Source organism: Oryzias latipes, chromosome 4, assembly GCF_002234675.1.
Source record: "Oryzias latipes chromosome 4, ASM223467v1".
Lineage (NCBI taxonomy): Eukaryota > Metazoa > Chordata > Actinopteri > Beloniformes > Adrianichthyidae > Oryzias > Oryzias latipes.
Genome location: NC_019862.2, coordinates 607,737 through 679,825, shown reverse-complemented (window position 1 = coordinate 679,825; position 72,089 = coordinate 607,737). Strand labels below are relative to the sequence as shown.

Below are 72,089 nucleotides of genomic sequence, written 5' to 3'. Positions count from 1 at the left end.
CATTTTAGACCCTCTTACGTCAATAACTTCAATTATGACTATTCTCTCTAAATTTGGCGACATATCAGGATACAAGATTAATATTTCAAAGAGCATATTATTTCCCATAAATTTCAGAAATACAAACTTGAATATACTGCCATCTTTTCTTTTTGATGTTTCAAACAATTTCAGATATCTTGGAATTAACATAACTAAAGATATATCTGGTCTTTTTAAAGAACATTTTTTGAATCTCTATCAACAAACAGACAAACAATTTAAGTGACTAAGTAATAAACCCATTTCATTAGCTGGTCATGCAAATATAGTTAGAATGAATGTATTTCTTTATAGTTAGAATGAATGTATTTCTTTATAGTTAGAATGAATGTATTTCTTTATAGTTAGAATGAATGTATTTCTTTATAGTTAGAATGAATGTATTTCTTTATAGTTAGAATGAATGTTTTCACGGTGCATGTGTCAGCCACCTCCCCCTTCCAGCACTCCTGCTCCTGCTCTGCTGATTGGAACCAGCTGTCCTGCATCTCCTCATCTCCTGCCTGCCTTCATAAGGGTTCTCCTCTCCAGTATCCAGCGCCAGTTTGTTATATTCACTCCGGTGCTTAAGCCTGGCCTTTTAGTCTATGCTAACCAAGTCAAGTTACCGTGCTCACCTCATTCTCTGTTCATCTCCAGGTTCCTCATCCATTGGTCACGCTGGTTCCTCGTCCAGAGCTATTCTCCATTCCTCACCTCAAGCTGGTCACGCCGTCCTCGGCGTCACGCCTCTCTCCTAGGTGGTCCCGCCGTCCTCGGTGTCCACGCCTCGCCTCACCTTGCCTCGCTTCACGGTCCCCGAGGTTGCGCTCCACCGCAAGGAGGCCCGGCCGTCCTCGGCTCCCACGTCACACACCTCCGGAGCCTGGTGCCACAGCGCTCCTAGAAACTCTTTTTCCCTTGGAGCAATAAACTCTGTTACTAACTATCCGGAGTCTGAAGTTCTTTCTGGGTTCCAGTATCTGGGTCTGCCATGTCTACGACATCCCTGACAGAATGTAATTCTTTATAGTTAGAATGAATGTATTTCTTTTCCAATTCATTCCTATCATAATTCACAAACTTTTTTTAATCTTTTTTAAAGAGATTCTCTTATTTCATTTATGTGGAACAAAAAAAACACCCAGAATTAAAGTTTTTTTTGCAAAGACCAAAATTCATGGGAGGATTAGGACTACCCAGCTTTAGTCTGTATTGTCGGTCCTGTAATATTCGATGTATGTCCTTCTGGGACGGAAAAACCAGACCTGACTGGGAACGGTTGGAAAATCAAGCTTTCTTCCAAAATACAGTGAAGTCGCTGCTATATTGTAAATCAGATCTTTCTAAATTTAAATGCCAGAACCTAGTTGTATCTCAGTCCCTCAAAATTTGGTCCCAGATAAGAAAGTATTTTAAATGGAATTCTTGTTCAGATCAATTAAAACAAAAATATAACCCTGATGACGATTTTTTTTAAAATATTTGCAGATTCACAACCTTACTAGGGCAATTTTTCCCTCCTTTCCCAGTCAACCAGAGGAAAATGTAACGGACAAGATTTTACTCAGAGATCCATTGAAAAAGGGCTCCATCTCTACAATATATCAATCTTTTAAATGTTGATTGTACTGCTACATTGGATCATCTAAAAGAAGCCTGGAGTTTGGACTTGGCAAACAATTACGGAAGAACAGTTGATAAAGGCTCAGCAACAAGTTCATTCCTCATCCGTATGCAGCAGACATGGTTTAATCCAGTTCAAAATCCTTCACAGACTGCACCTGTCCAGGAAAAAATGATCAAGAATGTTCTCAGGAGTGGACCCTTCATGTGAACGTTGTGGACATGTTCCTGCCTCACTGTCCCACACATTTTGGGACTGCAACAAAATCATTCCCTATTGGACAGAAGTATTTGAAATATTGTCTCTAATATTTAAGGTTAAACTCCCATTGGACCCTATAGCAGGATTATTTGGAGTGCCAACTGCTGGAACTTGTTTAAACAGGAAAAAAAAAGTCTCAAGTTATGTTACCCTATTGGCTTGACGTCTAATCTTACTTAATTGAAAAGCAAATTTCCCCAAACACATCTTCATCTGGTAAGAGACATAATGCAATTCTTAAACTTAGAAAAGATTAAATTTTCATTGAGACAGCAAGAAAACCTTTTTTATGAAACATGGCAACCATTTATTGATTATTTCAACGGTATATAGTCGACCTCTACTTAAACCCTTATTAGGAAAAGCAGCAGGTTTTTGTTTATTTTCTTTTTTTTCTGTTGTTGTTTTTTGATATTGTACTGTTTGTATTGTTTGCTGGAAAAAGGAAAAAAAATATGAATTTTATAATAAGCATTCCATCCTTCCTTTTTTTTATTGCTGGTTGATCCAGTGCAGGTCACAGGAATGTTGGAGCCCATCTCAAGCAGGGTAAACCCTGGGCAGTTCTCGAGTCATGACAGGGCATTTAGGTCACAACCAAAAACTACATTTATTTATTGCCAATGACAATTATGCTGAATTAGATGAACATCATGCCAAGTAGTTCTACCCTCAACAAAAATGGTTCATTTGCAGGAAGAATGTAACCTATGAAAATAAAGAACTGCCTTTAAGGAAAGAAAGAGGAAAAGAAGAAAAAATTTAACACAAAACATATTGTTGAAATTTAGCAACAGCTATTTAAATTTCAAGGGTTCTTAAGGAGGAAAATTATTTGACAAACAGAAACCTCTGAGCATTCCAAGGCTTTCTCTGTGGACAGAATAGAGAGATTTGTGGTTTTATTCTTCTTACTCTGTATTCCAGGAGCTGTATTGCCAAATAATTTGCAAATGTTGTCATTTTTAATAATGTAATAACACACCAATAAACTGGACAGATGAGTAAAGAGTAAGTTTAGAAAATTATTCACTAGTTTACATGTTTAACTTATTATTCCAGTGATGCGGTTTTTCATCATTTCTGCCCGTTTATTGTGGCACCTTGACACTCCCCTGTTGTAAACTAGCTCTTTTCAAATGAAACCTTATTGATTATTTTACCTAAAAAGTTTTCTAATAAATGTGCAATAGATGAAAAAACAAAAGGAGTCAAGCTTGTTTTTCAGAAAAAACTTTTCTTAAAAACATTTAAAGAAAATGCATCAAAATAAAAATTGTGTTCTTGGATGCAGGTCACAACACTACAAGCCAGGAGGTAGCCAGCTTTATTCCTTTACTGAATAAACATTTTTTTTGCTTTGTTTTACTAAAAAGCCCATAAATCTAAACCTAACATCCTTAAAACAGACTGCTGCAGTTTTCACCTAATGCATAATGCAATGAAATCTGTTCATTTAAATTAATATAGACCTATACAACCCACAGGTAAGTCTATAGCCACGTCGCCTCCCTGCCGCATCAAGAACAACATCACCAGCTGAGCTAATAAACCCATTACTTACCACTACTCACCCCCTGTCATCCTTCCGGGTTCCAGCATCTGGGTCTGCCAAAGCCCCGACCCAGCTGACCCGGAGGGCCTTCGTCTTACCGTTACCCAACAGGGCATCATGCTCGGACGTCAGGCGGACGCTCTCGCCCAAATGGCCTCGGCACAACAGGAATTATTCCGCCGACTAGACGGTATGTCTCAAACTCTCGTCGAACTAACCGGACAATTTGCTAACCCTGCTACAGGATCATCCATGGCTACTTCCGACAACATCTCCGCTCCCGCTTCCGGATCATTTCAGACTGCCGAAAACTTCTGGCTGCAGCCGGAGCCCTTTTTTGGTGACGTAGAGGACTGCAGCGGCTTCCTTCTACAGTGCCAGCTCATTTTACGTCAAGCCCCCAGGTACTATCAGTCTGATCATAGTAAAATCACGCTCATCATCAATTCATTTTGTGACAAAGCTCTCCGGTGGGCTCAAGCCTTTATTGCTGCGAATCCCATTACTCATCTTCAATATGAACATTTCATTAATGAATTTCGGCTCATTTTCGATCAGCCTCGTCGACAAGAAGAAGTTACCAGACGCCTCTTAAATTTAAAACAGCGTGGTCGGTCAGTCAGTGACCATGTGATCGATTTCCGCATTTTGGCGGTGGAAGCTGGTTGGCCGGACATAGCTTTAAAGGGCATTTTCTGTCAGTCTCTGAATGAATCCATTAAGGATCATTTATGCACACAGCCGGAGGCTAATACATTTGAAGATTTGGTCTCTGATGCTCTTAGATCAGACATCCGTCTCCGTGAAAGACACAATGACCGCCAGGTCAACCATCGTAAAACCATAAATAATAACCCGTTTCCTGTCATTCCCGCTCAGACACAGGCCAAAATTGATCAGGTTCCCTGCCCCAAGTCAACGGAGGAACCCATGCAGGTGGGGCACTCTAAATTATCAGCAGAAGAACGACAGCGGCGTCGCGTGGAGGGCTCATGTTTTTATTGCGGCGCCCAGGGCCATTTAGTTTCCCAATGTAAACTACGTTTAAACTCCCAGACCCCCTGCTGAGTGACAGGCCGCGGGGGGAATATGTTTCAGCCCAGACTTCAGCTACTTTTCTCTATTTACCTGTCAAGATCTGCACCAAAACCGACATTCACAGTACTAAGGCTCTTATAGATTCTGGAGCGGAACAGAGCCTCATAGATCTTGATCTCGTCACTAGTCTACGTCTTCCCACTGAACCTCTTGAAAACCCCGTTGAAGCTTCAGGTTTAGGGGGGCAACCCCTTTCACGCATAACCCATCGCACTAAACCCGTTCAAATTCTCATTTCTGGAAATCATAGAGAAACTATTTAGTTTTTCATCACTCGTTCTAAGCACACCCCCATTATCCTGGGTTACTCCTGGTTAAAACTCCACAATTTAACTGGAGCCTAGGTCAAATTATCAATTGGAGTTCCTACTGCCTGGCCAACTGTCTTGCCTCTGCCATTCCTTCCACTTCGCATCCGTCTCCTGAACCCTCATCTGACTCTAATCTGGACAAAATCTCTGCCTGTTATCATGACCTTCACGAGGTTTTCAGCAAAACCAAGGCCTGCCATCTCATCGTCCTTATGATTGTGAAATCAACTTACAACCTGGTTCCAACCTCCCAAAGGGTAGACTGTTCAATCTCTCCAGGCCTGAAAGACTCGCGATGGAAAGCTACGTTCAGGAGGCACTATCCCTAGGACATATACGACCCTCTTCATCACCTGTCGGAGCAGGATTTTTCTTCGTGGAAAAGAAAGACAAGACCCTGCGCCCCTTTATCGACTACAGAGAACTAAACCAAATCACGATCAAAGATAAGTACGCTCTACCTCTAATATCCACTGTTTTTGACTCCGTGCAGGAGGCCCGCATCTTCACTAAGTTGGACCTCCGAAATGCTTATCACCTGATCAGGATGAAGGAGGGGGACGAGTGGAAGACGGCGTTTCACACACCACTTGGACATTACGAATATCTGGTCATGCCATTTGGGCTGACCAACGCCCCCGCCGTCTTCCAGAGACTGGTAAATGATGTCCTACGGGACTTTTTGAACCGTTTTGTTTTCGTTTATCTGGACGATATATTGATTTACTCTGAGAACCTGACCCAACATGAACAGCACGTCCGCCAAGTCCTCACTCGTCTCCTCGAAAATTAACTATTTGTCAAATTGGAAAAATGCGAATTTCACGTTGACCATGTTCAATTCTTGGGATACATAATCGAGCCAGGCCACATTCCACCCGATCCTGCAAAAATTGAGGCCGTTGCCAGTTGGGAGCCTCCTAGTAGCCGTAAGAACCTCCAGCAGTTCCTCGGCTTTGCAAATTTCTACCGGCGGTTCATCAGGAACTACAGCAGTATCACCGCACCCCTTACACGTCTCACGTCCACCTCCCAGAATTTCTCTTGGACCCAGGATGCTCAAGAAGCTTTTGACCGGCTTAAAGGTCTGTTCGTGTCTGCTCCCATCTTGATTCAACCAGACCCCTCCCATCAGTTTGTGGTGGAAGTGGATGCCTCGGATTCGGGAGTCGGAGCTGTACTTTCCCAAAAAGAACCCCAATCCGGTAAGCTTAAGCCATGCGCTTTCTTTTCTAAAAAGCTGTCACCTGCAGAGCAAAACTATGATGTGGGGAACCGGGAACTGCTGGCCATCAAGCTGGCTCTTGAAGAGAGGAGGCACTGGCTGGAGGGAGCGGAACATCCTTTCGTGGTTTGGACGGACCATAAGAACTTGGCGTACTTGAGGACGGCCAAAAGACTAAACTCCGGGCAGGCAAGGTGGTGTTTGTTTTTTGACCATTTCCGCTTTACCATAACTTATAGACCTGGAAGCCGAAACGTCAAACCCGATGCTCTGTCCTGCAAGTTCAGCTCCTCGGATCCGACCACTGCCACCATCATTCCCCCCACCTGCATCATGGGAGCCCTTACCTGGGATAATGAGAATTGCGTCATCCAGGCTCAAGGTGAGGAACCCGGTCACGCCCCTTGCCCTAATGGAACTCTGTTTGTTCCCCAACTCCCTCAGATCTGAAGTGCTATCCTGGGGACACGCTTCCAAGATTTCAAGTCATGGAGGGGTCCAACGTACGCTGAACTTGATCAAACGCCGTTTCTTCTGGCCGTCCATGGAGAAAGATGTTCAGGAATTTGTGGCCGCCTGCTCCACCTGCGCCCATTCCAAATCGGTTAACTCTCTACCCGCTGGGCTACTTCACCCACTACTCACTCCCAGCCATCCCTGGTCACATATTGCCTTGGACTTTATCACCGGACTACCACCATCTCAGGGTAACACTGTTATACTCACTGTCATAGATCGTTTCACCAAGATGGCTCACTTTCGCCCGGTAGCCCGGTTACCATCAGCCACCGAGACAGCCCAAGTCCTGGTCAACCAGGTATTCAGGGATCATGGCATTCCCTCGGACATTGTATCTGACCGTGGCCCACAATTCATCTCCCAAGTTTGGAAGGCGTTCTGCTCCGCCTTGGGGGCCACGGTCAGCCTCACCTCTGGATATCACCCCCAGTCCAATGGTCAAGCAGAGAGGGCCAACCAGGAACTGGAGGCAGCTCTACGCTGTCTGGCAGCACAGAACGACAAGAACTGGTCCCAGTATTTCGTTTGGATAGAGTATGCTCACAATACTCACGTATCCTCTGCCACTGGGGTGTCACCTTTCGAATCCGCCCTCGGGTACTCGCTACCTCTGTTTCCGTCCCAGGAACTAGATTTGGCGGTGCCTTCGGTCCAGGAACATCTTCAGCGTTGCCAACGCGTCTGGCGCCAGACCACAGAAGCTCTCCTCCGCACCAAGGAGAGCAACTGTCGCATCGCCAATCGCCACAGGGTGGTGGGGCCCGCTTACCAGCCTGGTCAGAGGGTTTGGCTCTCCGCCCGCAATATTCCCATTCATGCTCACTCCCGCAAGTTGGCTCCCCGGTTCATCAGACCATATACCATTGAGAAAATCATCAATAATACCTGTGTACGTCTACGCCTCCCTCGAGCTCTCAGGGTACACCCCTCTTTTCATATCTCGCAGATCAAACCCGTTCAGGACAGACCTCTGTGCCCGCCGTCCGCTTCCCCACCACCCGCCCGGGTCATCGACGGCGCCCCCGCCTTCACGGTTAGCCGGATTCTGGACATCCGACGTCGGGGTCGCGGGCACCAGTTCCTGGTTGATTGGGAGGGTTATGGTCCTGAGGAGCGGTCTTGGATCTCGCGCTCTCTTGTCCTGGACCCGTCCGTCATCGAGGATTTCTTCCGGGCCCATCCTGATCGCTGCCCTGGACCGCCTGGAGGCGGTCGTTGAGGGGGGGGTACTGTCATGGTGCTTCTGTCAGGTCCCCCCCCCCCTCCCCTCTCTGCTTGGCCTAATTCTCCGTGGCTGCCGCCACTCAAATCATCAGTCTGTCAGACCTTCATAAGGAGCTTCAGGACCAGTATTCAACGCGAGTTTGTTGCCTCTAATGGTGCATGTTCTAGCCTCTCGGGATCCATGTTTGATTACCTCCTACATCTCGTCTCACGACTCTTTGTCCTGTTCCAGGAATATCCTAGTCCACGAGTGGACGGTCAAGCGGACGCGCCGAGCAGATTTCCATCCACACTCACCTCCCTCAGTGGAGCGCTGTTGGAGTCCACGCCTACTCTCAAGCCACAGTCGGTCCCTCAAGCTACGTTTCCTGTCCTCGTCTCGTCTCGGATCCACGGACCCCCTCCAGCCAAGTCGCCTCCCTGCCGCATCAAGACAACATCACCAGCTGAACTAATAAACCCATTACTTACCACTACTCACCCCCTGTCATCCTTCCAGGTTCCAGCATCTGGGTCTGCCAAGCCTAGTCAGTCATGACAATTGGCCTATTAAAACTGCTTTCATATAGAATAGCTCCATCTCTTCTCAGGAACTAAAACCATTAACTCCTAAAAATGGACCCTCCCCCGCCTTTTATCCATAAATGGCTCTTTTGATGGTCACATGTGGCTCGCAGACAAATCTTTAATTATACTTTTTTTTTTTTTTTCTTTTTTTCTTTTTAACTTGTTCTGTCCAACAGCTGAGCAAACAGATTAGAGCTGAAGGCTTTTTGTGTTGGACAGGTTTTACTATCACAAAAAGAGGTTATATTATATTTATTATATTATAATTATACTTTTTTTTTCATTAGACCAGTCCTTCTCGGGCGCGATGCGATGCCAGAGGTCAGTTTACTATTATCTATTATTTCACAGAGTTTGTACCAGCCGGAAACCTGTGAATTGCCGTGCCTAAAACTGCGCACTCCCGTCTCTGAGAAAGAGCGCGCAGTTGCGGGGACGGGATGTGTGAGGGAGAAAGAAGAGAGTGGGGGGGGAGGGGGGGGGGCACGGGCAGCAGGTGAATCGCACAGGGATTGTAAAAACGTAAAACCCGCTGCCCGTCACTCACTGCAGCGTGTTAGTATGTGTTTGGCTCCAGGTCTGCATGTGATCAGTCTGTCTCACGTCTACAGAACATTCAGACTATGATCACGTTTAAAGTCTCAACGCCTGCATGAAGCAGAAACTCACCACGTATCAACCGGACTAGACCATCAGCAGAACTACCACGAGAAATACTCATCATTTATTAGCAACAGCATAACAATGTTATTAAAAAGAATCCACAGACTTATTGTACTTTAAAAATGTTGAAATTACATCAAATGCACACGTTCATTTATGTATTTAGTTTAAGACTGTTGTTAGGTGATTTAGACCAATGGGGTTCAGCTATGGGCCGAATAAGGGAAATGGGAGGGCTGGAGCGGGAGCAGGGGAATATAAAGTTGGGAGACGCGCTCTCGTGTCGGCAGGAGAAAATCAGGAGTTGCTGAATTAATTGTGCGGCGTTTGTTGCGGTCTGCAATAACAAGAACAAAGAACCTTAAATGAGGTTAAGTCTCCGTGCCTCAGTGTGGGAAAGGGACACCACATTATTGTATGGCTCTTTCAAAATTACAATTAAAAATATGTGGCGTTTATGGCTCTCTCGGCCAAAAAGGTTCCCGACCCCTGCTTTAAACGATCTCAATGTGGACACTAAACATTTCTGTTTTATTCTTAATACAACCGTCGAAAGTTTCTCCTTTTGCTTTAGTTCAGACAATCTCAGTGTTACATCTATAATACCTTTATGTTTCCATCTAAACACAGAGCAGTTATACTTTAACAAGAGGGGTTATTAATCTTCAGACAAACCAGAGGTATGTCTGAATAAACCCCTTTTGTAATTGAGGCCAAACTTTATTAATTTCAATCATGTTTGAAAATCTTTGGTGTTGGACCGGACGGAAAAGGAAAGGAGGGAAGAAGAGAGAGGGATGTTAGAGAGGGCGGGATAGGAGGGTGATAATAGGAGGGGGGGGGGGGGGGTAAGACCATGAAGCAGCATAAAGCAACAAGTTTACTGGATGTTCATCATTACGGTAAGGTTCAAATGTAATACAAATCTCAAAGGGCGGGGCCTGTCCACACACACACTCAAATGTTATCAACACACCTGCTGGCTGCAAAAATGTCCACATGTCCACATGTGCACAACCAGCCTTTAAACCAACTAGTGTGAAATATTTTATTCATTCAATCATGCAAACTATTAGTGCAAAGGTGAGCTAAAACCTGTGCTCAGGTGAGAGTTTATGTTCTTCTAAAATGGATGGTGAAATGTGAAAAGATGGAGGGAGAGTGCCCAGCCATCCCCACACCAAGACAACCGCCGCAGCAGCAGCGGCAGCCAGAACCCCCCAACGCCACACGGCAGCAGGGCAGAACAACCGCCCCCAGGGCGACCACATCCAGGGGCAGCAGGACCGCCGCGAGGCCCCCAGAGGGAGGGGCCGGGAGGGCCCAACGCAAGGCCCCACCCGAGAAGGGCGCCCACAGCCCCAGACGAGCACCCCATCATCACCACCACAGGAGTTCTGGGCATCCCCCCGCCCCAACCCCAGGTACGAGCCAGGACCCCCCCCAAGGGAGACCCGCTCCGCGCTACAGGCAGCCACCCACCCGGCCCACGGTTGGTCCAGGAAGGAACAAGGCAGGGGCCAGCCACCCCCGCCCAGGAGGGGAGCACCCCGGGGAAAAGGGGGGCCCACGAGGGGTGTTGTAAACATGGCCCGACCAGGTTCGGCCACAGTTGGAAATTTTGCGGGGCCCAGCGCTCAGGGGCAAGGACCAGAACCCACCCCACAGGGATACGGACACCCCCGGCTCAGATGTAATGTGAACCCTCTCCCTGCACGGAGAGAGCACCGCCGGGCCCAGGAAGCCGGCACCCAGGGGACACTGCCACCGTTGCCAAGGGCCCCGTACCCCCCACCAGGGAAGGGGTACGGGACAGATGGTCCTAGGTCCCACCTTCCTTGCAAAATGTGTGTTTGTGAGGGTGTGTGTGTGCATGTGTGTGTGTGTGTGTTTATGTTTGAATGTATATTTTGAGGAGTAAAGGGTGTGTGTACTAAGGGGGTGTAGTTAAAATTGGCGGGTAGGGCATTGAGGGGACATCTCTTGATTACTCACAGTGATGTCCCCTGCCCTTCCCACCAAGGGGCCCTAAATGTCTAAGGTGCGGTTAAAATTGGCGGGTAGGGTGCTTAGAGGACATCTGCTGCTTACTGACAGTGATGTCCAAGCACCCCCCCCCCCTACCAAGGGCCCTACATGTCTAAGGTGCAGGAGAGGGGGGGCCCACTCCATACGGCAACCATGCCAACCAACCACTGCCAAGTACTCCCCCCCCCACAAGGTGCATAGCAGGCTAAACCCCCCACCCCTTCACCCTATAATGAGATTATATGAGGAAGGGGGTAAGTTGGGGACAGCTGGTAGACTGTCCCCCGGTGGTCAAACAGCCGTCCCCCAGCCCCCCCCAGCATAGGGGCCAGGTCCCCTCAGCCCAGGGGTCCCATCCCCGGAGGCGCCGACACCCCAGGCCCAGCACCACCCACCCCACACAGAGAGAGGGGAGCCAGAAAGCGCCGCCCCCCCGGAACAAGTCCAGGCCCGCACCCACAAGCGCCGACCCTGGAAGAGCTCTGGTCAGGCCTCGACGGGACCGAGGCAGCCAACCGGCCGGGGCAACCGCCGATTGCCTCTGCGGATACCCCGACCCTTCAACCCCCCAAGGTCCCATACCAATAGCGCCCCCCCCCCCCCCCAGAAAGCCCCCCCACAGGACAGGGTCGACAAGCCCCGCCCCCACCCCACCCCAGGCCCGTAGCGGCTCTCTCCTCTTTCTTACACACACGCGCGCAGCCCCAGCACATACACATCCCAATTCCAAACAGATGATCCTGGCTCCAATACCTTATTAAAATGAGAAGATTGTAGTTGTGGTGGCTCTTTTGTGAAAATGAATTTAATAATGCAAAAAGAGCTCAGCTGTTGACACTGTTGTTGACATCCATTGTTAACGTTACCTACTTCTGCAAACAACGAGTGACGTCGTTCACCGTTGAGTACTGTTCTGCGCAGGCGGGTCAATTCTGGGTCATTTCACGGTCACACAGGAGATCACAAAAGTTCTGATTTAATTGGAAGTGTGAACGGCCTTACATAAAAACAAAAACAAAAAAAAACCTAATTTTTTTCAAAAAAGTAAAATTCGGAATTGAGCATTAAGAAGGTCTGCAGTGTGAATGTAGCCGTATAGACCAATAGCTAGTACCCATTCTAGAATAGAATACATAATAGCTGTTTATTTCTCTATAGAAGTATATGGGATTTTGGCTTTTTTGAGCCAGCAGGTACTTCCTGTTTGGAACATCAGAGGGGAGGGGCAACTCAGTCCAGTTCTTATACAGTCAATGGTCTATTCAAATAAAATAATCTTCTTTTACATCTGACCTACATTTTGTGTTCTTTATAGGTGCATGTTGGCATCTCCAAAACCAGTAAGTAACTGTTTTTTTTTTCATTAGCCAGCAGCAATTTCTAGAAAAGTCAATTTGTAAAAAGGTTTGTTGAATAATTATTGCATGATGATTAGTTAAATGAATTTCTCTATTTGAAATTGCTATTAGATTACCCCCCCCCCCCCCCTCCATTATGGAACAGTTATGTAACAAGCTTGCCTTCCATGAGTTTACGTTCTTCTAAATGTCTGTGACAGAATTGGGAGGTGTCAGAGCTGCATCCATGGGGCATTTTCATGAGTATCAAGGCTCACTTTGAAGATTAAGTGGAGAGATATCAGTGTGCCATGCACATAGGAGAAATGAAGCTCCTGCAGGGAGATCATGCGGGATAAACCCAGAGCTGTAAGCTAAATACAAAACACAAGATGCTTTCCTTTTTTTTCTCGTCTCTCACATGAATTTTAACTTCTGCCTGCCTTATGTTCACAGAACAACTATCAAAGCACAGCCTCCAAATGGCTCAAAAGCAGCTTGAGTTTTCAGCTTGTTGCTAAGCAACACTTACCTGAGACCTGCTTACTTCAGCCTCTATCATTGGGTCATCAAGTATCACAAATAAAAATTCAACACTGGTTTAAACACAAAGAATGATTGAATACTTTGTTGACTCTGACATCCACATAAATACAGCAGCCTGAGGTCAGCTCGGTGACTCAGCTGACCTTGTAGCTCATGGGTCGCCGTCAATCAAAGTCTACCCAGACCAAGGTGAGCATTTGTGATCAACAGCTCACAGGGCTTAGGGCACAGCCAGTCCTTGATAGAGGTCAGGGGTCGCAGCTTTTCCCACAGTAGCAGAGGGAGAGCGGAGCTCAGCTCCCTGTCACCTCATAAAAAACCCCTGTGATGCATAAAAAAACCTAAATAGTTAAGCGTTGTCATTGGACAGTCGCTGTGCTCACTCAGTTAATACATTATTGAAGTCAAAAAGGGGAAAGGTGGTTATTTTTAGGATGAAGACGACACTGTTTCCATTTCTGATACTATTTGGTTCCGCAAAGAGCTTTAATGACTTAAATGCCTAATTAGCTCCCTAATTCACTGTCAAAATTACTGGCAGTGTGCTGAGCGTCACCCTTACCTGACTGGCACAGCAAAGAGGATGTCAGAGCTTCACAGTGCACAACTCCAACCCTGACAAACTGGGACGAATGTATGCTTTATATACTGAGTGGAAGGAGCAATAGTAGCCATGGTATCATGTGAAGGTCCAGGAAGCTAAGGTAAAGACCACATTTGAAGAAATGTTGAGGGACAAAGGTATGAGTCCTACCCTCCAAGTGTTAAAGAAGAGCAGAAATGCCCTCTTTTCTGCCCTTTGCTTTCCCCCCACTTAAAGGGTCTATACCATGCTATTCTTAAGCCTTTTCTAGCAAATCATATGTATGTGTGTGATAATATATTACATTTGGCACACAAAAGAACAAATTTTTATTAAAAAGTTATTTTCCTGAGCTCTTTTCCAACACGGAAGTAAGACCAATCAATCTCTGAGGCTGCGCCTTTCGCTCCTTGTGGGTCCCGCCCATTTCATGACATCATCCTAGAGTCGGCCTCAGCAGTGTGTCTGTGTTTCGCCCACAAAAACAAACAGCCAAACTTTTGGAAAGATGGATGTGCATAGAAAATGAAAATGTTTAGCAAATTAGTTATCTCTGCGGAGAAAATGGGTGTGTGTGAGCATGGGGGCGGTGCTGGAAGGGGCTGTTCCTCACTGGTCTACATCAGCTCCTGAGAACCCTCTCGTTTTCGTGGATTGGGAGGGGCTGGTGCTTCAGAAATGCATGGAAAGATCAAAATACCACTTTGAATTCAATTCAATTCAATTTTATTTGTATAGCCCAAAATCACAACAAAAGTCGTCTCGATGGGCTTCGAAGTAAAACATGAACTCAAAAGGATCACGAATACAAAGAGTTCAATAGGAAAATACTAAAATGAACTAACAAACTGACAAAGCTATACTGGCATCGCTGCCCTTAGACCCCCTTCGCGGTAAGGAAAAACTCCCAAAAAAAACGGATTCCGGAAAAAACGAAGAAACCTCAGGGGTGTCCACATGAAGGAGGGATCCTCCCCCAGGACGGACAGGCGATATACCAGAACTCTTAGAGAAGAATTAACTTATCTAAATCTACAACTACATATATAAAGTCCAGCAGACGGGCTTCATCCAGCTGTGGTTGGGGGGACAGTCAAAGGCGCGAGTCGAGCCGGAGACAGGAACCACAGCCAGGTGTAGGAGCAGGAGCAGAGATGAGGTACTCTGTCAGGCACAGAGCAGAGACGAGCCAGAGATGAGCCTGAGACAGGATCCACAGCCAGGTGTAGGAGCGCGAGCAAAGGCGAGGTAAACGGTCAGGAACTGGAGCACGGATGAGCCAACAGGAGTCTGGAAGCACTCCCACTCCCCAGGAGGGGAGAGGGAAAGAGGGAATATACATGAATCGCACTGCACCAAACAGAGGCATGGAGAACTAAATGATAAATTATGGTCAAGAATAGAGGAGAGGAAGGGTAGAAGTAGAAGAGAAAAGAGACAGAACCCCAGTGTACCATAGTTACCCCAGCTTCAACTTCTAGCAGCCTTTTAAAACAAATAGTTACTATTAAGTTTAATTTAAACAAATTAACATTAAGTTAAATAATCTCTGAACACTAACTAGTCTGACAATAAGCCTGTCCAAAGAGGAATGTTTTCAGTCTAACTTTGAATGTAGAAACTGAGTCGGCCTCTCTTACATGAGCTGGGAGTTTATTCCATAAGACAGGGGCTTGGTGGCTAAACGCTCTACCTCCAACTGTACTTTTACTAATTCTAGGAACCACAAGCAGTCCTGCATTTAGTGAGTGAAGTGTTCTGTTTGGGTGGTAAGGGACTATGAGGTCCTTAATATAGGACTGGTCCATTCCATGTAAGGCCTTATAGGTTAACAGTGAAGTGAAACTAACACAGGAGTGATGTGATCTCTTCTGCTAGTTCCAGCTAACAATCTAGCTGCTGCGTTCTGAACAAGCTGGAGACTTCTTAAGGAACTCTTAGGACACGCTGCTAACAAGGAGTTACAGTAATACAGCCTAGACGTAACAAATGCATGGATGAGTTTTGCAGCATCAATCTTAGAAAGTATATTTCTGATCTTAGCAATATTCCGCAGGTGAAAAAAGGCAGTTCTGCACGCCTGAGATATGTGAGCCTTAAATGAAAAATCCTGGTCAAGTAAAACCCCAAGGTTTCTAACTGTGGAATTGGAGGCTATACTTATGCCATCCAGGGAGACTATCTGAGCAGACAGAGCATCTCTGAGGTTTTTAGGACCAAGTATAATGACCTCAGTTTTTTCTGGGTTCAAGAGGAGGTAATTAATTGTCATCCAGGTCTTGATGTCACTGATGCAGGCGTTCACTTTCTCTATCTGGTCATTCTGGTCAGGCTTCATGGGTAAATACAACTGCGTATCGTCGGCATAACAATGAAAATTAATGCTGTGTTTCCTGATTATGTTTCCTAGGGGTAGCATATAAAGCGTAAACAGGATCGGTCCCAAGACTGAGCCCTGTGGGACTCCATAGTTGACTCGAGTGCACTGAGAGGAATGGCCATTTACATTAACGAACTGATACCTATCGGACAGATAGAATTTAAACCACTGGAAAGGAGATCCTCTGATCCCGTATTATGCTCTAATCTATGGAGTAACATACTGTGGTCAATAGTGTCAAAGGCTACACTGAGGTCTAACAGGACCAGAATAGAAAGTAGTCCCTTTTCTGAGGCCAATAACAAGTCATTAGAGACTCTAACTAGTGCAGTTTCCGTACTGTGGTGGGGTCTAAACCCCGACTGAAAGTCTTCAAAGTGGCTGTTGTCCTGTAGGTGGCAGTAAAGCTGCTTAACTACAACTCTTTCTAGGATTTTAGAAATAAAGGGCAGGTTTGATATCGGTCTATAGTTGGCCAAGATGCTAGGATCCTTTGGGGTTTCTTTTCATGAGGCATGAACTATATAACACACTTAAAAACTTAAAAATTGATTTTTCGTGGTAAAGGCTCCAGAACAATGGGATCATTTCTCATCTACGTTGATAATCACCCTAAAAGTCATCTGATTGCTTTAAACTGTTTGGTTCTGGTTCACTGCAGTGTGCATTCTGGCAGGACATCACCACATGTGATCTTTATAAACCCACTCAAATCATCTTTTGATGATTGGATCTTTTATTTATGATTTAATTATGCATTCATCTTCTTCAGTTTGTCCCTTTCCGGGTCACGGGGCTGCCGGAGCCTATCCCGGCCACTTGTGGGTGAAGGCAGGGGACAGCCTGGACCATGCACTCACATTCACACCTATGGACAATTTGGAGTGACCAATTAACTATGGAGCACGTTTTTGGACGGTGGGACGAAGCCGGAGTCCCCGGAGAAAACCCACGCATGCACGGGGAGAACATGCAAACTCCACACGGAAAGGCCCCCCATTGACGTTCGGTTTCAGGTTCCCCAGCCAGGACTTGAACCGGGGGCCTTCTTGCTGTGAAACAAGAGCGCTAACCTTGTGAACCCCCGTGCAGCCCTGATTTAATTCTGATTATGCTATTATGATTTTTAGCCAAAAGGCAAAATAACCTGTGTTATCTTCTCAGACATAGTTTCTGCAGAGCGGCAGAAGTTCATCAGAATTTCCCCTGAGTTGTGAATGGGACTAGATTAAATGCATTAACTTAAATACATATAATAATAATAATAATATGTATTTAAACTAATAGAATAAATAAGTAGATAAGATCAACTAAAAGCAAAATTAAAAAGGTGGGTCTTGATCCTGTTCTTAAAAACCTCTATGATCTCTGCGGCCATGGGGCTGTTCCAGAGTAGAAGCCTGTAATGGCAGAACAAAGCCAAACTGCAAAGACCACAGAAATCCCTTAAAATGGTAAAAACTGTTTACCAAACATCCCATTATGTTTCTGAATTATTTCTGTTTACAGCTAAACAGACTATAAATCAATAGCTTCAAAGTTGCATTTGAATGAAGAACAGATAAATAGTTACTTCCTGAAGTGAAACTAATACAGCAGCTCTGGAGAAAATTGTGTTTATGGATTAAATGTTAAGCTTGTCCTCTGAGCCCTTGAATTACTTCAAGTGAGCAGGAATTCCCGTTTCACATTATGAGGCTCTTAATTCTTTTATTGCTTGTATTTGTAGGCTGCACTGACTGGGAATAGCCATCATGCAGAAAGGAGCATCATAAGCTGTAAAAACAACAGACTTTTTGTTTGGGGAATCTAACTCACAAACCTAAAAACTTTAGGTTGAATAAGTTAAGTTGAATAAACTCTCTGCTCCAACAACTGAAGCAAAGTTCTGTTTATTTACGAGTTTCTTCAAGGTGTATATTTTGTCCTTCTACAATGTTCCAGCTGTCAGTGTTGCCAGTTGGGCAGGCAAAAGTTGCTTTGGGTGGGGTGACATGATTTGGGCGGGTTTGGAGTCGGTTCTGTGGTTTTTATTCCTCATTAAAATACTTTTCAATCAGACACGTGCGGTCAGGGGAAGCATGTGAGACACGTCATCATCCGCTCCATTATGAGCAACTAATAATAAAACAAATGTGTGTCCACTAATCTGTTCTGTACATGTAACCCTTGTGCTATCCTAGGCACTTTAACATTGGGAGTTGGGTCATCTAGACCCACTAGACAGTGCTCTGAACCTTTTTTCTTCAATGATTTGTGATCTTCACTGGTGTCCATGGATTACATGAAATCTTTCCACCTTTATCCACCTTTGTCATGGTAGGGAGAACACGTCAATGTAAGGGGGGGGGGGGGGGGTCATCTAAGATAGCTCAAGGGTTAATTGATATGTATAAATCGATTCCTCATTTTCCCCAAAATCCCTGTATTTCTTGTTCATTTCCAGCCTCACAGACCTCAACCACATAGCAGATCCTGCAATCCTACGTAAACTGGGTTGAGTTTGTGCCTTCAGTTTACTCGGTATATGCTGATGATCCACTGCTTCATTCTTTTGTAGACATTGTTGACATTTTCCACGACATGTCCTCACTTTCCATTTAAGAGCTAAAATATTTTATGTTAATTTAGCGTTCAGATCAGACTTAAAGCTGCACTGAGAAGACATGGTGTTGGTGTTGCATACATTTAGGACGTTTCCGGAGTAATCTCAGGTGACAAGTCATTTAGTTTTGAAGGTTTTATCAATAGGCTATTTAGAAAAATGGGATTCACAAGAACAGATTTTTAGAAATCCAACCGCTCTTTAAAAAAGTTTACTTCACTTAAATTCACGATAATATGTTACCAATACGTTTTTTTCACCCGTCCAACTCTTTTTCCAGATTGTGTTTAATGTGGAAGTGAAGGGGCGGGGCATGCACGCTCAGTTTGATCCCCTGTGGTCGTTAATGAAGCTCAATGGGAGTCAACTGTTTCATGTTTTGCTCTGACTAGCTGCTAAATTGAGGATGTGAAATCATTAAAAATGTATTCATTTTACATCAAAATGGGAAGTAATAGATAATAGATGATTGAAGACTGCTGATTAATCCCTGATTAACTTTTTAGGTGTTTTTTTTGGGGGGGGGGGGGGGGGGGGGGGCTGGCTGTTTTTAGATGACTTTCCCAAACTGGAATTAATAAAGTATCTTCATCTTTATCTTTTGGTTGGAAAACCATGACTCTATCTGGCAACACTGCCCGCTGTCAGTTTCTCCTCCACACACCACATATTTTGGTTCAGGGGTCTGTGCAGAGAAGACACAATCTATCTATCCCATCAGTTGAGAGAATTCCAGGACTGTTATTACTTTGAGCCAAGCCATTAAGCTTTTACCCTGCAGCGATCAATGGCAGATGCCCGAGGGGCTGTTTATCTTTTGTTCTCTTATCAGAGATGCAAGAGGAGGTGGGAGCACTGACAGGGGGAGAGGGGGTAAACAGGAAGTGGAGGAATACTGACAAAGAGGGAAAACCAAGGACAGAACACTTTGTTCCTGCTCAAGCAGCGACTTTTCCTTAAAACACAGCCACCTAGCTTCTGTCAAAACTTGTGTGAGGACTTTGACACGCCCGATGTGGGAGTTTGGTGACAGAAGAGGTTATGTGAAGACTGACAGCACAGCAGGGAAATGACTCAGAGTGATAATCAGAGGCTTTGAAGGCCAAACATTCGTTATAAATCTCACCAGCTTGAATATTGTACCAACCCAAATAGGTCTGGGTTGATAAACTTGATTAATTAATCTGAATTGATCCAAGACTAATAAATCAATAATCAAGCCATATAAATAGGGATTAATCTTTTATGTCTTTCCTTTTACAGTGACCTAACGCTACTCTCGTGAGATTCTGTGAGATCAAGCTCTGAAACAGTCACGTAAAACTTCTAGACAGTTTACAAAATACAACTGGAAGATTTGTGGAACATAACTAATATACTCTGGTACGTGTACACTGTAATTTTAATCATTACAGCGGTAAAGCCAAAGTCCATCAGCTTGATACTAATGTATAATGGAATTTCCCATATGACTGCTATGACAGAGCTTTCGAAAGAATAGAAGAAAATCGATCCATGCTCTGGTGAATCGAAACAAATCGATTCTGGAAATTACTGGCAATATCCAGCCCTAAACCCAAGTCAACGTGCACGTTTTTAGTTCATAAAAGATTTACAGACTAAGCAAGCCAGTTCAGGGGGCTTTTTTTTAAACTATTTTTGGCTCTAAATTATGAGCCATTTCAAAGTGAAAGGAGTAGGCGATTCATAAAAAAGTGACAAGCACTTGCACAAGGCCAACTGCTTTTTCAAACAGACATGTAAGAACTGCTGATGAAAGCCACGCAAATTGTCTTTTGAAAGTAAGACAGGCTAACCATGAAGCAGAATGATGAAGAACAGCTGTCTGGAGGAGATGTTTCCCTCCCTGTCGTTACTCTATCTCTCTCTGCTCCCTTTCCCTTTTCTGTAAACACAAACTTTTTTGGTTTCTGTCACCTTGACATGAAATTACAGCAATTTTATGGTTATTAAAATAAATTTGCCTGGACTCCCTACAGCCCAGGACTCAATTAATGCTCCAGTGCTTAAAGTCTCCTTTCATCTCTGCTTCCTTCATCTCATTTAATTTGGCACAGTATTCCTTAAACATATATAGTACCTGAATTGATTCAGCATGCAGGTGGAGGAATCATTTGTTTTTCAGTCGTATTATTCAGTCAGGATGTTTAATAATTCCTGAACAGCAGTTATCTTATGACTTTGTAGTCAAAACTCTTTTTTTTTACTTTTTCCATTAGAAAAATGACAGTACATTTAAAAAAATGAGTGTATCACTTTCCATTTAAAGCCGATGGTGTGCGTCCTCTGTAAAGGGCTTTTCCTGAGCTCCAGGGGAGTTCCTGTCAGCAGCACGCTCTCTGCAGAAAGAAAAGCGTCAGGCCAGCATAAGGATCAAAAACTTTAGGAGTGGGCCAGAGTTTGGTGTAAAGAACAGATGGTAACAGTGACATTCCAAAAATATATAAATAAATATACATATATATATATATATATATATATATATATATATATATATATATATATTTTTTTTTTTGTTTTACATTTTTCTGTTTTGTGTTGTGGCTGTAGTACAAACATTTATTGGTAAATGGAAAATGGCGTATACTTGTAAAACGCTTTTCTACCCTCTTTCGAAGGCCCAAAGCGCTTTACAGTCACAGTCCCATTCACCCATGCACACACACATTCACACACTGATGGCGGCTCCGCTGCCAAACACTGGCGCCAACCTCCCACCACCTCCCACATGGACGCCCATGTGTCGAAGTTGAAGCAAGGTGGGAATCAAACATGCAATCTTACGATCATGGGTCGACCGCCCTACAGCTGCACCACGGCCGGTTATTGTGCACCACTTCATAAGCAATGATGTCATCTCCTTAGTAACTTTTTCTACCTGTCCAGGCCAGTTAAGGCCAGTGTGTCAGGGGCGTGCCAGTTGACCTCCTCCGGCTGCATGTTTGTGAAGCTATGTTCAAGATTCAAGAGTCAACGCAGAAGGCTGAAATGCAAAAAGTTAATCCAAATACGGAGAACCACCCTCCACCCCCGCAGCCCAAAAATGTCAGTCACTAATCCTTACTCATTAAAAACCCTTCCGAAACATTTCCGATGATTTGCAAAACATTTATCAAAGAACATTTGAATATCGCTCAACTTAAGAGCCTGACCTAGAGTACAAACACCAGTGAGCTGCTGAAAAAGGCCAAGCAGAGATTGTATTTCCCGAGCATCCACAGGAGTAATAACATCACCCAAAGACTGCTGGTGCCCTCTTACCATGCCACTGTAGAAAGTGTACTAACATACTGCATCAGGACTGGGTTCAGCAGCTGTACAGCAGCTCAAAGGCAGGATGTCCAGCGGGTCATCAACACCGCCCAAAGGATTGCTGTCTGCCCTCTGCCCACTCTGGAAACCCTCCACAGCTCCTGCTGCCTCAACAGAGCAAAAAACATCAGAGACTCTTCACACCCTGGACACTCTCTGTTTGACCTGTTGCCATCAGTCAAATGCTACAGGTCAAGCAGAGTAAGGACAAAAAGATTAGAACCGTTTTTTTCCAACTGCCATAAACATGTTAAACCTGGATCTCTTATTTTAAATTATGTTAAATTGGGACCTATCTTATTTTAATTATTGTTAATAAATATTTATTTAATTATTGTTATTGTTATTATTATTTCTCCGGTTTTTAACAATTTTAACACACATTGAAGCATTTTTATGTAGTTTTGATGTTTTAATAATTATTTTAGTAATTAGTTGTTTACATTTTTTAAAATGGATGAATGTTGCACTGACCAGGGGCTTCATTTATAAAACTTTGCGTAGGATTTGCGTCAGAAGTGGCGTACGGATGAAACATAGGACGTGCGTACGCACAGAAATATTCAGATTTATAAAACCGTGCGCACGCACATCCTTAGCATCTTTCCCTTAATAAATCACAACCAATTTTAAATGCAGCGCAGCTTTTGCGGCTTCATGACACGCCTATAGTTGCCCATAAATAGTCCGTGAAACGCCCACAAATGAATATTCATTGATTGCGAAACCATGGCACACACCGAGAGGACATGAAAAAAACGTAACTTCACTCAATGTGAAGTAGAATTTATCGTTGGCGAGGTGGAAAAGAGGAGAAAAGTGTTGTTTGGAGGGCCCAGTGTGGGCAATACTAATGCCAAAAAGGCACGTGAGTGGCAGACGGTGGCAGACGCCGGAAATGCTGTAGCCTCACAACCTCGGACCGTGGCCGAAATAAAAAAGAAATGGTCGGACATCAAAGTCGAGGCAAAAAAACGTCTGGGGCTGCATCGCCAGGGTGTGTCTGCTACGGGGGGGGGGGACACTGGAGCTGACCCCTATTGATGAGAGACTGGCGGCAATAATTGGGGAATCCCTTTTAACTGGAGTGGTAACTGAGGCGCAGGGGGAACACCGACGTGCCAGATGCACCGGGTTACACACCCCCAAAAGCCCGCAGAGGTCCAACAGGACGGCTCGAGGAAGTTGGAACATAAGCCAGTCGTCCTCGTTTGCCAGCAAGTCTTCTTGTCTAAAGATGCGTTCACTCCGAATTCTTCCATTTGCCATATCTTCTAAGAGCGCAAGATCAGCCATTGTGCGTCATTACGCATTGTGATGGGGCATTTTATTTCCCTCCATTTAATTACATCTGACAAGCTACAGATGTCGGTAATAATCCACGTGGAAATGGGAAATTGTTCAGCGCAAATGTAATTTCTTGTTGCTTTCTGAATGGTTGAGACATACGCCATACATTGTTTTATCAATAATAAAACAAACTAAAGGCATATGCATGAATACCATAATTCTGTATCTTATGAAGAAATGTTTTACTATGAAAACAACTTTCCCCAGTGGACAATTAATATGTCTGTCTGTCTGTCCGTCTGTCTAATTGCACCTATATCTGCTCCGCCAGACGGACACATTAACGAGAATATCAGTTTTGTACATTATTTCGTTCTGTTAACTATATTATTTATGAGGATGAATTGCACAACATGCCAATATTGCAGAACATATTTCACTTTTCTTTTTGCAAATAAGTGTTCATTTGAATTTCTGTTGTAATTTTCGTTTGATTTTTTTTGTTTGTTTCACTGCTGATCAACTCCGATCAAACAGGTGTTCGTGTAGGCTGTTATTTATAAGACTTGCTTTGTGAAGTCTTCATGTTATTTATGAGAGGCAGTATTGTCATTTTCACTTTCACGTGTTTCTTTCATCTGCTGACGGTGTCGCCGTTTCTCATTTCACCCGTTTTTGTGCGTACGCCTGGGTCAGAGCTTGCGTGAAGGACCGCGCATTTTCCCGTCAAGTTTGCTTTTTATAAATCTCAATTATTGCGTAGAGACTGGCATACGCCTTCTTTTATGCGTACGCAACGTTTACAAATGAGGCCCCAGAAGGCACTTTTAATTTCATTGCATGCATGACAATGACAACTAGAAGGAGCTGCATTTCCAGAAGAAAATGCAGGGTTGAATGCTGTACTGCTGAATGAAAGCTGAATTTGCTGAAGAAATGGCTGAACTGTCCTGGAAAATCCTGGAATATCTTGATAAGTTCAAGGACCAAATGTCATAGCTGGAATTAGCTGAAATAGCTGAGCATTGTAATAGTAAAATGGTTAGGTGAAAAATTGAAGGAGTTTAAAATTGCCTCACATTTTGGCACAAAATGGCCGCCAAACCATAGGTGGTGTTGCCATCCCATAATAATTTCAAAACGTTTATTGAAGTCCAAAGCCGTGTGAGCATTTCAATGTTTGAACGGTGTCCCTAGCTAAAAGTATGTCGAAGTTATAATGGTTGAAAGAAACAATGGTTTTTAAGGATTCTCCATGTATTTAAATGGAGCAAAAATCTTGGAAAATCCTGGAATATCTTAAAAATTTCAAGGACCAAAAGTCATAGCTGAAATAAGCTGAAAAAACTGGACATTTTAATAATTGAATGGTTAAAAAATTTGAAATGTCTGAAAAGGGTCTTGAACCGGCGACCTCAATGCAGCAAAACTTCCCCATGTATTTCAATGGATCAAATCCTTGCTCCATTGAAATACATGGGGAAAATCCTGGAAATCCTGGAATATCTTAAAAAGTTGAAAGATTTGAAAAATCAAAAGTCATAGCTGGAATAAGCTGAAAAAGCTTAAAATTTTAATAATTATATGGTTAAAATAGGTTAAAAAGTTTCACGGGCCGGTATTTCAAATATAGGCGGATGATTATTGTAGCAATACTAGGATGATGGAGGATCAAATACATGACAAGACGAACCCTGTGCTGATGCTGTGTTGACATCACACAAGTCTCATCATCCTCTCCCTTTCCCACACTCTCATGGTGCAAAAAAAAGTACTGTCTATTAAATGTAGCTAGAAAGGGCTGGCCTACAGGACAGCACTGAAGCACTCATCCTGGCAGCTCAGGAACAAGCCCTGAGCACCAGAGCGATAGAGGCTCAGATCTACCACACCAGACAAGACCCAAGGTGTAGATCTACCACACCAGACAAGACCCAAGGTGTAGATCTACCACACCAGACAAGACCCAAGGTGTAGATCAACCACACCAGACAAGACCCAAGATGTAGATCTACCACACCAGACAAGACCCAAGGTGTAGATCTACCACACCAGACAAGACCCAAGGTGTAGATCTACCACACCAGACAAGACCCAAGGTGTAGATCTACCACACCAGACAAGACCCAAGGTGTAGGCTGTGCAAAGAGGCGCCTGAAACAATCCAGCACATAACTGCAGGGTGTAAGATGCTGGCAGGGAAAGCATACATGGAGCGCCACAATCAAGTGGCTGGAATAATATACAGGAACATGTGTGCAGAATATGAACTGGAAACCCCAAGGTCAAAATGGGAAACACCTCCGAAGGTGGTAGAGAATGAGAGGGTAAAGATCCTGTGGGACTTCCAGATCCAGACTGAATGGATGGTAATGGAGAACCAACCAGACATTGTAGAGAAGAGAAAAGCCGTTGTGGTGGATGTGGCAGTGCCAAGCGATGGGAACATCAGGAAGAAGGAACATAAGAATCTGGAGAAATACCAGGGACTCAGAGAAGAACTGGAGAAAGCCTGGAAAGTGAAGGTGACAGTGGTGCCTGTGGTAATTGGAGCACTCGGGGCAGTAACCCCCAAGCTGGAGGAGTGGCTACAACAGATACCTGGAAAGACCTCAGACCTCTCAGTCCAGAAAAGCGCAGTGCTAGGAACAGCTAAGATACTGCAGGACCCTCAAGCTCCCAGGCCTCTGCTAGAGGACCCCAGCTTGGAGGAGAAACCACCCACGGAGGGTCGGGGCGTTTTTTGTTTTCTTTATATATATATCTATATATAGATATAGATATATCTATATCTTTATCTATTTATCTGTTTATTAGTTACACATTTTTGTACATTGTTGTTTATATACTGATGATTACGAACTACACAGTAAGATTACACAAAAATACTTTATTAACAGATGAGGCGTTTTATTACAAAGACAGAAAGCAGCGACTATCGTATGTTGTAAGCAATGCAATGCTGAGAGCGTGGCATTTCAAAGGCGCTGATGGCTCCGTACAAAGCGCGTGCCACGGAAAAAACACAGCTTCCTTATGAGCTCGTATTTATCGGAGGAGAACCGCAAAGCTGATAGCAGGAGGAGACACACGGGCCGGCTTCAATAAACACTCTGGTTGTCCAGAGGGGACAGGGAAACAACAATACCAATGTATAGAATATGACAAGTCTCCCTCTTTACACCTCACCAAGAAGCCTGGGAGTTGATAGTGGGGGGGGGGGGGTAATCTAACTAAATAAATAGATAAATAAACAAGAAAATACATAAATATATAAAGACAAATATAAATGAGTAAAAGGGGGAAAAACAAACAAACAATTGGGGAAATAAATAAATAAGGTTAAGTAGACCCTTCCCCCTCCCAATTGTCATGTCTCATCAAGTTCCTGTCAGTCTCTGGTGTTGATTGTGTTAAACTTCCTGTTTTATTTTGAAGTTAAACACGAGAAACCTCGTGACAGAAACCTCTCGTTTCTATCCTTCCTCTCCCTTCCCTTGTCTGTTTCCCCACAGCTGAGCCTGCCTCATCATCCCTGATCGTTTCCACCTGTGCTTCCCCTCCTCATGTATTTATAGCCAGAGTTTCCCTGTGTCCTGTGCCTGATTGTCTTGTTTTCTTCTTGACAAAGTCAAGCCAAGTTTATCAAAGTCTAAGTAATTAAAACCATTTAAAACTCTGCATCTGAGTCCAGTCCTGTGTTCTGCCCTGTCAGTACAATCAGGCCAGAATGGACTCAGCAGAGCGCAGCGATTTAACTTCAGTTCTGCAACGCCTGGAAGCCCGCCTTTCTCAGCAGGAGGACTTCCAGAAGGCCCTGGCATCTCACATGGTGCAGGTCTCGCCAATGTTCAGGATCTCCGCCAGGGTCTGCCCTGGATCACCACACCTCCGGGTGCTTCTGCATCCATCCCTGTTCCTCCCTCTCCCACCATGCCTGCCAGGACTCAGGAAATCAAGATAGCCCCGCCCCGATCGTTACTCGGGGGAGCAGGGACTATGTAAGCTCTTTCTGACAGACTGTTCCATTCATTTTGAACATTCCCCCCATGCCTTTGTGTCAGACAGAGCTCGGATCGCCTTCATGATCTCCCATTTATCGGGGATGGCTCGTGCCTGGGCCATGGCCGAGTGGGCTCGCGACTCTCCGCTCTGCTCATCTCTCATTGCATTCCAGGAGGCTCTTCAGACCACGTTCGATCCGGTGTCTACCAGCCGGGACAAAGCGCGGGAGCTGACCAGCATACGCCAAGGTGGGGACTCTGTCTGTGATTACGCCATTCGATTTCGCACCTTAGCGGCCGAGAGCGGGTGGAACTCGGTGGCGCTGTATGACGTATTCCTCAAGGGTTTGGCTCCGCGCATCCAGGAGCAGCTCATACCTTTGGACTTACCACTGGGTCTGGACTCCCTGATCGGTCTGGCCATCTGAACAGACAACCAGATCCGTGAGCTGGCTTCCCGACGCAGCAGCGGACCCTCAGGGGGCAGGTCTTCTCACGGGGCTGAGTTCACGGACAGGAGGGATTTCCCACGTTTCACGGCTGATCCGCATCGCTCCTCAGCGGACCGCAGTGACGAACCCATGCAGGTGGGACGTGCGCGACTTACGGCGGAGGAACAACGCCGCCGCCAGTGGGAGGGTTTGTGCTTCTACTGCGGAGAGCACGGTTATTTGGTTTTCTCCTGCCCCATGAAGAACCCTGCGACGGTGAGTCACATCACCGCTGCAGACAGACGCACACGGAGTCTCACGCCCCTAGTGGTGACCCACCACGGCGTCAACACAGCTCTCACAGCACTCATTGACTCAGGGGCTGACGTCAGCTTAATGGACTGGAAGCTGGCAGTCGGTTTAGGACTGAAACCTCAACTCCTAGACAGACCTATCAAGACCCATGGTCTTCACGGAAGAGGTCTTTTTAACATCACTCACGTCTCTGAACCTCTCCGACTGTCCATAAATAACCATACTGAATTCATGTCATTTCACCTATTCGAGTGCTCCTCCAGGCAGTTGGTCCTGGGGTATCCTTGGTTGTGTGAGCACAGTCCCCGAGTGGACTGGTCAACGGGGAAAATACTGGAATGGGGACCAGATTGTGACAAACACCAAAGTTCCAGACCCCCAGGTAAACGAAATAACATGAACTATAAACCTGTTCCTGTTCATCCTGCTTCAGGTCCAGAGACCCCGGACCTGAAGAAGGTACCCGCCTGTTACCATCATCTGGCGGAGGTCTTCAGTAAGTCCCGGGCTCTGAGTCTTCCACCTCATCGGCCCCACGATTGTGCCATTAACCTGGTTCCAGGTTCAACTTTTCCAAAAGGGCGTCTGTATCCAGTCTCAGCTTCCGAACGTCAGGCTCTGGATAAGTACATCGATGACTCTCTGGCAGCGGGCCTCATCCGTCCTTCCTCATCCGCAGCTGCAGGTTTCTTCCTCGTCGGGAAGAAGGATGGGACCCTCAGACCCTGCATAGACTACAGCGCTCTCAATAATATAACAATTAAAAACAGATATCCGTTGCCACTTATGTCCTCTGTTTTTGACCAGCTCCAGCAGGCCAAGGTGTTTACCAAACTAGATCTCCGTAACGCCTATCATCTGGTCAGGATCAGGGAAGGAGACGAGTGGAAGACCGGTTTCAATACACCCAGAGGACATTATCAATACCGGGTCATGCCTTTGGACTCACCAACGCTCCCGCCGTGTTCCAGGCCATGATAAATGACGTACTCAGAGACTTCTTGGACCGATTCGTGTACTATTTAGACGACATCCTTATTTACTCCCCCGACCTAGACTCTCACGTCTCCCATGTCTCTGCGGTTCTTCAGCGGCTACTGGAGAATCATCTCTATGTTAAGGCAGAGAGGAGTGAGTTCCATGTCTCCACCGTCGCCTTTCTAGGGTTCATAGTGTCTGCAGGAACAGTGGAGATGGATCCTGCCAAGGTCAGCACGGTGATGGACTGGCCGTCTCCTGACAGCCGTAAGAAACTCCAGCAGTTTCTGGGGTTTGCGAACTTTTATCGACGCTTTATCCGGGGCTTCAGCTCCATTGCTGCGCCCCTCCATGCCCTCACGTCTCCACGTATGCAGTTCCGATGGACGCCGGCGGCCGAGGCCCCCTTCCGAGCTCTGAAACGCCGCTTCACATCGGCTCCGCTGCTTACCCTGCCTGACCCACACCGGCAGTTCGTGGTGGAGGTGGGACGCAATTATGATATCGGCAACCGGGAGTTGCTGGCGGTCAAGGTGGCTCTGGAGTAGTGGCGGCATTGGTTGGAGGGGGCCGAGCACCCCTTTATCGTCTGGACGGACCATAAAAATCTTGAGTATATCCGGAACGCAAAGAGACTTAACGCTCGCCAGGCCCGTTGGCGACTGTTCTTTGACCGCTTTTCTTTTACCCTCTCTTACAGGCCGGGGTCCAAGAACGTCAAGCCGGATGCCCTGTCTCGCCGATTCGACCCTGCGCCTGTTGCCAATGAACCTGAACCTCTCCTTCCGCTGACTTGTGTGGTTGGAGCAGTGTCTTGGCAGATAGAATCAGAGGTAAGGCAAGCTAACGGTGGGGTGCTGACGCCCAGTGGGTGCCCGAGGAATCGCCTGTTCGTTCCTCCGAACCTACGTTCAAGGGTGATTCACTGGGCCCACGCCTCACTGCTTTCCTGTCATCCGGGAGTGCGGCGGACTATGCACGCCATCTCCCGGAAGTTCTGGTGGCCATGCATGGAGCAGGAGGTCCGGGAGTATGTTTCCGCTTAGTCAGTCTGTGCCCGGAATAAGTCATTCACCGGACGACGCATGGGACTCCTACAGCCTCTTCCCATCCCTTCAAGACCGTGGGCGGAGGTCTCCATGGACCTTGTCACAGGCCTTCCCCTCTCACGTGGTCACAACATTGTTTAGACGGTAGTGGACCGGTTCTCAGAAATGGTCCGGTTCATCGCCCTGCCTAGACTGCCTTCGGCCAGGGCCACAGCTGACATTTTCCTGAACCAGATCGTGAGGTACCATGGTTTCCCCAAGGACATTGTATCGGACCGGGGTCCGGAGTTCGTGTCCCGGTTCTGGAGGGAGTTCTGTCGGCTCATCGGCGCTAAGGCCAGCCTGACCTCAGGTTACCATCTGGAGTCCAACGGCCAGACTGAACGCCTCAACCAACAGCTGGAAACCGGCCTCCGGTGCTTGGTCTCCCAGAATCCCTCAACATGGAGCAGGCATCTGGTCTGGGTGGAGTACACTCACAACACCTTACCCACCTCGGCTACAGGCTTCTCGCCCTTCAAGTGCGTCTTCGGCTACGAACCTCCTCTGTTTGCGGCGCTAGAATCTGAGGTTTCGGTTCCGTCGGTCCACGCCCTGGTCCGCCGCTGAGGTGGACACGCTTGGGTGATCAGACTCTGCTGTTTTAGAATGGAGGAGTCTGTATCGCCCCTGTCCACCAATTTAAACTGCACCTCTTTAACACACACATACACAACAAGAAGGGGGTTGTTCACGTTGCTATCTGTCCCTTGCCACCCACGCTGAGTGGGATGGGCCGGCGTCTCCTGTCGGGGTGTTGGTGGCGCTGTTGTGGCTCCTGCGTCCCTGATCTTGCGGCTCTTTGTCCGTGCAGGGAGGGAGTCTACAACATCTAAGCGGGCTGGGCGGCATCCACTGGGGCCGGGTGGAGCCCCTCTCTTGGGCATACCAGGACACCCCAATCTTTTCTATCGTTGCTTACAGCAACTAGAGCCTGGTCCTGAGGCCCCCGGTCACCTGGCTCTGTCTGGGGCCTCCGCTGGTCACCTGCGTCCGCCCTCCCACTCGGTCGGTTTCTGCCGCTTCCCCCCTCTTGACCTCGGTGGGGCTGGCGGACAGGTTGCACGGGTGTGCAGTGTGGGCTGTGCCGGCCTGCTTCTGGGGTTGGGGGCTAATGATTCCCGGTCGGTGGCTTGCCTCTCGTCTGGGTGCCGGCGTAGGTCTCGAGCGGTCGGGGCACTGGGTATATGCCAGGTGCGCCTTGGGGTGGGGGCAGGTTCCTGCTGGGGCTGGGGCTCCACCTCTGCGTGTTCTCTTTTCCTCCTACTCCTCGGCCCGGGGGCGGCTGGGTCCTGACCTCCGTCTCCGTTTCTGTGGTGGGGGTCAGGTACGTGGGAGGGTGGTTGCTCCTGGATCTTTGGATTCAACAACCCACCTGCTTATAAACCTTTGCACAAATGCGGGCATAGGTATCATTTTTTTTCTTTTTTTCTACACCCGTCTTCATGAACATCTGTAATGCTAATATTGTGTGTACCTGTCTATGTGCAGAAATCTTTAATCATTAATGCATGATTATACTTCTAACCCCTAAGTAGTTGTGTGCAGACTATTTATTTATTTATTTATTTATTTCTTGCTGTGTGAACTAAGTTATGTAATTTACTTACGACACTTTTATGTTGTAACTTTGTAATTTCAACTACCCCCCACTCTAGCCTCTTATCCCCATCTCTGACATCCCACTCTGTTTCTTTCTCTCCTCTTTTGTTTCTTTTTTCCGTCCGGTCCAACAAGGAATGCATACAAATATAATTTTCATAAATACAAAGCCTCAAATACAAAAGGGTTTATACAAATATACTCTCAGTCTGTCTGTAGATCCATAAACCCCAATTGTAACAATAAAATCTGTCCAATACAAGAGGCACTCAGCTCTTATCCGCTTGCTCAGCTGTTGGACAGGACAAGTTAGAAAAGAAAAAAAAGGCCGTGTTGCGCCGCTCCACCACTGCAATCAAGATTTGGCGATAAAAAGCAAAACATCTATATATATACATATAAAGCATCAGTTCAGAGAGAAAGTTCACCTCTTACCGCTTGTTTTTGTCCAGATCATGAAGCAAAAGATTGTTTTAAAGAAGCTGGTGCAGTGATACAAAACATTTAAGGTAGGTCACCGGAACTTATTTTTTCCCCGTGCGATTATCCTGTGGCATATCAGTTTTTAATGCACACCCAGCAGCCAATCAGAACCGAGTATTCACCCGGACCATGGTATAATGAGGGAATAACACACACCTGGTCATGGAACAGGTGAGAAGCCAATTGGCCAATTACTTTTGATTCCTTAATAAGTGGGAGGCACATATGCAAACTGTTGTTATTCCTTAACCTGGATGTAAATACCTTCAAATAAAGGCTGACAGTGTGTAGTTAAAGCACAACTTGTTTGTTTCATTTCAAATACATTGTGGTGGTATATAGAGCCAAAAATGTTAGAATTGTGTCGCTGTCCCAATATTTCTGGACATGACTGTACATAGCACTTTTCCACCTGCTTCGAAGGCCCAAAGCAGTTTACAGTAACAGTCCCATTGTCAATTTATGTGAATGTGTGTGTGTGTGTGGCAGCTACGCTTCTGAACACTGGCGCCAACCTTCCACCAGAGGCAAGGTGGGGTTCAGTGTCTTGCCCAAGGACACTTTTGTCAGGGTTCCTCTGGCAGACTCCTCCCCCTCTTCAACTACACCTGGTGCCACCAACTGTTCCTCCTCACCATCACCATCCAGCAGCCTCTTAAGGAGACCTCCGACCTGTAGTCGACGATAGTTCGTTGTACTCCTACGGTGAATCTCCTGGCCTCACCTTGATTCTTGCCCATGCCTGTTTGCCTCTCGTCTAATTACCTTGTTTTTGTGCCACTCCAGGATTTCGCCCTCACGAGAAGCGATTCTGGTTGCGGCCCGCCTCTCGCTCGCCTCGCTCCGCCGCTCCTCCAACCACCACCTCTGGCCTTCGCAAGAAGAACCACCGATCCAATACTATCCTTCAACCCACGCCTTGCTGCCACATTAAATCATTTACTACTTACCTCATTGCCTACTGAGTCTCCTTCCGGGTTCCAGCACTTGGGTCTGCAAATCTCGCGAGACATGACAACTTTGACACACTACTTAGACTACATGGTTTCGGATCGTTAGGAGTCCTTTGACCCGAAACCGACCCGGAACCATGTAGTCTAAGTAGACAATACTATCCAGTTTCAGGTCTGACTCCTTTCCCATGAGCACATATAAACCAGCTCTTTTGCCAGCTATTTCAGAATCGACAAAGCATTTTGGACAAGAGGTGAAACATCTTCAACTTTAAAAAACCAAGTCCAGCTGACAACCTGTAACCCTTGTGCTATCCTAGTTGGGAGTTGGGTCATCTAGACCCACAAGACAGTGCTCTGAACCTTTTTCCTTCAATAATTTGTGATCTTCACTGGTGTCCATGGATAACATGAAATCTTTCCACATTTATCGACCTATGTCATGGTAGGAATAACACGTCAATGTAAGGGGGGGGGGGGGTCATCTAAGATAGCACAAGGGTTAAACCTACTATGATGATAGAATGAACCTGGATGAATAATAGTCTTCATGGACTAGAATGAACTGTTTATGCATGGAAAATATAATGTGACTGTCAAGAAAAAATCAGGCTTGTTTATGATGGTGTTACGGTGTCACAAGAACAGGCAGACGGCTGGATCCAAATGCAGTAGGTTTATTAGCTCAGCGAAAAGTTCAGAGTTAAATCAAGGTCAGGCAGGCAGGGGTCAATAACAGGCATGAGATCATCAGAGGAGAGACAGGACGGTCAAAATCCAGGTCAGGGTCAGGAAAGGGGACAGGCAAACAGGGTTAAGAAACAGGCTCAGGAGACAGAAGATCAGGTCCAAATCTGAGGCCATGGTTCGGAGTAAGCTAGTTTGCCATCTCACGGTGGGTGGACTGTCCCTGCCCCAGGTGGAGGAGTTTAAAAATCTTGGGGTCGCTGTATTGGTCCATTGTGGTGAAGATAGAGCTGAGCCAAAAAGCAAAGCTCCCAATTTACCGGTCGATCTTGGTTCCAATACTCACCTATGGTCATGACCTCTGGTTCATGATTAAAGGAACGAGGTCCCGAATAAAAGCGGCTGAAATGAGCTTCCTCCGTAGGGTGGCTGGTCACTCCCTTAGAGATGGAGGGGGGATCTCTGTCACCTGCAGAGACCTCTGAGTAGAACAGCTTCTTTTCCACATCCAGAGGAACCAGTTGAGGTGGCTCGGGCATCTAGTCCGGAGGCCTCCTGGACACCTCCCTTTGGGAGGTGTTCCGGGCATGTCCCACTGGACGGAGGGTCCGGTTGTCTGGTTGTCAGCTGGAGCACCTCACAGGATTTGTGTTCATCTATGTCAACTCTAACAAAGACAACAACTATTCATCTACAGTGATTTAGCCAGTCTCGCTTCTTCTTCATCTCCTTGTTATTTCGTTCATTGTGTTACCATTTGCCTTGAGACTCTATGTGGCTTCAAGAGATGATTTTTTTTTCAAACTAAGTGTTTATATAGAGATAAAACAAAAATTTGATTTAGTTATTTCAAATCTGTGATTAGGTCAAAGATAGTGACCGACCTCTTCACTTAAGACAAACAAAAGGACATTACTTTGAATTATAAAAAGTTAAAGAACATCAAGTCTACATCAGCTTTGCTTTCAGTTGGGATTTAAAGACACATTTGAGTTCTTTTCAGAAAGAAATGATGCAATATAAAGGCAATCCTTATCTGTGAGGAATAAGGATCATTCAATTGATTCTGACATAAAAGGCTGTTACTGAAGGTTAGCAATTCTTCTAAAAACAGTGATTAGAAACTGAAATTAGTGGTTAACTGATTTATTTACTTCTTTTTTTAACAGCTTAAATAAAGTATCAATTTTGACTGAAAATGCTTTTTTTGTCCGTCAATTTGCAGAGGAAAGAAACAGTTGGGGGAGTTTGTTGCTTTCAGAGAAAGTCACTTTTGGATTTGTTTGTCAGCTCTGCCTGAGAAAAGCAGAGCTAACAATCTGCTTTAGGTTGATGCTCATGAATGCACAGTTCAGCTCAGAACGGTATAGTTTGGAATGACTAGGCTGGTGTTTCCAAAGCAAGTTTGCCAAAGTGGAAGGAGATTACTTCATCAGCCATGACACAAATGCTCATCAGAATGTCTTTGCAATATTATACTTATTACCAATGATTTCTGTAAAATACATTTGAATGGTATCCATAAGAAGCAACAAAAACATTCAGCTTTTTAGTTTCAATTTGTTAAAAGAAGCCAATACATTTACACCACAAAATTAAAGAGGTTCTGTGAGGATTGTTCACTCTAGTTTGTTTTGTGAGTGATGTTTTTGGTCATGTTCTGAGTTGTCCCCTGTCATTCCAGGATCATGTTAATAATCGTCGACAGCTGTTTTCATTACTGTTATTTTTTCACAGCCTATGAAAGAGTCTGGTTTACCGTTTTTCATTGTCAGGTCATCTGCATTGTAACCATTTTATTTCTCCATGGGTTTTGTCATGTTTAAGTTTATTGCATGTTATGTTATGTTTTAGTTTCTTGTCTCCCACATTACTTGTTCCTGACAAGTGTCTTTTCCTGCTTGTGGCAATTCTTCCTGTGAACCAATCAGGCGGATGCATTGAGCTCCATCTTGATGGTTTGGTTCCAGCGTCCTGAAAGCCTGAAGGAGGAAAGCTGATCATTGTCGTGGCCAAATTCTTTCTTGACTCTCCCGGATGCTCTGCCACATGGAGGTTTTCCCCACTGATTGATGGTTTTGATTTCTTACAGTTTTCTTCTTACCAGTGTGTGAGCCACAACACTTTGAAAGCGAAATCCTTGGTTTGAGTCAACATGTTTCTTGTTCACAATACCAACTGAATACTGATGAAAAATACTGATGAAAAAACAGCCACAGTTATTTCAGGGCAGCTCTGAGTTCTTTTGAGTGGAAACTATGTCAAGTTTTTGTTAGAGTTTACAGTGTTATCATTTTGCTTTTAAGGCAGTAAAATCATGTTGACAGAACAAATTACCCAGGGGGGTATTCCAGGAAGCATGTTTAAACTCCCCTGACTTTAAGCCTGAACTCTGGCTGAAATCCGCCTGAACTTGCTTACTCTGGGTATGTCGGTTCCAAAAGACCGGATATGAGTTGGTGTAATTACGCTCGACTTGGTAACCCTGGGTTAATGCACGTGCACGTCAAGTACATAAAGACATTCTCAATGGATCACTGATTTGTGGCGTCACCATGGAAACGCATGGAGAGAAAAAGAAAGCGCTATACTTCAGTGAGACGGAGTCTGAGATTTAAATGATGGCGTATGAAGATTATACGTCCATCAAAAAAGTAACACGGCTGCATCATCAGCAAAAGAAAGAGTTTCTGCTTGGAGTAGAAGAACAGACAAAGTAAACGCACAAGTTTCTGATCTTATTTCCATTTTCCTTGTGACGCATATATATATATATATATATATAACTTATCCAGTTTTGCCCCCTTAAATGAATTACTTCTATTGGTAACAAATAATCTAGTTAAATTTATTCAACCTAATTTTTTACTTCTATAAAACTCAATAGTTGTTTATACAACTCAAATTTACGTATTTATCTAACTAAATGTCATATTACTCCAATTCAATTAATATTTTTTCCATCTTAATTAATTATATTTCTTGAACTCTCATATGTCTAAGTTTGAGCCGGCAGATATGCTCATTTTTATAACAATAAAACGGACCGGGAAAAAACGCACAGAGCTTATAAATTGATTAAAGAGTTTTCACTCATTGTCATTACAGTAAAGAGTGGTAGGGGTGCTATATAAACTCATCATCCTCTCCCTCCCTCTCACTCATGGTGCAGAGACATAAGTAGGACAAATAACTGGGCAAAACACAGTAAAACAGCTAAACAACTAAAAACATTTGGTCAAAAACCCAGACTTAAACCCTAATCCGTCCAGACAGGCAAAGGGAATGATATCCCACAATCCCTTGCGGTGCCGATCTAACAGCAGCACCAAAGTTGCACCTACTTAATTGAATTAATTTGAATGAAAGTAAAATAACTGTCTGAAAACTACGTGTTATTTTTAAGCTGACTTAACAAAAAAAAAAGATTTATCTTAACTGAAGCAAATAATTAAGTTAGATCAAATTATAAAGTTTATCTTTCCAACATCCATATGTGGTCTTATCACCCTCTCACGATGGAAAAAGTATTATCTGAGCTTCTTCATCCACTAAATCATCTTTAAATGGACACACCATGCTGCTTCACCTCTAAAACAAACTAACCTTCAACTAAACCTGCTCACTTTATGTGTGACATAAAACGTGTGTAGATGCATATCTGTTGAGTCCAGATCTGCATTTGAAAGATGACTTGCTGTTTGGTCACTTGCAGATTCTTCTCTGTTGAAAACAGCCTCCTCTTTCTCTCTCCATGCTCTTTTCTTCCCCGCTCTACCATCAAAAGTACACTTCAAAGTGCGTCACAGATCCGGAGGTCTATTTCCAGTCTTCCTCCAGGCCTCATTTCGTCCAACCATCACTTTCATTTGCCCCAGTAGTTTTGATGGCCTATCAGCTCCACCATACACTTAAGGCTGGAACACCTCTCAGGATCTCACCTTGGAGCATGGGCACATATGCACAAGCAGCCTTAAAGGGAAGAGGAACAAGACAGATGAACATTATCTGCTATCATAGAGCTCTCAGCTGGACCCGTATTCATCCCAGCATCAAGACAGCTTTGGTTCTTCTAGTCTTTGGAGCTCCTTAGCTGACTGCATTGATTACTTAACCCTTGTGCTATCCTAGGCTCTTTAACATTGGGAGTTGGGTCATCTAGACCCACTAGACAGTGCTCTGAACCTTTTTTCTTCAATGATTTGTGATCTTCACTGGTGTCCATGGATTACATGAAATCTTTCCACCTTTATCCACCTTTGTCATGGTAGGAGGAACACGTCAATGTAAGGGTGGGGACATCTAAGATAGCACAAGGGTTAAACACATTTTGGATCCACAGCTGAAGCTGCTGATTGCCTTCACCTGCCAGGTGACAAACCTAACAGTAGTTGGTGATGTTTTAACCCTCATAAAGGAAATTGACAATCTGTCAGCCTTGACAAACATGGTAAATTAGGTTATTATAGATTTCCTGTGCATCTTTGCACCTTCCAGCTCACACACATGGCTTAAAATACCCAGAATATAGTTAATGGTACTTTTTTTTTTCTTTCTCTTCAATGTTTAGCTGACACAGCACATTGTTTTCCATCATGAATACAAGTCAAATATTAATGACTTTTCTCTTTCCACTGATGGGTTCTTGTGAACATCTGAAAATAGCCCCAGTGATCTTGGGAAACGGCCCATGGTGTAATCACTTTCATGACTTATTCATTTATGAACAATGTTACACAACATGAAAAACATAGCGTGAATCTTCTTTTTTTTGGGCATGTCTTGGGGAGAGAGTTTTTAACTGTCGGAGTCTTAACACAGTTTTCTTTTCTATAACTCAATCTCCACCAGCGCTGTCTACGCACCATTCTTGGCATCCATTGGAGCGACTTTGTCTCCAATGTTGAAGTCCTCGAGAGGGCAGACATCCAAAGCATAGAGGCCATGCTTCTTAAGTCGCAACTGCGGTGGGCTGGGCATGTACACAGGATGGAGGACCACCGACTGCCAAGGATCACTCTGTATGGCGAACTTGCATCAGGCCAGCGAGATATAGGGGCACCAAAAAAGAGATACAAAGACTCTCTTAAGAAATCCCTTGGTGCTTGTAACATCAACCATCGTCAGTGGTCTACTTTGGCAAAAGACCGTGACACCTGGCGCCAGTACATCAAAGACGCTGTCTCCTCTTTTGAAGACAAGCGACGGACTAGGCTAAAAGACAAACGGCAAATGAGAATAGCCGGCCTCACGACTGCACTGAATCCAGAACAGACTTTCACCTGCAGCCTCTGCTGCAGGATCTGCCTTTCCCATATTGGATTGCTCAGCCACGAGCGAGCTTGTAGAAGACGTGGACAGCCCTCTTCATAATCTTCGTTTACGAAGCCTCGCCATGATGATGATGATGCGCCGCTTTCACCATAACATTGGCAATTCCAGAATTTCCTTTAGAGAAGAACTTTGTGTTTTCTCAATGATTTAAAACCGATCCCTTTCCCTGTCATTTCTGAGATTATCTGTGTGATGGCAGCATACTCTGCCACACCCACAACAAAATGGCGGTAACCTCCCCCCAGCATTGCACACTTTCTTTTCAATTGTATTATTTTAGATTCTTTATTCTTAAGTACATGCACACATTTCTTTGTGTTAAAATATACATTTATTCTCTTTTCAGTATTTTATTTGCAGCAAATATACATACATTTGTTTAGTTTACTTATTTTGGATTTGTTTAATAATATCAGCTGTTTTTTGAGTTGCCAGTGCAGAGGGTGCTGCTGGTCCATATGGGTGTGGCTGCGGTTCTGCTCCTGGAGCTGTGCTGTGAGGACTGAGAGAAGAGGAAGTTAAGTCTTCACATTGTCATGGCGCTCAAGGCGTGAGAACCCAGATGCTGGAACCCAGAGGAAAGACAGGTGAGTATTTGGTGAGAAAGGATTTATTGATTCTCCAAAGCTGGTAGTAGTTGTGGATGAATGAGGTCCGGTCTTGACGGCGGCTGATGGCGTGGCTGGAGGGCTTAAAGCGGTGAGTGTGATCCGGGAGGTCTTCAGATGATCCCAAGAGCCACAGAGTGGAAGGCAGTGCTGACGTCACTCGTGAGATGTGGGTATCCTGAGACAAAGGAGCAAGAGTTAGTGCAAGGCTGAGAGCAAGGCATGAGCATGAGAGCTTAGACTGTGAACCAGGCTTAGTCACCATAATGGGCAACGAACTGGCGTAGAACTGATGATTGAGGTCTCCTTTTAAGCAGCATTGCAGATGAGGTGAGTGAAGTCAGCTGGTGGCAATCAGGGAGCAGAGCAGGCAGGGCTGGAGGGGGAGGAGTCTGCCAGGCACCATGACACACATCCTTTAAATACCCTAGTCAGGCAATTGGGCAGTAGCCATCTACAGAAGCCTCCAGGGGAGAAACTAATAGACTTATTTAATGTTTATTTGTTTTGCTTCTGTTGGTTATTATTCATTTTGTTCTACTTTTGATGTTTTTTCTTTTCCACTAAGAGACCAAGGTCCAGGTAATCAGCAGCAGGTAGGACTAGGCTTTTAACAATCAGAGTGTAGCCACTTGTGTATTACCTACACCAGGGGTCGGCAACCTTTTCCACTCTAAGAGCCATTTGGATCAGTTTCCCACAAAAATTAAAACACAGGGAGCCACAACTCCCTTTGGTGTCACGGTACCCCCAGTGGGCCCCTCCTCCTCATCAGGTTCACCTGAGGACACCAGCTGCGCCTCCTCCTCATCATCAGCCGGTGGGCTCTTAAGGAGAACCAGGACCTGTACTCGACGCTAGTTCGTTGTACTCCACGGTGCATCCTCTGGCCTTGCTCGCTATTCTTGTCCATGTGTTATCTGCCTCGCCTAACCTTGCCTTGTCTCTGCCTGCCTAGGATCACGACCACATCTGTCACGCTCTGGACTCTGACTCACCTTCCCTCTGGTCCCTCCTCGTCGCCCCTCTGGACATCCTCCTGGAAACACGGTGTTCGCCGCCAAGACCCTCCAACCATCCTCAAAACGTTCTCACCTGGAACTCTGTCCTAACTCCATTAAATCCATTACTACTCATCCTCCTCGCCTGCCGAGTATTCCTTCCGGGTTCCAGCATCTGGGTCTGCCACAGTCTCGCTAGTCATGACATTTGGGAAAACTCAGTGTTTCCAGTCAACGGCATCATTTCTCTCGTTTTTAAAGTTGGTGGAGATGTTCATATTTTTTTGTATCCTCTGTTATTCAATGGGTTCTGATGAGAACATTTTCCCAAAAGGCCAGAAAACTGGCAAACATGTCATGATTAACCTGCAGTAAATCCGCTTCTCCAATAGATTTTTGTCAACAAACAACTTTTTTCTCATCTCGATCAGGATGTTTTGGGACAAAAGCTGCGTGTTTATTCTGGGATGTCTCGCTGCATTTGAGACTTTGTTTACTAATTTCTCATTACATTTAAATTGTTCTGGTAAAGTCGTTGAAAGCGAACAAATCTGCCCAGGGGCCATTAAACTTACTGTTTTCTTCGGGAACTTCAATTTTCTCCAGATTCTCCCTCCTTGTCCTGCCTGGCTCGGAACATTGTTGGGATTACACGCCAGCGGGAGTCGTGGCGGTGACGTCAGCCGATAGTCACATAGAACTTTACTTAGAAAATGTCTACATTTACATTTTATTTTTTTGACCTAATACTCAGCCCTTTAGTTTTTTGTTTTGCAGACACGCCCCCTCTGCGCGTTCATGCTGCTGTCTTCTTCCTGCCCGCTGGCACATCCCAACAGGGTTAAAGGCACCACAACAACCTTCAAACCTAATAGCTATAATACAAAACCACAAAGAGCCGCAGCACAGGGATAAAAGAGCCACATACCGCATACACTTACCATACTTAACAATGGTACTTTCCATTTTCATGGCGTCCCATAAGGTGGCCGCACAAGCCACAAGGGGAACTGCAAGAAACACCTGCGCTCCCTTAAGATGTAGCAGCACTTGTCTATGACCCTCTACGGACTCGGACAATCCAAAAACCTGCTGCACCTGTACGAGTCAACCCGCCACACAGGCGCACGTGACTAGGGCTTAAGGGAAGGCAGCATTATTTGAATGTGTTTGCATAAACCAGGGGAGTTTAAGGTGCGTCACAGGGGACAACCAAGCTAATTCTGTTAAATACATCTTGACTGCTTGTAAGTCCAGAGTTTTGTCTTGTGCTGTTTATTTTATGTTCCATGTCAAGCTGTATAAGGACTTTCTCAGATAAAACCAACACATAACACGTGATTCTGAGTGTTTTTCAAAAAGGAACAGATTTTATTAAATTGAAGGAAAAACATCAGGTTTTCTGTGTTGGAGTAATGTTAAAAGACAAACGTGTTCACTCCTCATGCATATCACATGGAGCAGACTGAAGTGGTTCACAGGGCTGATTTATCTCAACTGTGGTCATGATCCAGATGATGTACCATCTCAATAGAAATATCATCAAAGGACTCCAGTATCAAACAAACAAGGCTCCAAAACATACCTTAAATATTAACCCAGTGATGCTGCTTATGTAACCCTCAGCACCAGCGAGATGGAGGCAGACACGTGTTCAGGAGGAGCTGAGTGCTCCATTATACTGCCTTCTGCTTTGAAACATCTGATTCATTGATTGCTCATGCAACCTTTGCTGTTCCTCTGCGTTTTCAACGGCACATTCTCATTCTGGGATTTTAAAGCCAAAACTCCTTCAGAAAACTGAGATCCGCTCAAATTTTCCTTTAAGCAGACCAGGTCTTGTGTCTCGCAGAGGTGAGGTTTCAGAGGAAGCATTTCATCTTGAAAAAAATCTGGAGCTGACTTAAATATTTACTTAAGGTGTGCACAGATACTTAATCGTATGTTATTCGCTGCTTCCTCTCTTTGTAGCTGTGAAAGAGTTACATCCTCTCCTTGAGACAAAACTCCTGGGAAATATTCTAAACAGTTTTACTGCATCTATCAGTGGAACCTAAATATTTCTGCAGCATATAGTGGGAGGCTGATATTTTTAGAGGATTATGTTTTAAGAGGATGCCTATAGAACACACAGAAAAGCAGCTTAAGATGCTGACAGTTTTGCTGCTGTTGCTTCTTCCAAAATCTTGTGCTTTACATGAAGCATTTGTTATACATTAAAAAGGTTTCAGATTTGTTTTTATTGCCAATCATTGGATATTTAGCATTTACAAAGTAGTTTTAGCTACTTTATAAATGCCTTCCTAAAGTCTTTCTAAAATCTTTATAAACAAAAAGCTTTTATGTTTTTAGCAATGTGTTTTATTGCACACAAAAAAAGTTTACCCTTCCCCATGGAGTCATACATTCAAGAGTCACTTTTCTTGGGACACATCTGTCCTTCATCTTCTCCAGTCGGTGCTGGGTTCTTCTTTGTAGAAAAGAAGGATAAGTCCTAGCGTCCCTGTATTGATTACCGCAAACTAAACCAAATAACAGTCAAAGATAAATACTCTCCTCCTCTCATCAGTTCCGTTCTTTATTCAGTCCAAGAGGCTTGTATATTTTCGAAATTAGATCTCCGCAATCCCTATCACCTTGTGCGCATAAAAAAAGGTGATGAATGGAGGACTGCTTTCAACACTCCCCTTGTTGATTACGAGTATCAATGCCCCCGCAGTCTTCCAATGGCTAGTCAATGATGTCCTCCGAGACTTCATTAATCGTTTTGTCTTCGTCTATTTAGACGACATATTAATTTATTCTCAAGACCCCTCACAGCACGAGAACCATGTACGCCTTGTTTTGTCTAGATTATTGGAAAATCAACTTTTTGTCAAGGCTGAAAAATGTGAATTTCACGTTTCATCCATTCATTTCCTGGGTTACATTTTCGAGGCGGGTAGCATCCGCCCCGACCTTGCCAAAATTGAAGCTGTTTCCCTGTGGGAACCGCCAGACACTCGTAAGAAGTTACAACAGTTACTGGGGTTCGCTAATTTCTACCGCTGATTCATTTGTAAATATAGCAGCATCCCCTTAACATTGACTCAACTCACTTCCATCTCTAAACCCTATAAATGGAACCCAGAAGCTCATGCCGCTTTTGACACCCTCAAAAAGCTCTTCGTCTCTGCTCCTATTCTCATTCAACCAGATCCCACAAGACAGTTCATCGTGGAAATTGACGCCTCGGATTCCGCTGTTGGAGCAGTCCTGTCTCAACGGGAGGAGTCATCAGGCAAACTCAAACCCTGTGCTTTCTATTCTTGAAAACTATCATCCGCAGAACACAATTATGACGTAGGCATCCGGGAACTCTAGCATCCAGCCATCAAGCCATCAAGCTAGCCATCAAGCTAGCCCTGGAGAAGTGGCTGTAGGGAGCGACTTAACCATTCATCGTCTGGACAGACCATAAAAACCTGGCTTGTTTACGCACTGCCAAAAGACTCAACTCACGCCAAGCCCGTTGGTGTCTATTTTTTGACCGGTTCAACTTCACCATCACTTACAGACCCGGAAGCCGCAACATTAAACCCGATGCCCTCTCTCGTAAATATTGCTCCTCCGAATCTTCATCCACTGCTACCATTCTTCCGTCCACCTGCATCGTGGGGAGTCTCACTTGGGACATTGAAACTCATATCCAGAATGCCCAAGGTGAGGAACCAGATCATGCACCATGTCCTGATGGAACTCTGTTTGTGCCATCTTCCCTCAGGTCAGACCTGCTCACTTGGGGACACACCCCCCGTATCGGATGCCATGGTGGCGTTTACAGAACTCTCAACCTCAACCGAAAAGGATTTTTTTGGCCTTCCATGGACAATGATGTACGGGAATACATTGCCGCCTGCACTACTTGTGCTCGCTCCAAGTTATCAAACTCGCCTCCTTCTGGTTTTCTACATCCACTACCCACACCTAACCGCCCCTGGTCTCACATTGCTGTGGATTTCGTCACCGATTTACCTCCATCCTAAGGCAACAATGTTATTTTCACTGTCATTGACCGTTTCTCCAAAGCTGCTCATTTCATTCCCCTTCTTCAGCTGCCTACCGCCACTGAAACTGCCAACATCTTGGTCCACCATGTATTCTGTCACCATGGGATACCGGCTGACATTGTGTCTGACCGCGGTCCACAATTCATCTCCCAGGTATGGAAAGCCTTCTGTTCTGCCCTGGGAGCCACTGTCAGTCTGTCTTCAGGTTACCATTCTCAATCCAATGAGCAAGGAGAACAGGCAAATCAGGAGTTGGAGGCAGCTCTCTGTTGTCTGGCCGCTCAAAACACCACGGACTGGTCCAAATACCTGGTGTGGATTGAATATGCCCACAATTCTCACCTGTCCTCCACCACTGGGGTGTCTCCTTTCGAGGCATCCCTCAGGTACTCACCACCTCTGTTTCCATCTCAGGATCTTGATTTGGCAGTGCCCTCGGTCCAGCACCACCTCCAATGTTGCCAACGTGTTTGGCACCAGACCTGGGCTACTCTCCTCCGCACCAAGGAGAGTAACTGTCGTACTGCCAATCGTCACAGGGTGGTGGGGTCCACTTACCAGCCCGGCCAGAAGGTAGGGCTCTCGTCTAGGAACATTCCCATCCAATCCACTTCACATCACTCCGGTGGCCAAAAATCTTTACCACCGTTTCTGGAGGGAATTCCAGCGTTCCTCCGCCGCTCTCCCGCCGGTGCCCCTTCACCTTGGAAAAGACACCACCGTCGCCGCGGTAAAAGAAGCGGCAAAATCGTGAACCTAAAGACTTGTTTGGGTCGTTATACTGGACAAACCAAGGCAAAGCTTAGTGAGCTTAAAAGTTTTTGCCCTTCACGCCGCTCGCTGGAGCCTGCAGTCAGCTGGCTGTCACCTGTCATCAGTTTCGAGGAGCTGTCAAACCCCCGCAGGCCCTGCTCCCCCCGCCCGCGCCACCGAGGGATCAACCCCCGCAATCTACGACCTCTGTGCCGGGATGTTCGGGGATCTCTGCGGTCTGGACCTTCAAGAAACACCACGGACAAGCTCAGGTTTGCGCTACTAAACGCGCGGTCCATTTCAAACAAGTCATTCTATTTGAATGACACTTTCACATCGGAGCGTCTGGACTTCCTGTGCCTCACGGAGACATGGCAGCGGGACACGGACCACATCCACCTGAACGAACTGTGCCCCCCGGACTGCTCCGCGCTGAGCACCCCCCGCTCCTCTGGACGGGGCGGGGGTGGACTGGCTCTCATCCATCGGGACCTTTTCCCCAGCACCAAACTTAACTTCGACTCTTTCGCCTCATTCGAACTCCAGATCATTAAGGTTGGATCTAATCCGCTGTTTTATTGCATTATAATTTACCGACCTCCTGGGCCTGCACGAGTTTTCTTGGATGAGTTTGCTGAGTTTCTATCTACTATTATCACATTTGATAAAGTGCTATTAGTGGGTGATTTTAGTATTCATATTGATGATTCTTTTTGTGTTTTTGCATCAGAATTATCATTTTTAACTGAGTCATTTAATTTTATTCAGCATTTTACAGGTCCCACCCACATCAGGTGTCACACTTTGGACCTGGTCTTTTCTATAGGCCTAGACATCCATCAGCTCAGTGTGACAGACAGTCATGTTAGTGTCCACAGTTGGATCTCTTTAAATATGACATTCCCTCTTTTACCCTCTCAGTCTCCTCTTATATCTCAACATCGGGTTCTAGGTCAGAATGTTGCTGATGGTTTTATTGACCTGTTTGACATGAATTCTTTTAAGAGTTTTTATGATGTGTGTCATGATCTCGCGGGATTTCTGACAGACCCAAACGCTGGAACCCAGAAGGACACTAGGAGTCGTGAGGTAAGTTTAAGATGGTTTAATTCACAGAGTAGTTAGGAGTCTTGACGTGGCGTGGCGGCTGACTGGAGGTATGCGGCAGGAGGGTCCAGAGAGCGTGACTTCGGCAGAATCCAAGGGGGAGAGCGAGAGCGGTGGACTGCGACCTGAGGTTCACCCGTGAAGCGGACAGTTCCTGAGGGTGGAGAAGAGATGAAACGTTAACGAAGCTTGGATTTAGACAAGGCACACAACGTGAGCTGGCCAGACGTAAGCACCGAGGAAGGAACAACGGACTGGCGTTGAAAACAGGTCCTGGATCTCCTTAAGTAGGCGGGGATGAAGATGAGGTAAGTGAACCCAGCTGGTCGCGTCCAGGGCAGAGCAGGAACGGGGGAGGGGGAAGGTAATTGACAGAGGCACCATGTCAGTACCCCCCCCTCAACGAACGCCTCCAGGCGGTCCAGGGCGACGATCCGGATGGGCGCGGAAGAAGTCATCTATCAGGGAATGGTCCAAAATAAGGGAGCGGGAGATCCATGACCGCTCCTCAGGACCGTACCCCTCCCAGTCCACCAAAAACTGGAACCCGCGACCACGACGGCGAACGTCCAATATCCGACTGACGGTAAAGGCAGGCGCGCCGTCAATGGCCCGGGCGGGTGGCGGGGAAGTGGACGGCGGGCACAAAGGGGTTTCGCTGACAGGCTTAATCTGGGAGACGTGGAACGAGGGGTGCACCCTCAGAGCAGCAGGCAGGCGTAGCCGGACACATGAGGGGTTAATGATGCGATCAATCACGTAAGGGCCGATGTATCTGGGGGCCAGCTTACGTGATGATGCCTGAACGGGGATGTTGCGTGATGATAACCACACCTTCTGCCCAGGACGGTAATCGGGACTCACCACCCTGTGACGGTTAGCGATCTGACAGTTGCTCTCCCTGGTGCACAGTAGAGCAGCCCTGTCCTGACGCCAAATGTCCTGGCAAAGTTGTAGATGAAGCTGGACCGAGGGCACTGCCAGATCGAGTTCCTGAGAAGGAAACAGAGGTGGTGAGTACCCCAAAGAGGCTTCGAAGGGGGATATGCCTGTAGCAGAGGAGGGATGAGTGTTATGAGCATATTCCACCCAGATGAGATACTTGGACCAGTCAGATTCATTTTGAGCTGCCAGACATCTGAGAGCCGCCTCCAACTCTTGGTTCGCTCTTTCGGCTTGTCCGTTGGACTGGGGGTGGTATCCTGAGCTTAGACTGACCGTGGCACCGAGGGCGGAGCAGAACGACTTCCACACCTGAGACGTGAATTGAGGTCCGCGGTCAGACACGATGTCGCATGGTATGCCATGGTAGCGAAACACATGATTGACAAGAAGGTCAGCAGTGTCTGAAGCAGAGGGGAGTTGAGCCAAAGGGATAAAGTGAACGCCTTTGGAGAAACGATCAATGACTGTTAGTATTACTGTGTGCCCCTGGGAGGGGGGCAGCCCTGTAACGAAATCCATTGCGATGTGTGACCATGGGCGACTAGGTATAGTCAGAGGCAACAGATGACCAGAGGGAGGTGAATTTGAGTTCTTGGAGCGGGCACAGATGGTACAAGCAGCCACGTACTCACGGACGTCCTTCTCAAGAGAGGGCCAGTAAAACCGACGACGTAGTAGGTTGACAGTCCTGCGTACCCCTCCATGACAGGCTATCCGTGATGCATGCCCCCACGTGAGTACTTCGGACCTGAGAGAATCGGGAACATACAGAGTACCAGGTGGACAGGAAACATGATCAGGTATCTCACCCTGGGCCTGTTGGACCTTGCTCTCGATTTCCCAGGTGAGAGTACCTACAAAACAGGAGGTGGGAATGATGGTAGAGTCAGTGGTGGGTTCGACAATTGTATATTTCCTGGATAAGGCGTCCGGCTTGATGTTGCGACTGCCTGGACGGTAGGTGATATTGAAGTTAAAACGATCGAAAAACAAACACCAGCGAGCTTGACGGGAATTAAGGCGTTTTGCACTGCGTAAGTATGCTAGATTTTTGTGATCAGTCCAAACTATAAAGGGTAGCTTTGCCCCCTCCAGCCAGTGACAGTTCGCGGTTGCCCACGTCATAGTTCCTTTCAGCAGGGCTCAACTTGCGTGAAAAATAAGCACAGGGTTTTAACTTGTTGGTGGACTCCTCACGTTGGGAAAGGACAGCGCCGACTCCAGAATCAGAAGCATCCACCTCTACGATGAATTGCTTAGTGACATCAGGTTGAATGAGAATAGGTGCGGTTACAAACAGTTCCTTGAGTTTCTTGAAGGCTGTGTCGGCAGCCGGGGTCCAGATGTAGGGTTTATTGATCGATGTAAGTTGAGTGAGGGGAGCAGCAATACTACTGTAATTTCGAATGAACCTCCTGTAGAAGTTCGCGAAGCCCAGAAATTGTTGCAATTTCTTGCGAGTCTGCGGGACTTCCCAATGGGCGACAGCTTCAATCTTGGCCGGGTCAGGTCTGATGTTACCGGCTTCAATAATATAGCCCAGAAACGGAATCGTGGAGGTATGGAATTCGCATTTTTCTGCCTTAACGAATAATTGATTTTCGAGTAACCTTTCGAGAACAAGGCGGACGTGGTGTTCATGTTCAGTTAGGCTGGATGAGTATATTAGGATATCGTCGAGGTAAACAAAAATGAATCTATTGAGGAAGTCGCGAAGAACATCGTTAATAAGCCGTTGAAATACTGAGGTTGCGTTAGTGAGGCCGAAAGGCATGACCAGATATTCAAAATGGCCTAAGGGAGTGGAGAAGGCAGTCTTCCATTCATCTCCCTCTCGAATGCGAACCAGATGATAAGCGTTCCTTAAATCTAGTTTAGAAAAGATGCATGCCTGTTGGACTGCGTCAAAAACAGAATCTATTAATGGGAGTGAATATTTATCTTTGACCGTAATCTGGTTCAACTCGCGGTAATCGATGCAGGGCCTCAGGGTTTTGTCTTTCTTCTCAACGAAGAAGAAGCCTGCACCGACCGGAGAAGTAGAGGGGCGGATGTGACCAAGCGAAAGAGCCTCCTGGATGTATTTTTCCATAGCATTTTTTTCTGGACCAGATAAATTGAATAATTTTCCCTTTGGGAGCGGTGCGCCGTTTAGAAGTTCTATGGCGCAGTCATAGGGCCTATGGGGTGGAAGCGCGCTAGCTTTGAATTTACAAAAAACTGCCTTGAGATCATGATAGCAAACGGGTACCTTGGAAAGATCTATTTCCTTTTCAGCCTCCGATGTAGTAACGATGGCGGAGGGAATCGCGGAATGAAGACAGTTAGCCAAGCAGTGAGTACTCCAATTAGTGATTCGAGGAACGGCCCAGTCAATGTGTGGATTATGTTTTTGGAGCCAGGAAAATCCCATAATAATGGGGGTCTGGGGGCAATGGGTGACAAAAAAGTGATGATATTCTCTATGATTGCCTGATGTAAGGATAAGTACCAGTTTAGTGCGAGTGGTTATACGGTGAAAGTTGTTTCCCACCTAATCCGGCTGCATTAATGGGGGAGTCGAGAGATTCAATAGGCAGTGAGAGGTGATTGACAAGATGCAGATCAATGAGGCTATGTTCGGCGCCTGAATCAATGAGCGCTTTGAATTCATGGACTTGGCTTTGATGTGCAATTTTGACAGGAACAAACAAGAACTTGGTTTCTTTGGCGTGAGAAACATTGCCCCCCCGTGGCCTGTCATCTAACGGGGGGTTCGGGAGTTTAAACGCCGACCGCATTGAGCAACTTGGTGACCGGGGTGCCCACAATAAAAACATAACCCTTCTTCACGCCTTTTTTGACGTTCTTCCGCTGTTAATTTAGAATGACCTACTTGCATAGGTTCATCCGATGTGGGAACTGGTGGCTCATGGACTGGCAACGGGAACATGTAGTTAGGAGAAGCCTGATTTTGGGAGTGGCCCGGAGGCCTACGAGTGCGTTCGGTGTGACGTTCACGTAATCTGGCATCTGAACGGAGGGCTGCGGAGACAAGATCCTCGAAGGTGTTAGCTTCAGGCTGTGAGCATAAATGGTCTTTAATTCTTTCACTTAAAGATTGGTAGAATATCCCCTTGAGAGCGGGGTCAGGCCAGCCAGCCTCTACAGCTAGGATGCGGAAGTCGATCAAATGTTCACTTACCGAACGGTTGCCTTGTTTTAGATTTAACAACCGCCGGGTGGCTTCCTCCTGCTTACGAGGCTGGTCAAACACTAGCCGGAATTCCTCAATGAACCGGTCGAACGGGAGATGTGAGATGGAATGAGAAGCCAAGAACGCCTGGGCCCACTGGAGAACTTTGTTTCTGAGGCCGTTCACTATAAGTGAAATTCTGCTGTGGTCCGTTTGGTAATGTCTGGGTGCCTGCTGGAAGATGAGCTGGCATTGAAGGAGAAACCCTCCACAGGCCTCGACATCACCGCAAAACGGTTCCGGTTGAAGGCGGAAGTTTTCGGGGATCATGGTGGAAGCGGAAGCCAGGCTGTTGCCGGAAGAAGGAGCTTGAGCTGCGGCTGCGACATTGGGAGATTGTCCAGTTAATTCTGCAAGGGTATGTGTAATACTGTCGAGACGCCGAAAAAGATCTTGCTGAGCCGCTGACATTTGGGCGAGCGCATCAGCTTGACGGCTCAAAAGGTTACCTTGAAGTGAAATGGCGTGGCGGAGCCCTTCCGGGTCAGCTGGGTCTGGAGTTGGGCCAGTCCGTTCTGTCATGATCTCGCGGGATTTCTGACAGACCCAAACGCTGGAACCCAGAAGGACACTAGGAGTCGTGAGGTAAGTTTAAGATGGTTTAATTCACAGAGTAGTTAGGAGTCTTGACGTGGCGTGGCGGCTGACTGGAGGTATGCGGCAGGAGGGTCCAGAGAGCGTGACTTCGGCAGAATCCAAGGGGGAGAGCGAGAGCGGTGGACTGTGACCTGAGGTTCACCCGTGAAGCGGACAGTTCCTGAGGGTGGAGAAGAGATGAAACGTTAACGAAGCTTGGATTTAGACAAGGCACACAACGTGAGCTGGCCAGACGTAAGCACCGAGGAAGGAACAACGGACTGGCGTTGAAAACAGGTCCTGGATCTCCTTAAGTAGGCGGGGATGAAGATGAGGTAAGTGAACCCAGCTGGTCGCGTCCAGGGCAGAGCAGGAACGGGGGAGGGGGAAGGTAATTGACAGAGGCACCATGTCAATGTGGATTCTTTTATGCAATCTTTTAACAGTCACTGTGAGTCCATTTTGAACGTGGTTGCTCCTGTCAAAATGAAAATTGACTCTTCTAAAATCTCTTTTCCATGGATAAATGAAGAAATCCGCTGCTCCAAAAGGCTTTGTCGCAAGGTGGAGCGTTTGTGGAAATCAACCAATTTGGAAGAACACAGGTTACATCTTAAAGATCTGATCTGTTCTCTAAATGAAATGATAAGACTGGCCAGATCAGCTTATTTTTCCAAACTTATTTCTACAAATGGGAAAAATCCTAAGGTTGTATTCAACACTCTAGATTCTCTAGTTTCACCTTGTGCTTCTAAATTCCCAAAGCATTCCCAGCCTGACTGCAGCTCTTTTCTTCAAGGTTTCTTAGCTAAGGTTTTGGATGTTGGAGCAAACATCCTTCCTTTAGCCAGTGTCAAACTCTCTCAGAGCCTTCAGTGTCTGCAGTCTTGGTCTAATTTCTCTCCTGTGACAGTGGAGGACGTTCATTCTCTGCTGACAAGGATCAAACCTTCGTCCTGCCCTCTTGACACAATTCCCACCTCTGTCTTCCTGAAAGTTTTCCACAGTATAGGTTCTACTATTGTTGACCTAATTAATCTTTCTTTGACTTCAGGATCAGTCCCTAAGTTCTTAAAGCATGCTTTAATAAATCCGGTTCTGAAAAAGCCTCATTTGGACCAGTCGGATCCCAAAAATTTCAGTCCAACCTCGAAGCTTCCTTTTATTTCCAAAATCTTGGAGAAAGTGGTCGCTGTCCAACTAAATTTGTACCTGGAAGAACACAATATATCAGATTCTTTTCAGTCTGGCTTTAAGAAGAACCATTCAACAGAGACAGCTCTCCTAAGAGTTTCAAATGATGTGCTTATGGCAGCTGATTCAGGCCAGTATACCGTCCTTGTGCTTTTAGACTTGAAATCTGCATTTGACACTGTGGATCATAAAATTTTAATTGAACGTCTTCACAATGACTAGGGTTTCTCTGGGTCAGTTTTAAATTGGTTTATATCGTATCTTAGTGGAAGAACATTTAATGTGGCTGTCGGTTCTTCAAGCTCCGAAATTAAATAAATAACTTGTGGCGTTCCCCAGGGTTCTGTACTAGGCCCTATTTTATTTATTTTATATATGATTCCTCTTGGGAAACTTATTAATCAATTTAGCCACATCTCATTTCATTTATATGCAGACGACATCCAGCTCTACTGTTCTTTCACGGAAAATGATTACTACAAACTACAAAATTTGCTGAATTGCTTAACTAGCATTAAAACATGGCTGAACAGTAATCATTTAGTCCTAAATACTCAGAAAACCGAGACACTTATTTTTGCCCCTGAACATAAAATCCCGTCCATCAGTCAACGCCTTGGGTGTCTGAGCTCTTCTGTCCAGTCAAGCCTCATAAATCTTGGGGTGTCGTTTGACAGGTCTATGTCTCTGGAAAGTCACTCAAAACAGATAGTGAAAAACTGTTTTTATCATCTGAGGAACGTGGCAAAATTTAAAAGTATTTTGACTCGATCAGACCTGGAAACAATTATCCACGCTTTTATTTCCTCTCGTTTAGATTACTGCAACTCTCTTTTTACCTGTTTTAACAAACGCTCCCTAAACCGTCTTCAGCTTGTCCAAAACTCTGCAGCGAGGCTTTTAACAGGAACAAGTAAACGGACACACATCACTCCTCTCTTGTCTGCTTTACATTGGTTACCTGTCAAATTTCGAATTGATTTTAAAATTCTACTTTTAGTTTTTAGAGCCTTGCATGGTCAAGCTCCGACATACTTATCTGACCTTTTAACCCCATACTCTTCGGCCCGATCATTGAGGTCTTCAAACCAGAATCTTTTAAGCGTTCCAAAAACCCGCTATAAGACTAGAGGAGATCTGTCATTTCCAGCTGTTGCTCCTCGTCTTTGGAACTCCCTCCCATTGTCGTTGCGTCAGATCGATTCCGTTGAGTGTTTTAAATCTCAGGTCAAGACGTTTTTATTTAGGAGAGCTTTTAGTTGATTTAGTCCTAGTTTTACCACGTTTTACTGTGTTTTATTTTACTATTATTATTATTGTATTTTATTACTTTTTTGTGTGTTGATATGCTTTTATGCTTTTTGTAAAGCACTTTGTGACTTGCTCTGAGAAAAGTGCTATAGAAAGAAAGATTCTATTCTATTCTATTCTACAGGTCTCTTTCAGCAGTTGCAAACCTTTTCAGACCTGTTAAACTACCCTTCCCTTCACCTAAGCTGCCACATAACTCAGTCACACTACATTAGTACTGATCTGCACAACGCACTTCAGCCGCCTTTACACTGCATGGTTCAAGTGACCCAATTCCGATTTTTTTCCTCTCATGTGGCACAGATCGGATATGATCGGTGAACGTGTAAGCAGGACAAAAGTGCATGGATTCTGATTTTCTCAGATCGGATACAGGCCTCTCTCATATTTGGAAATAAATCGGAAACAAATCGGATACGTGCATTAGCGTGTGCCATGTAAGCAGACAAATCGGATATTCCCCAGTAAATGCAAGTTGTACGTCAGTGACATCAACTCAGGAGACACCAATTGAGATCACATGACTTATTAAGGTGCTTTTTGTGCACTGATTTTGCTGTCAGCGTGTTACCTTTCAGCCTCAGGCTTCAGACTATAGTCGGAAACCGCTGTTATGTCCGGTCCGGTCCCGGTCTGGACGCAAACGGTAACTAATCAAGTGGGACACCGTTGCTATGGAACAGGCTAGAAGCCGTTTATTTCTTTGCGGAGTGTGGGCGTGTATGATGGCGACCGCGCGTGGTGTGAGTGTGTGTGTGCAAGGAGAGGAAAGAGGGTTTGAGCGCTGAGCGGGAAAGTGTCGGAGAACCGTAATAAAAAGGTGTCTCCCCCAAAAGATTGTTTTGGAGTCTTTCTTAACCCACTCTGTGCAGAATCCGCCTTCGGCCCTGGAGAAAATCTCCTGTGCGTTTCTGACCACAGTCAGAAAAAGAGAAGTCATCACGCAGGAAAGGTTCAACACTTGGATCAAACTGTTAGTACAGCACGTCTGCAAACACTACCTCATTCAAAACTCAGAGAGATCACATAAGACGGCCGAGCAGCCCTCCTTTTTACTCCCCCGCGCATCCCCTCAGGAGTGCCCAAGGCAACGCCTCCTTCCGTCGCTGCGTAGCCTCCATGACAACCGCAGTCACACAAAAGTCCGAAGGAGGTCCGCGGAAGGCAGAAATGCTGCTACGTAGTCTTCAGAACGTCTACGCTTGATAGTTTCAGCATTGTATAGTGTAAATGCAAAAATCGGCTACGGGTCACTTTTAAAAGATGATGTAAGTGGGTCGTCAAAAAAATCGGATATAGTCAGAAAATCGGATATGAGCATCAAGACCTGCAGTGTAAATTCAGCCTTAGACACTCAATATGTCAATCATTACATCACGTACACTATGCATTACACATAATGCCACATAGCAACAATAAGCGCACCAGAATGTGTACATATATACTCATTACATGGAATGTGCACGAAGCCATGGCCAGAGAGAAGAGACTAAAAATAATGACTAAATTAAAAGATCTCAAAACTGACTTCTTGTTTCTTCAAGCTCATATGTCTAATTCATCAGTGAATACAAACATATATTCAGCTTGTAATAATTCTTGACAGAGAGGAGTAGCAATCGTGATAAATAGGTAAAATAAATTCACAAGAGTCTACAAAATCATAGAACCAGAAAGAAGGTTTATAATAGTCACTCTTTCCATTCAAAATATGCAGCTTTGCTTAGCTAATGTAGATAATCCATCATTCTTTCATTCGTTCTTCTCCACTATCTTAGCACACAGAAAAATCAGTGATTATAGGGGGGGACCTCAACATGTCTTTAAACCCAACAACGGAAAGGCTAACTAACACAGAAATACTTGGAACCTGACAGTCCACAAACACTGTTAAACAATACATGGAGGATTTTGGTCTTTGTGATATTTGGGGATCCTTTCACCCCACGAAGAGAGCCTACACTTTTTTCCCCACAGTTCATCAATCATACTCCAGGCTAGATTATTTCCTGATCAACAGCTCCTTGTTGAGTATAACCACGGAAGCACAGATCCACCCCAAAACTGAGTGATCACGCACCTGAATCCCTGACTCTAAAAAACAAAACATGACCGTCTTCATTAAGGAGCTGGAGGTTCAATACATCGTGGTTTAGAGCAGTGTTTTTCAACCTTTCTTGAGCCACGGCACACTTTAACCCTGACAAAAATCCCGCGGCACACCAGCATCCGAAAAAAAAAAAAAAAGCAGAAATTCATGGTCTGTATTGATCGCCCCCCCCCCCCCCCCCCCGCGAAATCGAAATCTCAAGTGGATTTTTGATTTTTGTGATAATTGTGGCAGAAAAAGCAGGAAGTTGCGGCTGTTTTTTTCTAAGAGATGAACCACCAGCTAAAGACGAGCTTTAGCTGCTATTTTTGTTAGAACTGAGCGACTTTATCAGCAGAATTAAGAACAAGGAAGTGAAGACTTTAGCCACTTCTGATTGGTCAGACTGATGACATGTGATTAAGCCTTCAAGAATGATTGGCGGAGACAGTTAAAGGGGCGGGACTTTTGCTTACACAGTTATAGCTGCAGCTAAATCGCGGCACCGTGATTCTTATCAAAATGTCTTTAATAGAATTAAATAAACACAAAGAAAAAGTCATTTTAAGATCTTTTATATTCCTAACTCCTCAGTGTTTTATCAGGGCCTGTTTGGATGAACACAGAGCTGAAATCCTGGAGATGGAAAATGTTTTAGATCAGTGAATGAGGGCAATTTCTCCACGGCGCACTTGACCAACTCCCACGGCACACTAGTGTGCCGCGGCACACTGGTTGAAAAACACTGGTTTAGAGGCCCTAACTTTATTTCGTTAAAGAATGTTCCTTATATTTACAAAACAACAACCACCCAGGAATTTTCCTATGCCTTCTATGGGAAGTCGGATAAGATCATGAGAGGCAAAATAATCGCCTTCTCATCCCATAAAAAAACGGAAAAATGTAAGCTTGTGGAATTAGAGCAAAAATGCGATTGTTAGAAGAAGCCTACAGCAACTTTCCACATAAACAAAAATAACTTTTGCAAAGACTACGCTTAGAGAGGTTTGATCACAGTAATAAATCTGGCAAATTTCTGGCAAATCAACTTAAACTAAACAAAGAAAATACAATTATTTCATCAGTCATAGACCGAACAGGAAACACATGATCCAGTTGCAATAAACTCTGTTTTTAAAAACTTTTACCAATCCCTTTACTCATCCCAAATTGATCCTTCTGACAATGATATTAGTAGAGTTCTCAACAGCCTTGATTTGCCCAGACCAAAGGAAGACCACTGTAGCGGTAGGGCAGTCAACCTCTGATCAGAAGATTGCAGGTTCTATTCCCACCTTACCCGCCCATGTGTTGAAGTGTCCTTGGGCAAGACACTGAACCCCACCTTGCCTCTAGTGGAAGGTTGGCGCCAGTGTATGGCAGCAGAGCCGCCACCAGTGTGTGAGTGTGTGTGTGAATGGGTCAATGGGTCTGTGACTGTAAAGCGCTTTGGGCCTTCTAAGAAGGTAGAAAAGCACCAAATAAGTATACACCATTTACCAGCTGATTAGTCACATCACCTAGTAGAGGTGGGATGTGATGGATTGAGCCCGGTTCTGGCTGGTCCGGTGGGCTGGAAAGGGGTTTGGGGGATGGGGGATGGGGGTCTGCGGGTTCCGGTGTTCTCCGGGTTCCACTACCCCACTGGAGACGCTGTCCATAACACCTGAGCTGGGGGGACCGTGTCTTTGGGGTGTGGGCAGGCTTCCCCACCTTTGGACGCGTGGTTACCCCAAAAATGTTCATTCAGCCCTGTTCCCGTCCATGGACCCTGTCAGGGGCCCCCCCACCGGCCATTGGACACCCCCCCTCCCCCTGTCAAACCCGTTTCCCCCTGTCGGTCTTGGTGGGGCTGTCGGGTGGGCTGTCGGGGGCGCAGTGTAGGCCGGTCATGGGTGGCTCCGAAAGAAATACAGTTATTCGAATTACCTGCTCATTTCTTCTCTTTGAACACGGGCATGGTGGATGTTTTTTTTTACTTTTATGTTTTTATTTATTGGATATGCAATCTTGTGTATTCATGTCTGTGTACACGAGGAAATACCAATCGGAATGATTTGGGACAAAAAAGTTCTATAAATACTGTAATTTATATAGATGTGCTTCAGACTTGTAAACAGTTATGTGGATGCCTTGTGATGGTGTGTGCGTACACAAGTGTATGAGCAACAACGCATAAATTTACTTATGACACGCATCTTATCCCATGACCTTGAATTATCATCTCTCACCCTTTTTTCTTCTCTCTTTCTGTCTCCCATTCTCTCACCCTGATCGAGTGTCCTAAACTCAATGAAGTTCAGCTTCAATTACAAAAGGGGTTTCATGTTAACACACTTGAAGAGTAAAAAACGACCCCGATTGTAAAAGCAGTATATGTCCATCGTGCATTCTGTAATTTGTGTGTTCATTGACACAGTCAAAGGTAGGGATGGGTACCGTGCCCCGGAATTGAACCAGCCCCGGAGCCACATTCTTCAAGACCGCAGTATCTTTAAGATCTGACCTGAACGGTTCTGCTATCGGTACTGGAGAAGTTACTTTTTCTTTTTTTGTGTGTCCCACAAGATATGAGCGTTATCTGCCATATTTAACTCACCAAGTCAGTCAATTCTCCGTTAATTAATGATGATATTAATTTCGGTATTCTCGTTGAAGCGGAGAGCTCTGTCTGCCTATTTGTGTGCAAGGGGGGCGGGGCTGTTTTTCAGACAGCACGCGCCGCGCGCGCACACACACAAGACAAGGCAGCGCACACACAGTCTCGTAGGGGACACGTGAGCGACCCTAGACTAAGAACACCCGTTTCTGCGTAAAATTAATGAAGTTTGCGTCAAGGAGCCCCTACCATGCAGTCACCTTGCTGCTACGATGACCGTATGTTGCGCTGTTTGTGTTTTGTGTAGAACACGCTGGGGGGTATTCCAGGAAGCATGTTTAAACTAGCCTGACTTTAAGCCTGAACTCTGGCTGAAGTCCGCCTGAACTTGCTTACTCTGGGTATGTCGGTTCCAAAAGACCGCATATGAGTTGGCGTAATTACGCTCGACTTGTTAACCCTGGGTTAATGCTCGTGCACGGAAGGTACATAAAGACATTCTCAATAGATCGCCGATTTCCGGAGTCACCATGGAAACGCGTGGAGAACCAAAGAGAACTTTAGTGAGACCTGTGGTCCTGGTCCTTGCCCCTGGTCGCTGGGCCCCGCCAAACTTCCAACATGGCCGAGCCTGGTCGGGCCATATTTATAACACCCCTTGTGGGCCACCCTTTTTTCCCCGGGGTTCCCCCCTCCTGGGCGGGGGCGGCGGATCCCTGCCTTGCTCCTACCTGGACCAACCGTGGGCCGGGTGGGTGGCTGCCTGGAGTGCGGAGCGGGTCTCCCTTGGGGGGTCCTCCTCGTACCTGGGGTCGGGGCGGGGGGATGCCCGGAACTCCTGGGTGGTGGTGGGGTGCTCGTCTGGGGCTGTGGGCGTCCCTCTCCGGTGGGGCCCTGCGTTGGGCTCTTCCGGCGCGGCGGGGGGCTGCTTTCCTGGCTGGGCTGGGGCGGCGCTCTCTTTCCCTCCGCGCCTCCCTCCGGTCCTGCTGGCCCTGGCCTGGGTGGCAGTCTTGGTCGCCCGGGGGGCGGTTGTTCCCTGCCTGTTCCCGTATGGCGTTGGGGGAATTCCGGCTGCCGCTGCTGTTGCGGCGGGGGTCTGGGTGTGGGGGTGGCTGGGCGCTCCTCCTCCTTCTTTTCACATTCCACTATCCATTTTAGAAGAACATAAACACTCACTTGAGCACAGGTGTTAGCTCACCTTTGCACTAATAGTTTGCATGATTGAATGAATGAAAGATTTCACACTAGTTGGTTTAAAGGCATAGGTATGCGTTCGTGAACACTATCTGTTTTGTGTACATGTTGACATGTGGACATTTTTGCAGCTAGCAGGTGTGTTGATAATATTTGAGTGTGTGTGAACAGGCCCCGCCCTTTTTGTACTACATTTGAACTTTACCGTAATGATAAACAACCAGTAAACCTGTCTGCTCTATACTGCTTCATGGTCTTACCCCCCTTCCCCTCCTATTATCACCCTCCTACCCCCCCCCTCTCTATAACGTCCCTCTCTCTTCTTCCCCTCTTTCCTTTTCCGTCCGGTCCAACACCAAAGATTTTCAAACATGATTGAAATTAATAAAGTTTGGCCTCAATTACAAAAGGGGTTTATTCAGACATACCTTTGGTTTGTCTGAAGATGAATAACCCCTCTTGTTAAAATAAAATATGTCCAACACAAGAGGCCCTCAGCTCTCATCTGTTTGTTTAAAAAAAAAAAAAAAAGAACTTTAGTGAGACGGAGTCTGAGATTTTAATGACGGCGTATGAAGATTATACGTCCATCAAAAAAGTAACACAGCTGCATCGTCAAAAGAAAGAGTTTCTGCTTGTAGTAGAAGAACAGACAAAGTAAACGCACAAGTTTCTGATCTTATTTCCATTTTCCTTGTGACGCATATATACATATATATAACTTATCCAATTTTGCCACCTTAAATGAAATACTTCTATTGGTAACAAGTAATTGAGTTAAATTTAATCAACCTAATTCCTTACGTCTATAAAACTCAATAATTGTTTATACATCTCAAATTTATGAATTTATCAAACTAAATGTCATATTACTCCAATTCAATTGATATTTTTTCCATCTTAATTAATTATATTTCTTGATCTCTCATATGTCTAAGTATGAGCCAGCAGATATGCTCATTTTTACAACAATAAAAAGGACGAGGAAAAAATGCACATTGCGCTCAAATTCATTAAAGAATTCTCCATCTTTGTCATTATACTAATAATCGGTAGGAGTGCTATATAAACTCATCCTCTCCTTCACTCTCACTCATGGTGCAGAGACATAAGCACAGTAGGACAAAATAACTCAGCAAAACATGGCAAAACACAGTAAACCAGCTAAACAACTAAAAAGATTTGGTCAAAAACCCACACTTAAATCAAAATCCGTCCAGACTGGCAAAGGAAATGGTATCCCACAATCCCTTGCGGTGCCGATCTAACAGCAGCACCAAAGTTACACCTACTTAATTGAATTAATTTGAATGAAAGTAAAATAATTGTCTGAAAACTACGTGTTATTTTTAAACTGACTTAACAAAAAAATAATTTATCTTAACTGAAGCAAATAACTAAGTTAGATCAAAGTAAAAAAGTCAAATTTTCCAACATCCATATGTGGTCTTATCACCCTCTCATGGTGGAAAAAGTATTATCTGAGCTTCTTCATCCACTAAATCATCTTCAAATGGACACGCCATGCTGCTTCACCTCTCTGTAAACAAACTAACCTTCAACTAAACCTGCTCCCGACCAGGTTATGTTCAGAGCATGAGTTGCTATGGCAACTTGACATACCCTGAAACATATCTCCATTTCTGGAACCGAAAACTGAGGTTATCAACTTCCTTAGCCTCAAACTTACCGTGGGAGCTATTATAACCTGCTTCCCGGAATACCCCCCTGGAGCAGCGTGTTCTACACAAAACACACAGGTAGAGAGGCGGGGCTTAGATTCCAGAGCCGCGACAAACTATCAGCTGCTTCCTAATACTTAATAATAATTATTGACTAATGATAGTTGTCATCCGTAAAATTAATATAATTTATTGGGTTTACTGGATTGAAACAAAAATAAATAAATAGAAAGGAGTCTGCATCAAACTGAACTTGTTTCCACCATCTCACTCAATCCTAACTCTGGTGTTTGACAGACAGAAAAGTCTATTCAAGGTTGTGGAAAATGGACAAAAGATCAAAGGAAACATCACGCTCATAAAGAATAAAAATAATTAGATTAAATAAATATCCTGTCTGGAACATTCTCATGTATAAAGTAAAATGTTTTGTTAAAAAACAGTGTTGTTGCACAATGAGGAAAAAAAACACTTTATGTTCTTAATTTGTTATTTATTTATTTATTTTTCGTCCTCAAATGTATCGATAAGAGTCCCGTTAAAATACCGGATCGATAAGCAGTTTTGATAAGAGTAGTAGTACCGTTGAAACCTTAACGATACCCATCCCTACTCAAAGGTGGGTTTTCCCAACCTAAGGCAGGGTCGTGGCGAGATGCTTAGCACAGATGATCAGCAAGCCTTTTACATGGAGGAAGAATCTGCCTTTATGGTAGAAACACATGCTGACTCAGTTGTGGTGTTAAAGGCAGTAAAAGTTAAAGTAAACATGCCCATCGTGGTTTGACCACATGAAGATGGAGACATGCAGAGCTTTGTGGGAAAGGAATCATTAAGAGGATTTTCATGACATTTTACAGAGTAAGACTTGGATTGTCAGGCGGCAAAAATGCACTTTTCTCTCATCCATGAAACTAGGTGAATGGGATATGTAACAAATTAAGCGGACCACTGACAAAAATGAATCTCAGAAAAGTGTTCAGCAAAGCTGAGAGCGTATCAGTGAATGACTTCTCCCTCTTCCAGAGTGAACACTATTCTTCAGAGAAATTCCGTCATTCTGGGGTCTGATGGAGCAGGAGCAGAGCGCATTGATCTTCCACAGCAATTCATTTGGGTAGAGAGAATGGAGATCTTTTTCTATGATTCATACGATGGAGATCCCTGCTGCTCGTAGAATGCTTTCACAGCTGAAAAAAGGCGAACGTTTAGAACTGCTTCACTCAAACGGTCTCTGCAAATATGCAGCTGGGCAGAGTCACAGAGGAGTCAGGCCTCAAGGCCTTTTTATTCATGTGCTTGGAATAAAAGGATGCCAATTGTTTCAATGTACTACAAACACACACACACAAAACAATAAAAAACAACAATCACATCTAGAGACATCCATTTTTTTCTCTTCCTTTATAAAAATTAGTTGCACCCATTACAAAAAAAATATGGAAATAGGTTTTGTTTTATGTTTAGAGTTTATACATCTTTTCAACTGAAGAACTGTCCATCATTGAAGTGAATCCGTGCGTCATGTTCAGGGAATGAACATAAAAATGTCTCAAATGATGAATGCACGACAAACATAGAGGGCAGTCAGAGCTGGTTTCACTCCCAGACATTTATTAATTCAGATCACACATGACATGAAAATTTATTTTTTCCAAGTGCTTTGTTCCTTAAGGGTCTGATGTTATCTCTTAGTGGTAACTTACAATTTCTCACACAATTCTTTTAACTCTCTGTGCATGAAAGTATGTCACTGTCGTGGATTTTACACATTTATATTCCAACAATAACTCAGTCAGCTGCTCCAGCTTTTATTTTTTATACTGCTTAAACTACATTTTTGTGTCCTATCTTTCACTGTTGATGCTTTGCAAACGTCAAACCGCCCCCTCTGAGCTTTCCAGTACACTAATATTTGTCTTTCCACCTCCTCCTCCCCTCTGAACATCTGGTCTTGGGTTTCGCAGCAACACAAACTTCCTTGGCAAACTTTTGCATCGTTTGATGATTGCATGCAAAACTGTAGCTGGTTTACTGGAACCATAAACCTTCTCCTGTGGCCACCAACATAAGGCTCTGCTGTCTTTGGTATGGACCACAATTGTTAGCTCGATGAGCTGGATGAGCTCAGCTTATCAAGATGGATAAATCTTATCAGATAAATAAACCTTTAAAAGTATTTTTTTGCACTCTTAATCCTTTCATCTGGATAGGATAGGTCTGTGGCTGTTGATCTGTGGCTGGATTGGTCTTAGCAGAGGAGGAAATGGGAATAGTTTACCTCAACCTGGAGTTTTCTGAATGATTTTACTGCCGCAATGATTCTTGATCTGCGGAAGAACAAGGATGAGCACGTGGTTAGAAGTGCACAGCCATGTTGCCATAACTACACACCTGGAAAGTGTGCTGCTATTCGCTCTGAGGTGAAAAGCCTGGAGTTTGGTCCATTTTCCTTGATGTGATTGAAGTATTACAGCTCCGGCTCCCAACTCTGATTGAAGCCTCTTATTCACAATGAGTCTGACTCACTTCACTGAGGCAGGGTTAGCAAAAGGTGCACAGTAATCATGCAGGACAGAGAAGAACCTTCCAGCTAAACTCTGCAGGTCACAAAACTGTGAATTTCATTAGCAGTTCCACTGCTAGTGTCAATCAAAGACATGCCAGTAGAGTGGGTCTAATAGCAGCAGACAATCATACAGCAATCACTTGCTATTTTTCAAAGCGTTTTAACCTGAAAAATGGCTTTAAATGCATCTTCCTGAGCTTCCTCACCTCTTCACCATAACTCAAGTTATTGAGTCACATTCATGTCGTTGATGTTACTGATGCCAGTGGGCTGTTAAAATGCTTTACAAATCAGTTGAACATGGGAACTCTTAGTAAAAAATTCTAGTAAACCTCAGACAGAGACACATGTTTTCTGTTGGTTTACACCCAGTTAGCCCACAAAAATGTGGACAGTACTTTATACCACATGATTCATCTGCTTGAACATTCACTTTTTTAGTATTAGAGATGCTTTTATGTGATTTAAGCAATGCTGTTAAGGAATTTTATTCATTGTTTACTTTACGACATTGTTTCCAAAATTAGTTTTTGAACATTATTTAATATGCAGCTTAACCTGAGGCCTAAACGTTAGCTGTTGTCTTTACAAACATTCCAATGTTTTTTAAACAATTCAGTTGCTTAAGGGCTGTGTGATCATGATGCAGAAGCAGAACAAAGAAATAAGTAAAAGGTAAATGAGGTATACTTACAGTATATAGTGCTTTGCTACCTTCTTAGAAGGCCAAAAGAGCTTATAGGCTTTACTTTTTTTTTTTTTTTTACTTGTCCTGTCCAACATCTGGGCAGACAGATGAGAGCTGAGGGCCTCTTGTGTTGGACATATTTTACTTTAACAACAGGGGTTATGAATCTTCTGACAAACCAGAGGTATGTCTGAATAAACCCCTTTTGTAACCGAGGCCAAACTTTATTCATTTTAATCGTATTTGAAAATCTTTGGTGTTGGACCGGATGGAAAAGGAAAGAAGGGAAGAAGAGAGAGGGATGTTGGAGAGGGGGGGATAGGAAGGTGATTATAGAGGTGGGGGGGGGGGGGGGTAAAAGCAGGGAGCAGCATAAAGCAACAAGTTGCTTGATAATTATAATCATTATGGTAAGGTTCAGGTGTAATCCAAGTCTATAAGAGCGGGGCCTGTCCACAAACACTCTCAAATGTTATAAACATACCTGTTGGCAACAAAAAGTTTTACACATCAACAGGTAGAAAATACAAATAATGTTTCCACATGCATACTTGTGCCTTCAAACCATCTAGTGTGAAACATTTCATTCAATCACGCAAAGTATTTGTGCATAGCTGAGCTAACACCTGTGATCTAGTGAGTGTTTATGTTCTTTTTTTTTTTTTTTTTTAACTTGTCCTGTCCAACAGCTGGGCAGACAGACGAGAGCTGAGGGCCTCTTGTGTTGGACATATTTTGCTTTAACAAGAGGGGTTATTAATCTTCTGACAAACCAAAGGTAAGTCTGAATAAACCCCTTTTGTAATTGAGGCCAAACTTTATTAATTTCAATCATGTCTGAAAATCTTTGGTGTTGGACCGGACGGAAAAGGAAAGAGGGGAAGAAGAGAGAGGGACGCTAGAGAGAGGGGGGGGTAGGGGGTGATAATAGGAGGGGAAGGGGGATAAGACCATGAAGCAGCATACAGCAACAAGTTTACTGGTTGTTAATCATTATGGTAAGGTTCAAATGCAGTACAAAAAGGGCGGAGCCTGTCCACACACACACTCAAATGTTATAAACACACCTGCTAGCTGCAAAAATGTCCACCTGTCGACATGTACACAAAACAGATAGTGTTCACACACGCATACTTATGCCTTAAAACCAACTAGTGTGAAACATTTCAGTCATTCAGTCATGCAAGCTATTAGTGCAAAGGTGAGCTAACACCAGTGCTCAGGTGAGGTTTTATGTTCTTCTAAAATGGATGGTGGAACGTGAAAAGAAGGAGGGAGAGTGCCCAGCCATCCCCACCCCAAGACCCCCACCGCAGCAGCAGCGGCAGCCGGAATCCCCCCAACGCCACACGGGAACCGGCAGGGAACAACCGCCGCCCGGGCGACCAAGCCCGCCACCCAGGCCAGGGCCAGCAGGGCCGCCGCAAGGCCCCCAGAGCCAGAGGCCAGGGAAGCACGGAGGGAAAGAGAGCGCCGCCCCAGCCCAACCAGGAGAGCAGCCCCCCCGCCGCGCCGGGTCAACCCAACGCAGAGCCCCACCGGAGAAGGACGCCCACAGCCCCAAACGAGCACCCCACCACCACCCAGGAGTTCCGGGCATCCCCCCGCCCCAACCCCAGGTACGAGCCAGGACCCCCCATGGGAGACCCGCTCCGCACTCCAGGCAGCCATCCGCCCGGCCCACGGTTGGTCCAGGGAGGAGCGAGGCAGGGGGCCCGCCGCCCCCGCCCAGGAGGGGGGAACCCCGGGGAAAAAAAAGAGGGCCCACAAGGGGTGTTATAAATATGGCCCGACCAGGCTCGGCCACAGTTGGAAATTTGGCGGGGCCCAGCACTCAGGAGCAAGGACCAGAACCCACCCCCCAGGGACCAGACACCCCCGGCTCAGATGTAATGTGAACTCCCCCACCGCGCGGAGAGAGCACCGCCGGGCCCAGGAAGCCGGCACCCCGGGGACACGGCCGCCGTTGCAAAGGGGCCGGCACCCCCCACCAGGGAAGAGGCAGGGGACAGATGGACCCAGGTCCCACCTTCCTTGCAAAATGTGTGTGCGTGTATGTGTGTTTGAGATGGTGTGTGTGTGCATGTGTGTGTGTTTATGTTGGGATGTATATATTGAGGGGGGAGGGGTGTGTGTACTAAGGGGGGTGCAGTTAAAATTGGCGGGTAGGGCACTAAGGGGACATCTCCTGATTACTCACAGTGACGTCCCCTCACCCTCCCCACCAAGGGGCCCTAAATGTCTAAGGTGCGGTTAAAATTGGCGGGTAGGGTGCTAGGAGGACATCCGCTGCTTGCTGGCAGTGATGTCCAAGCACCCCCCCTACCAAGGGCCCTACATGTCTAAGGTGCAAGTAAAACCGAAAGAGGGGGGGCCCACTCCATACGGCAACCATAGGAGGGGGGCCACTGCCTAGTAAACCCCCCCCCAAGGCTCATCGCAGGCTAAGCCCCCCACCCCCTCACCCTATTATGAGGTTATATGAGGAAGGGGGTAAGTTGGGGACAACTGATAGACTGTCCCCCGGTGGTCAAACAGCTGTCCCCCGCCCCCCCCCCAGCAAGGGGGCCAGGCCCACCCAGCCCAGGGGCCCACCCCCGGAGGCGCCGACACCCCAGGCCCAGCACCACCCCCCCCACACAGAGAGAGAGGAGCCAGAAAGCGCCGGCCCCCCCCGGAGCAAGCCCAGGCCCCCACCCCCAAACGCCGGCCCTAGAAGAGCTCTGGTCAGGCCTCGACGGGGCCGAGGCAGCCAACCGGCCGGGGAAGCCGCCGATGGCCTCAGCGGAGACCCCGACCCGTCAACCCCCCCTGCCCCGTACCAATAGTGGACCCCCCCCCCTCCCAGAATGCCCCCCCACAGGACAGGGCCGACAAGACCCCCCACCCCACCCCCCCCAAGACCCCGCAGCCGAAGCGGAGGACACCCAGAGCGACCGGGGGCCCCAAGAGGGTTGTCCCGTCCCGCCCCAGAGCCAGGGAAGGGCCGATCCCAGCCCCAGGCGTAGATGGGAAGCCCATCCAGCGCCGCTGGGCCCCCCCCCCGAGCAGCGCCCCCAGCCAACCCCCCCCAGCACAGGCAAAGGGACCACCCCCCCAAGCCAGGCCAGACCACCACCCCACCCCCCCACCACGCACACCCAAGCCCAAAGGACCACGCAGCGCCCCAGCCCGCCCCACCCAGGCGACGGACCCGATCCCCCGACCAACGGAGCCCCCAACAACCCCCGCCAGGCACCGGAGGCCCCGACCCCCATCCCCGGCCCACGGCAGAAGGGCAAGGAGCAGCGACGACCAGGCCCCCCCCACCCCCTAAGTCACGGAGTTAGCTATGGGAGACCAGAGAGACCGAATTCTTTCGAAGTTACTTGAACTTTGGGCTGACATTTTTTCCAAGCTGATATGATCAAGCAGCAGATTTCTGTGTTGACTTATATTTATATTTTTTTTGCTTTTCCAATTTATTAAAATAGTTTTTTTAGCAATGCAAAGAGTTATGAAAATGATAGAGCCTAATCCTCCTTCTACATCGATGGCACTCATGTCACCAAGCACACAAAGTGACGGTGAAGCTGTGATTGAAACCTTAAGCCAGACTGATAGATCGGCACATACCTGCCGCCAGAGAGCCTGGACAGGCGTGCAGAACCATAGTGCATGCATGTAATTGTCGGGTAGATTACTGTCACAGTGCTGACAAATGTCTGAGTTACTGAGACCCATCTTGAACATCCTCTGTCCAGTGTAGTAAATTCTGTGAAGAGTTTTGAAATGGATTAGCTGCAGATTTGGACTTTTTGTCATTTTAAAGGTGTTTAGACAAAGTTCTGACCAAAAACTTTCATCTGTGCTGATGCTCAAATCCGCATCCCATTTTGTTGTCGGAAGTGAAATATTGTTATCTAAATTGCATAAAAGTTTGTATATTTTGGAGAGAGTTTTATTCATTGAGAAATTGATCAGAGTGGTAACTACATCTGGTAGCTTTAAATCGCTGTCTCTGTATTTAAACTTTTTAGTAATAATTGATTTAAGTTGCTGATATTCCAAGAAGTTATATATTCCATGTTTGTCTTGAAGTTCCTGGGGAGTTATGAATCTTCTATCAATAATTATGTGCTCTAGTTGTTTTATGCCCCCTGCTTGCCAAGCTGGGAAGTGGATAATTTTTTTTGTTTATGAGGATGTCTGGGTTGTTCCAGATGGGTGTCATTTTGCACGGTTGAATTGATGATTTTGATATTTTGAGAAATTCCCACCAGGCTGTTAAAGTGGCATTTATATTAATACTTTTGAAACAATCCTGTTTTTTAACTATTTGGCTAATAAATGGAAGATCTGACAGGTTGATCTTTCCACATAACGCCTGTTCCAAGTCTAACCATGAGTTAGTTTCTGGATTATTTTTTAACCATTTTAAGATATATTGTAATCTATTTGCAAGAAAGTAATTGTGGAAGTTAGGTAATTCTAATCCTCCACAGCTTTTTGCAGATTTTAAAGTTTTTAGACTAATTCTTGCAGGTTTATTGTTCCATAGAAAGCTTGATATGGATGAGTCTAATGTTTTGAACCATTTTAATGGCGGTTGTGTGGGAATCATTGAGAAGAGATAATTAACTTTGGGTAAGATTTTCATTTTTACCGTGGCTACCTTGCCCATAAGGGACAAAGGCAGGTTGGTCCAGCGTGTTAGATCGTCCTGTATGTTTTTCAGTAATGGGGTGTAGTTTAGCTGCACCAGTTCTGATATTTTGGGGGAAAAATAAATACCTAGATATTTTATATTGCCTGATTTGACTGGTATTGTGAGTCCTTGCTCCGCATTACTGTTCAGTGGTAATAAAACAGATTTATTCCAATTAATGGAATAGTCTGATATAGAAGAGAATTCATTAATGATTGTTGCCGTTTCATTTACAGAATGTATATTACTTAAAAACAGTAATATGTCATCTGCATAGAGACTAATTTTATGATGGCTGTGTTTGGTTTTAATTCCTTTAATACTCTCATTCTGTCTTATTGCTGCAGCTAGAGGCTCGATAAATATTGCAAAAAGAGAGGGGGAGAGTGGGCAACCCTGTCTAGTTCCTCTTCCAAGAAAAAACCTGTTGGAAGTCTGTTTATTAGTTCTAACTGATGCATTGGGGTTGTGATATAATATTTTGATCCAATTGATGAATGATTCTCCAAACCCAAACTTATGGAGGGCAGCAATGAGGAACTTCCAGTTTACTCTATCAAAGGCTTTTTCAGCATCCAGTGATAGTATAGTCATTTCCTGGTTTTTGATGGTGGCAAAGTCTATTATGTTAACGAGTCTGCGGACATTATCATCCGAGTGTCTGCCTTTGATGAATCCAGTTTGATCAAAGTCAATTATGTGAGGAGTGACTTTTTCTAGTCTCTGTGCTAGTGCTTTGCAGATAATTTTTACATCTGCATTAATTAAAGAAATGGGGCGATAGCTTGAAGGACTCGTGGGGTCTTTGTCTGGTTTTAGAAGAAGGATAATGTTGGCAGAGTTCATGTTAGGTGGTAGAGATTGGCTTTCATTGATAAATTTTACCGTTTTATAAAACGTTGGTGCCAGTTGTTCCCAGAATTCCTTATAAAACTCTGCAGGAAAGCCGTCAGGCCCTGGTGCTTTACCATTAGGCATAAGTAACAGAGCTTCATGAAGCTCAGACAACGAGAGCGGAGAGTCTAAATTTGTGATTTGATCTTCGTTTAACTTGGGCAGGTTTATATTGTTGAGAAATGAGTTGATGCTTTGTTCTGATGGATTGATCTGTGGAGTGTATAAGTTTTGATAAAAGTCTTTAAACGCATTATTAATTTTTACCGGGTCATGGGTGACATTCCCTGTTTGGTCCATAATAGAAGTGATTGTTGATTTTTCTTTATTAATTTTAAGCTGATTAGCTAGAAATTTGCCAGATTTATTTGAGTTTTCGTATCTTTCCAGTCGAAGCCTTTGTATCTGGAATTGTGTTTGTTTATTGATGATGTCATTTAACTGCAGCTTTAAATTTTTCATGTCGCTCAGTATGTGTTCCTGTGCAGAAGCAGCATAAGCAGTCTCCAGAGTTTTTATTTTATTTTCTAATTCTAATAAATCTGCTTTCTCTTTGCGTTTTTTATGCGTTGAATAAGAGATGATTTTCCCTCTCATGACTGCTTTTGCTGCTTCCCAAAGAATACTTGGTGATATTTCAGAAGTATTGTTGAATTCTAAGAAGGTTGCCCACTCTTTTTTAAAGAATTCAATAAATTCCTGGTCTTTTAACAGAGATGTATTAAACCTCCAGGTTGAACCCGAGGGTCTGGGTACTTCCCTTGAGATAGTAACAGAAACTGGTGCATGGTCACTGATAATAATTGGATGAATGTTGGAACTTTTAATTTCTTTCAAAAGGGAGTTACTGACTAATAAATAATCTAAACGAGAGTGTGAATGGTGAACTGGAGAAAAAAAGGTGAACCCCTTAGTGCTTGGATGACATGAGCGCCACGCGTCGCAGAGACCCAAATCATTCATGTACTGCTTTAGAATACTTGCAGACTGCCATGTACGCTGATTTGCTGCTGTGCTGAGTCTGTCAAGTTCAGGGTCCAAAACCAGGTTGACGTCTCCTCCTATAATGATTGTGGAGTCAGAGTGAGCTGAGAGTGAGGTGAAGAATCTGTGAAAGAAGGAAGAGTCGTCAACATTAGGGCCGTATACACTCGCTATACAAAAGTCCTTATTCTGAATGGATATATTAATGATTACAAATCTGCCTTCTGGGTCAGTAACTGTATCCTTATGAGTAAATGTAACATTTTTATTAATCAAAACTGCAACCCCTCTTTGTTTGGAGTTGAAACTGGCAGAATACATAGCTGGATACTGGGAACAGCACAGGAGTTGACCAGCTGATAAAGATAAATGGGTCTCCTGCAGCAGAGCTATATCTGCTTTAAGATCATTCAGGTGATTTAACACTTTCAATCTCTTTGGCCCAGAACCAAGTCCACGCACATTCCAGCTAACGATGTTAAGACTGTTCATAGCTGTTCTAACCGGGAGAGTGCAAGGCTAAATAGTGCGTGTGCCCGTCCGTGTGCGCATGCACGCTGTGCGTTCCTGCTACACTGACAAGCGCTATGCGTTGTAGGTGAACGTGTCTTGGCTGTGAGCTGCATGTTACGTGCGTCCTGTGTGAGCCTAAGTGAGGTTTTTGCAGTTTATCAACGTGTGTGTGCGGGATCGCGTGTGCATGCTCTTATGCGCGCTAGTATGCGCGCGCGCCCGTTCCGTGCATAAATAAATACTCACCGTGGTTGCGTTGACTTTACCTGATTCACATATGAGAACATGGGAAGGGGGGGGGACAAGAGAAAAGAGAGAGGGAAAGAGAAAGAACAAAAAACAAAAACAACGAAACAACAACAG

General features: G+C 45.4%; 2 long non-coding RNA genes across 2 annotated transcripts; one reads left to right on the top strand and one right to left on the bottom strand.

Annotated features, from left to right (window-relative positions):
- Window positions 1–39,642: 39,642 nt before the first annotated feature.
- LOC110015010 lies at window positions 39,643–39,963 on the bottom strand. Its single transcript, XR_002290067.1, has 2 exons — window positions 39,919–39,963; window positions 39,643–39,834 (listed from the first exon to the last, which is right to left on the bottom strand). It is a non-coding gene; the product is annotated as an uncharacterized LOC110015010 (long non-coding RNA).
- Window positions 39,964–40,058: 95 nt separating this feature from the next.
- LOC110015011 lies at window positions 40,059–41,963 on the top strand. Its single transcript, XR_002290068.1, has 2 exons — window positions 40,059–40,533; window positions 40,615–41,963. It is a non-coding gene; the product is annotated as an uncharacterized LOC110015011 (long non-coding RNA).
- The last annotated feature ends 30,126 nt before the right edge of the window (window positions 41,964–72,089 follow it).